The sequence below is a fragment of the Acipenser ruthenus genome, chromosome 29 (genome assembly GCF_902713425.1).
Source record: "Acipenser ruthenus chromosome 29, fAciRut3.2 maternal haplotype, whole genome shotgun sequence".
Taxonomy (NCBI): Eukaryota; Metazoa; Chordata; class Actinopteri; order Acipenseriformes; family Acipenseridae; genus Acipenser; species Acipenser ruthenus.
Genome location: NC_081217.1, coordinates 2,774,663 through 2,832,381, shown reverse-complemented (window position 1 = coordinate 2,832,381; position 57,719 = coordinate 2,774,663). Strand labels below are relative to the sequence as shown.

The 57,719-nt window shown below is 43.2% G+C and overlaps 4 protein-coding genes across 6 annotated transcripts; 3 read left to right on the top strand and 1 right to left on the bottom strand.

Annotated features, from left to right (window-relative positions):
- Positions 1 to 1,480: 1,480 nt before the first annotated feature.
- Positions 1,481 to 22,289, bottom strand: LOC117426719 (bone morphogenetic protein 7-like). The gene is made up of 7 exons (XM_034044631.3): positions 21,443 to 22,289; positions 7,917 to 8,109; positions 5,167 to 5,315; positions 4,140 to 4,337; positions 3,586 to 3,662; positions 3,090 to 3,200; positions 1,481 to 2,946 (listed from the first exon to the last, which is right to left on the bottom strand). The coding sequence occupies exons 1-7, from the start codon at positions 21,840 to 21,842 to the stop codon at positions 2,797 to 2,799; spliced, it is 1,278 nt and encodes a 425-aa protein (XP_033900522.3). The 5' UTR covers positions 21,843 to 22,289; the 3' UTR covers positions 1,481 to 2,796.
- An 8,431-nt stretch (positions 22,290 to 30,720) lies between these two features.
- LOC117425758 (meiotic recombination protein SPO11-like) lies at positions 30,721 to 36,415 on the top strand. Its single transcript, XM_034043004.3, has 13 exons — positions 30,721 to 30,962; positions 31,257 to 31,370; positions 32,382 to 32,470; positions 32,911 to 32,977; positions 33,256 to 33,364; positions 33,684 to 33,770; positions 34,007 to 34,043; positions 34,317 to 34,426; positions 34,652 to 34,751; positions 34,896 to 34,933; positions 35,120 to 35,196; positions 35,375 to 35,486; positions 35,705 to 36,415. Exons 1-13 carry the CDS (start codon positions 30,877 to 30,879, stop codon positions 35,822 to 35,824), a joined length of 1,146 nt encoding a protein of 381 aa, XP_033898895.2. The 5' UTR covers positions 30,721 to 30,876; the 3' UTR covers positions 35,825 to 36,415.
- A 180-nt stretch (positions 36,416 to 36,595) lies between these two features.
- LOC117433378 (mRNA export factor) lies at positions 36,596 to 40,550 on the top strand. 2 transcript variants are annotated; one of them, XM_034055579.3, is made up of 13 exons: positions 36,597 to 36,740; positions 37,247 to 37,343; positions 37,550 to 37,654; positions 37,788 to 37,880; positions 38,043 to 38,129; positions 38,213 to 38,299; positions 38,485 to 38,556; positions 38,763 to 38,870; positions 38,986 to 39,092; positions 39,306 to 39,381; positions 39,586 to 39,780; positions 40,037 to 40,122; positions 40,297 to 40,550. In XM_034055579.3, coding segments are annotated over exons 2-13 (1,107 nt in total). In that variant the 5' UTR covers positions 36,597 to 36,740; positions 37,247 to 37,253; the 3' UTR covers positions 40,298 to 40,550. The 2 variants fall into 2 exon arrangements, with proteins under 2 accessions (XP_033911462.1, XP_033911470.1); XM_034055571.3 differs by lacking the exon at positions 40,297 to 40,550 and having other exon boundaries at positions 36,596 to 36,740; positions 40,037 to 40,126.
- Positions 40,551 to 44,395: 3,845 nt separating this feature from the next.
- On the top strand, positions 44,396 to 54,351 carry LOC117962923 (RNA-binding protein 38-like). Of its 2 annotated transcripts, XM_034908226.2 has the most exons (5): positions 44,396 to 44,506; positions 44,817 to 44,989; positions 47,718 to 47,841; positions 48,092 to 48,146; positions 53,062 to 54,351. In XM_034908226.2, exons 2-5 carry the CDS (start codon positions 44,822 to 44,824, stop codon positions 53,366 to 53,368), a joined length of 654 nt encoding a protein of 217 aa, XP_034764117.2. In that variant the 5' UTR covers positions 44,396 to 44,506; positions 44,817 to 44,821; the 3' UTR covers positions 53,369 to 54,351. The 2 variants fall into 2 exon arrangements, with proteins under 2 accessions (XP_034764117.2, XP_034764116.2); XM_034908225.2 differs by having other exon boundaries at positions 44,403 to 44,989.
- The last annotated feature ends 3,368 nt before the right edge of the window (positions 54,352 to 57,719 follow it).

Below are 57,719 nucleotides of genomic sequence, written 5' to 3'. Positions count from 1 at the left end.
ATACTTTCAATAACCCGCCCACCTGCTAACCTGGCACTAGTTTAAGAACAAGCTGGACGGTGAAAGCTCCCTAAAGGGACTGGCTTTCAGACTGCAGGGGGCTGGGTTCTATGCCAGGCATGAGAATGACTCAGGTGAGACGTGCACAGGTCCACACAATAATCATGTAAACCAGCCAGTTTGAAAATGTTGCACCGCACACACACACACGCACACACACTGACACACACACACTGACACACACACACTGACACGCACACACACACACACACACACACTGACACACACACACTGACACGCACACACACACACACACACACTGACACACACACACGCACACACACACACTGACACACACACACTGACACGCACACACACACACACGCACACACACTGACACGCACACACACACCCACACACACACACATTGACACACACACACACACACACACTGACACGCACGCACACACACACACACGCACACACACACACACGCACACTGACACACACACACTGACACACACACACGCACACACACACTGACACTGACACACACACACACATTGACACTGACACAAACACGCACACACACTGACACACACACACACACACACACACACACAAGAAAGGCTGTGTCTCTGTTTGCTATTTGGCCACATTTTTTAAACGGTTGACTAAGTTTGTATACAACGACGAACGAAAGCACCAAACTAACTGGGTTCAGATGTGAATTTAGTCTTTTATCTGTTGAAACAGGGATCGCATTTTGTGTAACGCTCATAAACGAGCTATCCTCACAGCTTAAACAAAATGATTATTCTTGGAAACTTTCAAGTCGGCAGGCTGGTGGAGAGAATTAAACTGAGAACAGGGACCTAATGGGGAGGGTCAGGCACTGAGGACCGGATGCAGGGGGTCAGAGGAGAAATGCTCTCAGCCGGACCCCCAGCAGCGCAATGTTAAGTGTTTGATCCCTGCTCTCAGAATGAGTGTCTCCCGTGCAGCCTGGGTCCTGTGCTGCCACAAGCTAACTGGAGTCAGCAGGGCTGAGCACAGGGTGACCTGGAGGAACACATGTTCTGTGTTTGTGAGTCTGCGGGTGGCATGCTACACTAATCCGAAGCAGGCCGCAGTAAACAGGATGTTAGCTGGAAACACAGAACATAAAGGGACAACGGACTCCCTCACGGACCGACTGCTCTCCTGCCTGAGGGAGGGGGGGGGGGGGGGCAGAGAGGAGGGGACTCAGCCGGATCTGTTCCAGCCTCGTCCCATCCAACCTCTAGATAAACCTCAACTGGGGATGATTTGATTAACAATCCACCCCTGGATTTTATTAGAGCAATTCCACAGGATTGCATCAACCAATAGGATTTTTTAAAAAAAAACAAAACAATGTCATTTTTCTCATTGTTTTTGTAGCCTCTAAGGACAGCAGTTATTGGAGTAAAAAATGCACAAGCAGATGCTAGACCCAGGGTAACATTGGAACTGTTTATTGAACTATTTTTGTACAGACACGTTATAAAGACAGGGGATTGCAAAAGGCTGTATTGTGCATGTACATCTCTCCCACTTTTACTCAATAAATATTTCTCTTAAATAAGAAAGTGGTTTCTTTTCAGCAGGAAGATTTTTAAATTCATTTTATTTTTATTCGTTTTTTTTTTATCCTGAAGTTACCTGAAGTGGAGCTTGAGTCCAGAAATGGAAATAAATACTTTGTTTCTGTCTTTTGAAAACTATTTACACAATATTGTACATAAAGATCTCTATCTAACAAATACCCCAGCATCTCTGCCTTTCTTGAGAAATCAAAGAGAGAGAGAGAGAGAGAGAGAGAGAGAGCAGCACTGAGACTATCTCTAACAATGACAGGGAAGCAGAGGAAAGGTTCTAGAACCTTGTCTAGATTCGCAAAGCCATTTACCCCAAGAAATAACCAACCTGTGTATTTATGAGTAGTCTTCAGTTGTTTGTTATTCATTTGAAGATTTGTAAATGTGTGTGTTTTGTTGTTTTTTTCATTCAGACGATTTGGAGCGGTCAGTTTTGAGAATCTGACTCCTCCAAAGTGTTAGAAGGAAAGATGCTGCTGAGTGGAGGTGATGTCATTCTTGTATCGTAGTGTTAAAGAAGAAAGCCCCATCATTTCAACAGACAGCTGAACACTGTAGACAATGTTCGTGCAAGGAATAGAACCAGATAGACCTCAGGAGAGACTTGGAATAGAAGTAGCAGATACTGCTCCCTAAAGTTAGAGAGAGCTAACTTGTGTCCAAGAGACTTGACAAAAGATGGCCCAGAACATCCTAAACAATGAAATAAATAATGTTCACAACCTAAGAGGAAGAGCAATGTTTCTTGTTCTCTTGAAATTCTGCAGTGTCGTCCCTGTTCTTGCAATGATATTCCAGGCCAGGCAGGCAGCTTGTTACAATGGCAGGACCAGGGCTGCACAGTATGAGAGGGAGTGACCTTGGAGGAACAATGTGTTTTCTACCCACTAGGCAAGTTAACTGGGGTGGTGGCAGGAACGGAGACAAACCGTATCAATAGTGTGGACTGGACGGCAAATACACTGTTTAGGATGAACGCTTGTTTGTTTTTTTCCTGTTCCAGTCACAGAGCTCAATAGCGACCCCTGGTGGAGGCGGGCAGGAGCTGCTTGGAGCTCCTCCATCCCTGTTTCTGCCTGTCAGAGAAGACCACTAAACAACAGAATCATTGATCCCGAGAATCCGTTTTTCAAACATGCTGCTCCGAGGGTCCCTAGCGATGGACGGGAACGGCCCCCTAGTGGCAGCCGCAGGCTCTCACGACCATGTTGCGGTACTTCTTCAGGATGACATTGGAGCTATCGTCGAAGTAGAGCACCGAGATGGCGTGGAGCTGTGTTGGCGCGCAGCAGGGCTTGGGCACCGTCTCCGGGTTAATGAAGTGAACCTGAGGAACGAGACAAGAAGAGCACAGCTCTCAGATAGATGAAGGAGGTAAACTGAATAAACAGAACAGAAACACACGCTGTCTCGTATTTACACACACAAAGACTCAGTCGCGGAGGCTGGTAAAGAAGGGTCCATGCTTACCAGTGTCTGCACTATGGCGTGGTTGGTAGCGTTCATGTAGGAGTTGAGGGGAAAGGCACACTCCCCCTCACAGTAGTAGGCAGCGTATCCTTCTGGTGCTATAATCCAGTCCTGAAGAGGAGACAAGGTGAGGGTCAGTGAAGAGCAGAAGCACACTTCAGGGACAAAACTCTGCCATGAGACCACTATCCTCCTCACTGTAAACTCCAGCAGTAACCACATCAGGGATTCATTATCCACATGCAGGACTATGTATCAGTAATTACAGAATAGTAGCATGACAGATTTGAAATCAGCATGATAGATTTGAAATCAGCATGATAGATTTGAAATCAGCCTGACAGATTTGAAATCAGCATGACAGATTTGAAATCAGCATGACAGATTTGAAATCAGCATGACAGATTTGGAATCAGCATGACAGATTTGGATTCAGCATGATATATTTGAAATCAGCATGACAGATTTGGAATCAGCATGACAGATTTGGAATTACCTGCCATCCTAGATCTTTGAAGCTGACGTAGAGCTCGTGTTTCTTGCAGGCTTGCCGCTGGTCTGCACTGCTGTTATCTAGGGACAAGGAAACAAACAGAGTCAGAACCCGTCTCCAGCAGAATGGACTCTGGATTGGCTCCGTCCTGTTGGACTAGACCAAGCTCCAGCTTTAAGTTGGGAGTACAGTATAAGTTGCAGCCTCAGAGCTGCACATGGCTATGCAATTCTAGTTCCGGCTTGTTCGAGTGCCTTTTGTTTTGTAACCTGCTGCAACTTGCTGCAGAGAAGAGTGCTGCCTCACTGAGAAATATGTGGCTCTTACTGTATTGCATGAAATCCACAAATAACTGGCAATCCATTACATCTGTATATCTGATATGTGATCTGATTGCACTAGCCTGGATGTAGTGCAGTGCCGAGGCGTGAGTTTGAATTTCAAAGCACGTTGTTACTAATAAACTGGAACGGCATCTCATGTATTTATTTGCTCCTAGAGATGATGCTGTGAGCAGTGCTGTCTGTGCTGCCTGCTGTGGTGGCTCAGCTCATTACCTGCAATGCTGGAGACCCGCAGCGCCTCCTGCCCCTTGTTCCCCTTGGAGCGGTTCTGGTTGCGGTGTTTTCCGTTCGCTGAGCGGATGCTGCGAATGTGGATCTCGGTGGCTTTGAAGAAGGCCACCATGAAGGGCTGCTTGTTCTGGGGGCCGTGGCGCCCGATCAGCCCTGCCACCTTGGGGTTCACGCTTCGACCTGCAACAGGGAGACAAAGAGACTGAGCCACACTAGCGAGGGATGGACAAACACAGACAGTCAGCTTGCAGTCTAGAACGTGCCTTGAGTCAGGGAAAGAGTATTCTCAAAACGTAGTGTTATAGTAGAGAACGTGGCACCTCAGAGGTGGCATTAGAGCAGAGAGGGAACGCATATCAGAAGAGAATAGAAGAAGGCAATGCTTCACAAGATTAAACAGGGCTCCCAAATCTCAATGGTGCACCAGAGCCAGCTCTCAACTGGGATTACAGCACATATTAGCCCTGAGAGTGGTGTTGAAAGCGCTCCAGACCCTGAGAGCTACATGTCAGGCAGGAATGCTGTGAAATCTGAGAGGAATAGCTGCTGTCCGAATAAAAGAACTGCAACTGCTGGGACGGCACGTGAAAGATCAGACTGCGCTGAAGACGGCACTTGGGGAGATAAGTATGTGTGTGTGTGCGTGTTTCTGGTACTCCACTTGCAATGAAATCCTTCAAGTTCACAAAGGAATGCAGGTAAACACCTACACAGAGCCGTGTCTTGCTTGGACAGGTAGCTGCAGATGTTTGCTCCTTTTTATTTTCTAAAATCACTTGAGCATTACTTTTAACAGCAGCTCCACAAAGGTTAACTGGTTCAAAGCAGAATGTGGGTAGACTTCACTTCGAATGTTATAGTGATCTCAAACTGCAGTTTTTGAGTCACTGTATATGGCGCTTTGGCTGGTTGGGAGGCAACTATATACAAATTATTACCCCTTTTTTAACTTTCTTTTTTTTGTCTTAGGGGCACCCAGTCCATGCCAGACAGTGCCAGTTGGACTCACCAGCCATGCTCTCCAGTGCCAGTTGAAGCCCCAGGTTGTGATGAGGGCTCAGGACCCAGTGGTTGCTGGTGGCGGTGATATCAAACACGAGCCATCCCTCCTCAGCAGCCCAGATCACCCGTGAGTCCAGGAGGAACAGCTCCGACTCCCTGAAACACACCCCCCCCACACACACACAGGTGTTATAGATATTGACCTGCAAACACATCACACACACACACCCCACACACACGTTATAGATATTGACCTGCAAACACATCACACACGCACCCCCCCCCCACACACGTGTTATAGATATTGACCTGCAAACACATCACACAGGCACCCCCCCCCACACACGTGTTATAGATATTGACCTGCAAACACATCACACACGCACCCCCCACACACACGTGTTATAGATATTGACCTGCAAACACATCACACACACACACACCCCCACACACGTGTTATATATATTGACCTGCAAACACATCTGGCTTTAACCCATTTTATATACACAATCTGCAAACATGATGCCTGTAATATAATACCTAAAATACTGTGTTACCTGTATTGTATTGTTGCATTCTTTTTCTTGAATGTTAGTCATTTAGTTGTTTGATGTTCTCCCCCCCCCCCCCCAAAAAAAAAAATTAAACCTGGCAGGATTTTCCCCTGTCATTTAATCTCCATAATGACTTTATTTCTATATGCTTTTGTCCGTTTCTATATTTTTTTCAGCACATGTAACACAGTATTCATTCAGCTCTCAATGTTGCTTCCTGGAACATGATGAGTCCACGACGCAGCCATTGCATTCTGCGCCAGCTTTCCTCTTCAGAGCTGTAATTTGAACAGTCATTACGATTTAGTGAGGGCATCATTTATATGGGGTCTGAATGTTGCCTTCTGTGTTTGTCTGCAGTGACAAAGCAAGATATTGTGGTTACTTCCTGGTTAAAGAACTACTTTAAAACAAACACCAGGGTCACCCTAGTTCATGAGACTGACTGTGTGTGGTGCTGGAGTCCCTCAGTGCATTTACTACAGTAAACTCACAGTTATTCTGCCATTTACAATCTTTGTCCCATGCATTTGTTGTGCTTTTCTATAGTTAACCTCCGCGCTCTGCCATGGTTCACTGTGATTTGATTTTGCTTTGCTATGCTTTTACAACAGCAAACTTTTATGAAGAGATTGGAGAAGTAAGCTAGGGCAGGCAGATCCAGACTAACAAACTGGGAGAGAAAAGAGAGAGAGACGGAATAATGCAGGTTGTCTGGATTGGCCTAAACACAACTGAGGAAAATTGTTTTTAAAAAAATAAATACAATAACTAGAAACATGTTTTTTTTGTGAATGCTGTCAGTGTGGAGTAGTGGTTAGGCTCCGGAGGGTCCTGGGTTCAATCCTTGGTGGGGGACACTGCTGCTGTACCCTTGAGCAAGGTACTTTACCTAGATTGCTCCAGTAAAAACCCAACTGTATAAATGGGTAATTGTATGTAAAAATAATGTGATATCTTGTAACAATTGTAAGTCACCCTGGATAAGGGTCTGTTGAGTAATAATAATATGTTTTTATGGAAATATTATAAACAGAAAGATTTTAAAGTATAAATGTCTGAAGATGGAAAATAAAATAACAAAAGAAGTAAAGAAAGCAAGACTGCTGGGGACAAAGAAAACACCATTTAAGATTTAAATATTAAACAAGCTGCCCTTACTGGGGAAGCCTAAATATCTACAGAAAGAAAAGAGAGAAAAAGAATGAGGTGTCTGTAGTCCGAGAAAGAGGTATGAAGACACAGACTGAGCGGCAGGTTGCACAGGTGGTGGCTGGACCGTCTGTGTTCACTCTCCCAAGGGGAACGCTACGTTTTCTTAATTGACAATAATGGGCTTCTAAACAGCTGTTAGTTTCACATAGAACAAGAGATGTGATTAATCACCAAGAGGAATTCTGTGGGAGCGCCTGAACCAAGAGAGAGAGAGAGAGAGAGAGAGAGAGAGAGAGAGAAAGAGAGAGAGAGAGAGAGAGAGAGAGAGAGAGAGAGAGAGAGAGAGAGAGAGAGAGAGAGAGAGAGAGAGATTAGGGAAGCTGAGGCAAGTTCAGAGGCCGCTGTGGAGCTCATAGCTCATCAATGACGTCTTTTCTACATCACCTGTGCACAATCAACAACTGGAGTGCTCAAAGGAATCTGGGTCAGCCTTGTCTCTTACGTTAGCTACAACTGAGGAATGATTTGCCTAAGCCTAATTGACACGTAATGTGCATTAGTGCAAGGTGGGACAGGAGATCAAGGGGTAATACGATTTTAGGCAGTAATGTGCTGTAGCGCTGTTTCACGTTTAAAAACGAGACGTGAATTAAGATACATTGAATGTTCTCATATACAACATGTCTTAGGGTTAAGGGTGACCCATTCCATACTCATTAGAGATCATATCACGACAACCCTCTCTGTTTTACACTGAGCTATTGTCTGCTAGATAAATAAAACAGATTCCCCACTTAGGGCAGTCATTCATCCCCACCTGTTGTGATCTACCTGCACAGGTCATGGAGGAGTAACCTGTACACACCTGTCCTAGTACTGGAGCAGACTGTGAGGACACACCTGTTTCGGACCCACCTATGCCGGTGGTCACCAGACGCCTTGTCGGTAGGGTCACTCCCTCTGGAATCCCCTTCCCATAGCCAGGACATGAACCTGCGCTCCCCTGACTCTGTGACCACACCGTTGTGCTTTTACAGGTCCCTCTCACCTGTCGGGGTGCTCCTCCAACACTTGGTAGATGCTGATGCGGAAGGTCTCGTTGTGGACTTGCTCGCGGATGAAGTCCTTGTAGATGCGGAACTCCGCGGCAGTGACGGCTTCACCCTCGGGGATACGAGACAGGTCAAAGAGGAACTCCCGGTGGTGCCGGCGCACTGGCAGAAACTCCTTATCATGCTCCACTGGGAAAAGCAAAGACAAAGGCAGACGTCAAGCACGGGAAGAGACAGGGAATAGGAGAGCGTGCTGTGATCAGACTGAGAGATTCAGTCCCTTTTTTAAAAATGGTCTTGAGCTAGCCTTACCTCTCGTCTGGACCTAACGGAACAACAGCTTTGGATGAAAGCCACTTCCGTGAAATCTAATTCAGGTCAATCTGATGATTGTATGCCTCTGTGGTTCCTTTGCTTCCTTCAATGTGTTTTTCTTCTGATTTGTTATTTTGCTCCCTCTCCCCTTGCCCCTGCTAATCCAGATTGCTGACCCGCAGCTAATTTATAGTAAAGCTTTGCCCCTGGAATCACCATCTGCTTGACCCTTAGCGCTAATCACCTTGCCTCCTTGTCAGCTCTTCTGGAGCTAGGCAACATTAGGCCTGATCACGATTTGTATGGGAAACCAAAGAATCACAGCCATACTGTAGCAATGTTTGAACTGGAAGCTTCAGAGAGGATCTGGGCCTGTGGAGCCCATACACCACCAATATTCTAGAATGCGGGCCCAGTACCACCAATATTCTGGAATGCGGGCCCAGCACCACCAATATTCTGGAATGCGGGCCCAGCACCACCTGTGTTAGATCTTATATATAATCATTTTACATACGTTTTGATGGGAACGATATCTTTATACACCATATGTTTTTAAAATCCATCCTCATAATGGTAACATACGCGAGGAACAGCGTACCTATCGAATAGCATTTCACATCAGATTAATTTAACAGGAAAATCAGCGTTATTTCTCCTTTGTTAGCCTTTCACAGACCACCACCTCTTACACAAAGTGACGAAACCAGAAAGGGGCAGATCTCAGGGTCCACTTTCTCTTGTCATTTCCATATTCAGTATTATGTTTGTGTATTTTAGTTTTGTATTCCATATTATGGTAGTGTGTTGTTAGTCTGCCTACCAAGAATACAAAATGACTTGTGAACCACTGTGTATGAGACAAGAACGACTGAATCACTTCACAGTTCTGCATGGTTAAAATAACCTTACTGATGAAATAGACAAAATCTCCTTAACGACTTTATTTTGCGAACTGAACAGCAGCGAAATGGTTTTGCTCTATTCACTAATCTATACATCATTGTATAGTACAAACAATGCGCCATACACAAGCAACATGTACACACAACAATGAGATATTGTAAGTACACAGCGACGATAATTGTACATTATTATTATTTGTTTATTTAGCGGACACCTTTATCCAAGGCGACTTACAGAGACTAGGGTGTGTAAACTATGCATCAGCTGCAGAGTCACTTACAACTACGTCTCACCCGAAAGACGGAGCACAAGGAGGTTAAGTGACTTGCTCAAGGTCACACAATGAGTCAGTGGCTGAGGTGGGATTTGAACCGGGGACCTCCTGGTTACAAGCCCATTTCTTTAACCACTGGACCACACAGCCTCCTATATAAAGTATGCGTTTTATCTAATAGATATTGGGTTTACTGAAAGTGTTAAATCATGTTGTTTAAAAACAAGGCTTTTAAAGAGATTATTTTCAATGTTTTCTCCCAACCCCAAGTATAAGGGAATCTGCCCCTTGACCCTTGGGTACCACCAAAGATTTTACAAACCCAGAGCCAGTGGAGAGGATCAGTCCGTTTTCTGGTGCGCTGCCCTAAAGATTCATAACTTTCAACACTCATTTAGAAAATCCGTGGGAAAGAAACTGTAAGCAAGAAGACTGGTAGACAAGCACGTAGTCATATGGGGCAGCAGTGTGGCGTAGTGGTTAGGGCTCTGGACTCTTGACCGGAGGGTTGTGGGTTCAATCCCTGGTATGGTACACTGCTGCTGTACCCTTGAGCAAGGTACTTTACCTAGATTGCTCCAGTAAAAACCCAACTGTATAAATGGATAATTGTATGTAAAAATAATGTGATATCTTGTAACAATTGTAAGTCGCCCTGGATAAGGGCGTCTGCTAAGAAATAAAAATAATAATAATATGGGTGAGACATCAAACAAAGTTCAAGTGTACTCTGCGCGGGCATTAAAGTTGAAAGAAAACCTGTTCTCCAGCGGAATTCCTATAAAGACAAGACGATAAATACAAATCTGGCCTGTTCTGGCAAATGTCATTAGAAAAAAAAAAACTTCAAATTCCTCAGCCCACATAAACAAATACCAAGACATCACTTAAAAGAATATCTTCCTAATAAGTCACAGGAAGAAAGGGTTATCAAGCAAGATCGCTCTCGTTCCCATCCCCCGCATCTCTCTCTTTCCGTCTCTTCCACACGAGCGGCCTGGCACAATAACAGCACTGTCTGTGGAGAGCGGAGCGAGGCATGGATCTCATTACCTTTCAATAGGGACTGAGCAAAGAGGAATCCTGGGTCTCTGTTCCTTATTAGTGGAGGGGTTTGTGCTTATTGTCCAGTCTTCCCAAAGCACTCACATTGTTTACACACTGCCTTCGCTTAAGGACTGGACTGCCCCAGTCCAAGATTCAGAGTTCCCATTGGGATAGACAAAAAGGTGGCTTCCTTAGAATGATACAGAGCCAGCGTTTCAGATATCAATGGCAATTTATTCTTAACATCTAGGTAATGCAACTAGGCTTCTGCTGTATAACAACACCCCGTGGTTTGAGGATTAAGAGGGGATCTTCCTATGCCTCTGTCCTTTACCCCAGCTATAACAAACACTTATATTATTGATGGGAAACCATAGCCTTTGTTATCACATATCCACCTAAACTAATCGTCTCAACGATTCAGACAATACCCTCCCTTGTCAGATCAATGAAAAACAACTGCAATTACAATAGTATGTAAAGTAACACCCTTTGGATAAATGTCATTTTAATAAGGGCTAAATGAAGTCATTCATTTTTCGAGACAGCTGTAGAAAAGTAATCCTTTAATGGTTATATGTGAAGTGTATTCTCGTCTAAAAGCTTTCCATGTGCTGCTTTTGTGGAGAACAACAGCCAATGCACTGTAAGCTGCAAGTTCAAAGCTACCATGCAGAGATACCTGGATAAGCTTTTGCAAGTGGAAACAATGTGCATGCTTATATTTCTGCACTGAAGAATTCAGCTAAACAGCCCAGGTTTTTGGTGGATGTCTTGAGTGTTCAAATTGGAATCACCCATATCGCTGAGCCAGTGGGATCACCTGCAAAGACTCAATCTTCCAGCTTTGGTGCTCTCAGGGTCGTTCCATTGACAGACTGACAGACTGACACTGCGTCTGGGGGCTCTGCTGTCTGAAATGCCAATAACAAATAACTGCAGAAAGTCAGCCAGCCAGCGCAGTGATGACATGGCAGGGCCTAATCTCTCTCCCCAGCTCAGGAGTCCCTTAGGCCTGGCCCCACCCCGACACAGGCTGCAGGTGCACTGGCCTCCAGGAAACAAGGACCTGTTATCCCAGCCGATAGAACAACAGGCCCCTTAATCCTTAAATCCTGCCTCCACATTAAAAACCCTTTATCTGCACTTCTGAGAACAGCTGGACACAGCTATAGGCATGTGGAGTAACCCCTTCCCTCTGTCTAACAGAGCTTGAATGCTTTGCAGTCGGCCGTGGTGGATCTCCGGGTTCGAGTCTCAGATCACCCCCTCTTGACCTCCTTGTGCCTCTTAATCCTATCAGGAAGAAGCATCCCGATTTCCACGGTAATAAAGATTTCAGTTGGGCTACCCAGAACCATATGCATGTTTCCCTGTAAAGGCTCAGGCTAAGACCCCTTAATAACAGTCCAGTTAGGTGTATATGTATGACAAGTGGTAGTTTTGTCTTCCCTTTTCTGTTTTCTGTTTCTCTCCATCCTTCATCGTGCTCCTTCTCTCCCTCTGCCTGTCAACCTCCTTTCATACCTTCCCTCTCCCTCTCCATCCCCCCCCCCCCCCCCCCCCGAAACCCATTAGTAGGGTATGGCAGTAATCAGAAGCCCAGCAGGAATGCAGTTAAACACAAGTGAGTGCGTTTATTGCTTCCTCTGAGAGGAAACAAGCAGCCATCAGCAATGCTGCCCTACCTGTGTTAAATAAACATTTAGTGGAGAGTTAGGCTTTAAATCGCTGGCTGGAGTAACCTGATCTCCCATGCCTGCATGCAGTGCTCTGACCTGTAACTTAAGCACTCTTCCGACCTTCTCCCTAACCTCTCATTTCCAGCCCTGCACTCTTCTGCATCATTAGAGCTTTGGCTCCGATGCTGTGCCATGAAGGGAGCTGGGATCCCTCTCCTGATGCAGCGGTGGAGACGCGAGCCGCTAGAATGACTCTCCGGACCATCGGTGCAAAGCCACCATGCATCTTGTATCTGATCTTGGATGAGGAGAATGTTACTAATCCCTCAGTTCATGACTAATACTGAGACCAGCAGTCATGTGCCCTAAACTCCCACGTACCCCAGAATAAGGGGCACGAGCCAATCATTTACTTTTATCTGCCTTCAAAACACTATCCCCGGCTGCTTTGTAATGCTATTCAGTGTTAAAAAAGACCTGTTCATGACTGGTGGTTTCTTGCTTTGGAAATCTCTCTGCAAGGGGGACCTCAGTTTAACTGCCCTTTGGTATGTAGTACGAAGAGTGGATCCTCTCAAGGCACACCGCTGCTGCAAATGAACCCTGATACCTCTACAGCAAACACGTTATCAAGCTGTACTGTAGGACCGGGTAACGATGAAAGCTGCTTAATAGCTGCCTGCCCTTCTGACCTCAGCGTCTCCAGGGCAGTGTGGGCTGGATCCCAGGCAGGGCTATTCTGACACTTTCCCAGTCAATGGGCTCCACTCAGTTTCCAGACACTTCCGCTCCAGTCGGGGTGACAGAACACATTAGCGCGAGCGCCTGTCCCTGCTCCTCGCACTCACATCTTGCCCCTCTCATTTCCACATCCCTGCAGAGAAAACAAAAACCTCACCTCCTACTTTTAAAAGAAATATTGAAATAATTCAAGGAGTACAACCTCCTTCCTAATATAATTTGAGTGCAGTATACCACCATGAATCGTGCACGGCCATGCAACTGCCTAAACATGGTGCAGGCTTACGCAATCACCGCAGAGACATTTAAAAGGACTGCCAATGCATGATTACTCCTAGGGTTACATCATAACGCCTTGTCATCTCGGCTCCTGCGTTTGACTTGAATTAAATGTGTTTTACAGGCGCATTGTCCCGCTACTTCTATTTCATGTTTGAAAAGTGGATTGCAATCTGCCTTATGTTTTACAACGCTGTCATTGTTGAATGTCATTTATGTTTTTTTATACAAATGCTTCTTTGCTATCCAGCATTCATTATGTTTAGCTCCATTGCAGGTGTGGGTACAGTGCATTGGTACAAACTACAGCAAAGGCTGGATAGTTACGTAGCTTATCCTTCTCCATGAACACTCGATCACTGTGGTTTATATTTCACACACGATGACGTCCTTGTCGGTGAGCTCTGCAGTGAGTTTGGTGTCTCTCTCCCTCTCTCTCGCTCCGCTGCTGCCTTGAATTATTCCCTGCTTTTCCATCCTTTCATTTAGAAGCAGCTGCCTCCCCACCCAGCTGGCAGAGTCCTCCGCTCAGCCCAGCCGCCTCTTATTACAGACTTGACAGGAATTCAGTTTCTAAGTAAATATTTTCATACATTTTCATCATTTTCACCCTAAACTGAGGGCAGCGTGCACGGCGCACATGATTTGCATTTCATTTAAAGAGCTTGTTGTTTATTTAGCTTAATTAAAACCAGATCTTTATTTTTTTTATTGCTGTTAAAGTTATTGATTGCCTCCCAATTCACTCCTCTGGGAATCTGAATGATTCTTTGCATCACTCACAGCTGCAAACCAGTTTGATATTTCCTGCACTGCGTTGCAGCCCCTAAACTGTGACCCTCCACCCATTCCTGTGTATGTGGTTGAATTGCACATGATCTGAGTTATGACTGTAGTTTAACTTTAACTCTGTATGATGGGTTTAATTCCATAATAAAATGTCGATAGATAATTACTAGTACAGTAGTCAAAATGCAGTTATCGTGAGACTGAACTACAATCTAACTTCCTCGTCCTTGACTCAAACCTCCAGCCACTGTGTCTTCAACTAATACCAAATATCATCGGCATTATTGGGTAGGCAAACAGGGTTGTCCAACATACATCCCTGTTCTGTCTCTTATCTCTGCCTGTGGTTGATCAACAGTTCACGGACAATGTATAATAGCAAAAGAAAACTTGAAACTAATTAGTCACCCTGCTCTTTCCATTGGCCATTTTTCATCAGTGGCTGTCTATTCATAAGCATGTTCAGACAGGCCAATCGGTGACTATTGCCTAACGCCATGTGTTATCTACAGATGAGTACTCTCGTCACATAACCCAGGACAAGCAATACATTACTTACAGCATTATGATCAGTTACTGCTACCAAACATTTAAAATACCCCCGACACACACACACACACACACACACACACACACACACACACACACGCACACACACACACACAATGACACACACACACACACACACACGCACACACACACACACACACAATGACACACACACACACAATGACACACACACACACACACACACACACACACACTGACACACAGTAGTTATACTATGTGCTGTATAAACTGTACAAAAGCTATGCAGCTGCTTCCAGGCTACGTTGTTCTGTACACACAATGTCTTCTCTATATCAGGTGCCAGGGCTGTACACAGAACATTTTCTTAAGAAGGTCTCTTTGAGCAATCCCCCGTGTTTAACTTGGCACCCTGCTTGTTTAATTCATACATAGATACCTGCCTGCTTATCCATTCCAGACTTTTGTTTTTCATCAAGCCTTTCTTCCATTGACTCACTCGCACATTCATTCATGAATGAATTAGTTTGTGTTCACTCAGTGGTGTTTCCTTCATGTGTCAGTTCATTCACCCATTCACTGCTACAATCCTGTGCATTGGGTTAACCACTGTGCTCTGTTCTCAAAGCACGCCAAGCCTGAATGATGAAATCATCTGCAAAACGGCTCTGAGACATTTTCACTTGTGCATACAGCTTGTACTCCTATAGCCTTGGAGACCTGGGAAAGCACTGGGCACTGCAGGTTTGCATGTGTTAATCCAATGCACGTTAAGACAGGTGACATCCCAGCCATCCGAGCAGCACTGCTTAACCCTGACACCACAACCTGATGCAGTCCAGCTGCAGCAACCCAGGGCAACACGGAGAATGCAGCTGATTCTCAGTCTTGTCAAAGCATCCAACCAGCCTACAGTAGATCAGCAAACAGCACTGTTTTTTGAAGCCCAATGCTGGTTGCCACTTGTTGACCACTGTGTAAGCATGCTTTAACACATGTCCAAGTCTGGAGCAGACTCTTTATTTTACAGCTCACATGTCTTTTTATGTGCGTACGTTGTTTATTGTTGCGATGGAAGAAAATCGGTTTATTTCAAAGTGAAAAAGTAGAAACAACAGGAAGAAAATGGTGCTGCTAATCGGATCGGTCTCCAAAATCTCCTTCTGTAAACACCCCATGATCTGAGCTGAAATCTCCTTATCATGGCAAACCATTCCACATTGACATGCTCTGACATAATGCACTGCGCCAGGCTTTTACACAGCAAGAGGGAAGGAGCCTGGGAACTCTTTCTTCCTTCGTTCCTGCTTGTCACTGTTATCTTGTGAGTTCTTTTGTTGCCACTTTCACATGCAATTCTACTGGAACTAAACAATGCTTACATTGCTTTAGCCCTGTCCAAAATCCCAAAGTTCCTCTAACTACAAAATATAAAGTGCTGTAAAAAAAACTTGGCAGGTATGCACTGTAGAACATTTTAGTATTTCATCATAGTGGTGGCCCTTGTTTAAAGTCAGTTTTAAACTTTCGATTTGCGCAATGCATTTTTTTAAATGATGACAATTATTAATGTATTTACTTGTGCAGTACTCCCAGCACAGTTCTGTGAGCATGCCTCTTGGCACCCCCTCATTCTCCAGCCACAAGGCGGGGTGCATGAAGGGGTTAACTGGCAGCACAGCTGTTTCAGCCTGGAGGAGCTGGGAAACATCTGTATTGACCTCTGGCTCAGTCCCAGGGGCGGCCCGCGGAGCGCTGGAATGCAAAGCAGCTCTTTGTAGAAAGAGAACACGGGGCAGGCTGCAGCTGTACAGGCCCACGGCCCGGGCTCGCTGGGCAGAGCGCTCCCCGGAGAGCTGCCTTTCACCCGCGCTCGCTGGGCAGAGCACTCCCCGGAGAGCTGCCTTTTCACCCGCGCTCGCTGGGCAGAGCACTCCCCGGAGAGCTGCCTTTTCACCCGCGCTCGCTGGGCAGAGCACTCCCTGGAGAGCTGCCTTTTCACCCGCGCTCGCTGGGCAGAGCACTCCCTGCAGAGCTGCCTTTTCACCCGCGCTCGCTGGGCAGAGCACTCCCCGGAGAGCTGCCTTTTCACCCGCGCTCGCTGGGCAGAGCACTCCCCGGAGAGCTGCCTTTTCACCCGCGCTCGCTGGGCACAGCACTCCCCGGAGAGCTGCCTTTTCACCCGCGCTCGCTGGGCAGAGCACTCCCCGGAGAGCTGCCTTTTCACCCGCGCTCGCTGGGCAGAGCACTCCCCGGAGAGCTGCCTTTTCACCCGCGCTCGCTGGGCAGAGCACTCCCAGGAGAGCTGCCTTTTCAACTTGGACAGAACCACGTCTCGCTCAAATCACCCCCCTGCCTGAAACACAATCCGGGTCTGGGCTGTGGTTGCACATTTCTCTTTCCACAGTATACAGAACCTGCTGGACTTCCCAGCAAACCCAGACTAGGATGCATGGCAGGACGACGCGCTTTTTCTATGGCAGGCATGTCACAGGCTGTATGGGTTCCCAACCTTACATGCATTCTCTCACAGCTAATTTAGTTAATACACTACATACCTGGAGGGCTTCCATTCGCAGTCTTTTATAAGGCTTGACGTTTTCTTTTTTTCCTAAATTAAAGGCATTACCACAGGCAAAGTCCAATGGAATATGATCTTCTACAGAGAGCTACTGTAAAACACACTGTATACATACTGTTCTGTTCCAGATATCCATGCTGTACAGGATAGCCTTAAACCATTTTCAAATACATTCATAAAATATACAATGCCACAGAGATAGTATTTGCTCATTACTAGTACCGGTACTGGTTGTAAATACTAGTAGTAAATTACATTTGGCAAATAACCTTGAAAACCAAACTCAACGCTAATGGCAATCTTGTAGTAATTGTTTGAATTGGGCAATAAAGCTTCACAATAGAAATGGTTACAATGATTACTCAACTGTCTCAGGGCTGTGACTCACTGTCTGTGTTTATTCAGAGTAAAACAGGTACCCAACTGCTTCCTTTTAACCCTTTCCACCACCCTCAACGACTCATTAAACAGGCCCTGTCAGCTTGCTGAGGACGGATTTAGCTTTCTTTTAAGAAGACAACATCAAACTTTACCTGTTCTCAGAAGCGTTGTTTCATCTTTACGATTTGCAGCATTCAAACAGACTGCAACCCCCTCCCTTCCAGTCTACCCCATCCCCTTGGAACAACCAACCGTTCACCATCCAATCTCTCCCTTTGATAAAGCTCAAGCCACCACCAAAGACCAGGGCTGTGAAGGGCATTGCAAACCAGATCAGTTATTTGATTATTAATTTTGAGCAGAAAAAAAACAAGACTAAAACAACCCAGAAGGTTCACTCAGGGCTTCTTGTTGTTTCTTACATAGTGCAGAACAAGTTACTGCCAGCACAGGGGGGGGGGGGGGGGGGGGAGCTGTTCGTTTTGAACCCGGCCATCCTTCGTGCACCAAGTCCTCTCACAAACACACCTTTGTCCTTTGTCAGGAGGGAAGGATTGCTGCAGTGAGGAGATGAAAGTGGAGCGCACACATGAATGCAGCTGGGACTGAGCTGGCATGCTTCCCCAACCCGTCCTGACATGCTCCGTCGGCAAGGGAAACAAGCACTGCTGTTCTTCCTGCTGCAGTAACAACCCTGCTCCCAATGGGAAGGTGTAGCAGCCACATCGCTCACAGCCTCACCTCTACCCCCATGGTGTACTGTGCTCAGGGGCTGTGGGAATCTTTGCAACTTTGCTAACAGCCTCACAAGCCCTATTTTAATTACACAATTAATATTGACAGATCTCCTATATGCTTTTCAGGTCACAGTAGTAGAGTATACATTTGTTTATCAGGCAATTTAAATAAATGTGCTATCACCAGCCAATCAGCAACCCTGATAGTGAGTGCAGCAGCTTCAGAAAGCTGTCTGCTCCAGACAGATTAGATGAAAGAGTCTGCCTCAGTCACAGATTCAAAATAAAGAAATGCATTATTACAGAGTCCACCGGAAGCAATAATGTGGATAATTATAAGCCAGCACTCTAGTTTAACAAGGTTTGGTAAGTTCTTCCAAGACAGAAGGAAACCGATTTAAACATGTCTCCAAATAAAACAGCGTCACCCTATCTAAAAGCACCATCTCCCAAAGTGGCCACATCCCTGATGCATTGAGAAACTTTTCAATATATCCAGCAGATTAGTTTCCAGTGGCGAGCAGTTTAAAAGTCACACGTCAAGCTACTGCAAATCTGTGCGATCCAGCACATGGAAAGGTAGTGCCAATACATATGAGGCTTTGCTTTCCTTGAGCAAGTCACTTAACCTCCTTGTGCTCCGTCTTTCGGGTGAGACGTAATTGTAAGTGACTCTGCAGCTGATGCATAGTTCACACACCCTAGTCTCTGTAAGTCACCTTGGATAAAGGCGTCTGCTAAATAAACAAATAACATTCACCTATATCAGGGAGATGGCCCTCCAATCATGGGGAAGAGCAAGGGTCTAGCTGGACTGAGCTATCCAATGATCTTATATATGCAATCAGGTTCCGTTCTCCTACACAACCTGGGGAACCTATAAACAACTGTAGGATTGGCTCCCTATTTATTCAGACTACAGACGTGAGCACTGTGTCATTCTGTGCTGATGGCTATTAGCCTATGGGCTTTGGAAACTTGGAAACTCGTGTCCCTTATAGTGACACTTTTACTGACAGACAGCCTTTCCCTTTACACTGGAATTGCATATCCTTGCTCCTATATTCGGTGCACACATCACCCCTGCAGTCTTGGCTCTTCAGTATGGACAGTTAGACCTCAGGCACTTGGCTTGTTGCAATCTAAAGCTGTGGCTGCTGTTCTTGATATATATATATATATATATATATATATATATATATATATATATATATATATATATATATATATATATAGATCAGTATTCCTGAGCTGTGTCACTGCTGCACCACAGAATAATGGGCAGAACACACTAACTGAAGACTTGAGAGATCTATACCTATCACACATAAACAACTGTGTCTGCTCAAGCGCTCGTCTGGAGCATGGTACCTTTCCAGCAGCACACTCTGTGCTTTTACATTCACATCTCATGGAGGCCTTAAATAAGCGCATTGCTGCAACTCACACTGTAATTATACATCTTAAAAATAGACTGCTGCTACCGTCACATCCGTGTGTTTGTCCAAACAGCGAACAATGAAAAAATGCAGTGGTTTCACAAGTGGGAGCAGCTGTCTTCTCCATTTCCCAATCATCAGCTTCTCTGATGTTCTGAATTTGAACACTTTGAAAGACAGGTCTGTAGACACTCATCCACACCAGACTGGGGTTCAAATAAACTGGGGTTCATTTGAATGGTCTCTAAATCGCCCACGTTCATATTGCAAACAGACCTTTTCCACCGTGCTCTATAAACATTAATAAGGGAAAGGGCCAGCGATATTAATATGAAGTTCAGGAGAGGAGGAGAAGAAGAAGTAGAAGAAGAAGAAGAAGAAGAAGAAGAAGAAGAAGAAGAAGAAGAAGAAGAAGAAGAAGAAGAAGAAGAAGAAGAAGGGAATACGGTAAACTATTCCCTCTACACACTAAAAGCTGCATTGTAATATGTGTGGTATAATACAATGAGGCATACACTGAAGGGGCTAATGTGTTACACCCTAAATCCAGAGCAGGTAAAATGTGCAGAATAGCTGTTCAACACTGTTTCATGCAGCAACCCCATGTAAATAGTGGCCAATATTACTAATGCGGCACCATCTTTAAATGGTTCAACAGTACCTGGAAAGATAAAGCATGTTGCAGATTCTTTAAACTTTCAAGGGTAAAGTCTTGTTTTGCTTCAGTGCTTGTCTCAGGCCTCACTATATCATCGCTGCCAAACACCTGAACATTAGGCGAAGCCAACACAGCTGTCAGGGCCAGGAACATACCGGAATGTGAGCGCAAGAAAATGGACTAAATTGCTATGTTGAAACAGATACTTAGTGCTACTCAAACCTACACAAAAACACTTACAAATACATGATGTATGTTCTCAGTATCGCAACGACAGGTAAAGCCTATGGGGTAATAATAGGCCTACTGGCTAAAATAAATATTTTTCCTCCCTTCCCACCCATTTAAAGTTAAACATGTTTTTAAAAAACGTATTTTCCCACAGTCATTTGTTGTTAATACGAAGCAAGGGGATGTTTCCAACTCACAGTCTAGCACTCAGAAACTTTTTTTTTTCATAATCATAACAAGCAATTTCCGATAGTTTAACGCGAAAAGCTTTAATGCGGAAAACTATTAAAATCCTGAATCTTGTCAAAGTTTCCTCTAAAATGCTATTACACAAACTACATTCATGTGAACGTTTTGGCAGCGGCCAGTTCGGATTACTTCACTGTTTACTCAGTAATCCCACTGGGAGTACAAAACTATCCACACAGTCCGTGTTAATCTAATTTGATCAATCCGACAGCGCCTCACAAAGCAGCTGCCTTGCCATTATCAACCGACAGAAATTTAAATATATACGATGATTTTTCTCTTTTTGTCATAACCATAGAACCCTGACAAGAAAACAGATCAGTGTCGTGTTAAGAGCGTCTGCATAATCGCGCTTCTGTTCTGAAAAAGGCGAGGCAGCCTTCTTTAATCTCTACAGAGAACTCAATCAAACGCGGGTTTAACTCTGCGGAAAGCCTTTAAAAAAAACCTTAAAGCGATTCCTAACACACTCAGTTTTTGTTTACATTCATGGGGTTGCATTTCTGCTCACATAACATCAACACGCGTTTAAAAGGTTAGATGTATTTTTTGCACTGCTGCATATTCCTAAAAACCCGTATATACTTGCTTCAAGTTATTTAAAAACATCGGTAACGCTGAATGTCTTTCTTTCTTTATTTAAAAGAGCCCTATACCCGATGACTGGATGTCTGTCACAACTTACCCAGGTTGACAAAGCTCATGACCATGTCAGCATCGTTGAGAAAGTTGCTGTCCTGCATGGTCGCCAGCGGGGGTCCCTGCGTGGTGAAGATCGGCTTGTACGGATAGGAGAAGTGCTCCTCCTCTTCCTCGGTGGACATGGCATTGTAAAGATCCAGCATGAACATGGGGGCCGAGTTGTGCTTGCCGTGGAGGTGCGGCCGGGGTCGGTGGGGGAGCCCCAGGATGGAGAGGATCTCCCGCTGCATCTCCCTGCGCTCCTGGCTCTTCAGTCTCCGATGGATGAAGCTGGAGTGCACCTCGTTGTCCAAGGTGAAGTTGGTCAACAGGCTTTGCGTCAGGACGCAGCAACCCCATAGAATAATCAGCGCAGGAGCCGGTTTATCCAGTACTGAAACCATTTTGTTTAATAGTAGTTAAAAGCAAATGGAAAAATCGCACGGAAGAGCCCCCTTCTTATAAACAATATAGAAAAGGCTTTTCTGTCACTTGTATAGTTGCACACGTTGGTTTCAAGCAAGCCCGATCCTTCTCTTCCTTTCTTACAAATAAAGACACTTGACCACCAGCATCAGCTTAACTCTCTCATCTTGGCTTTTCTTTCCCATCCACATACTTTTTTTTTTGTTCTTACCACAACCTCTTCTTTCGATTCTCCCAACTGGTTGGTAGCAGTTGTTCGCTCTTCCTTGCTCCTTTAAAGAGTAACTGATCCTGTGGTTTTCGCTTCTCTTCCCCCCTGTCACTATACGCACACACACACGCACGCACACATACACACAACCCTGCGAACTTCGCAAGACGCGCAACACTGGGATGACTGCAGACAGCAAGCTTTGAGGAGGTACTATCTGATGGGAGGGGCGGCAGGCAGCGTCTATATTACTGTTCAACAAAGACAAGAGGAGGGGGGTATGTGTGTGTGTTTCGGGGGGGAGAGCAGAGCATCAAGGTTGTCTCTCAGGATGTTTGCCTGCTATTGAAAAGGGAGGGATCCTAGTTCTCCAGCGACAGCAGTAATGTGATGTAAACACATTTTTAAAGACCGTCAGGTTAAGTGTCTGCATTCTCGTTTCTTTTGTTCACGGCAATGGGCTATAGCCGTTTCTTCTTTTCTAATGCAGGCGCCTGAACAGTCTTTTGTTAGGTGTACTAATATATAGCCTTTGTGATTTTGTGTGTGTGTGCGCGTTGAGCTCACTTTTTCGTGTTCTGTAGTGCCCCTTTTCACACAGAGCTAACGCAGCCTCTACTGAATGAATAGCAGTACAATGCAATATTTTGTCAGTTGCACAGTCACAGCACATGTTGTTTTTTTTTAATGCAATCCGTATGGAAAATACACAGTTGTTTCTCCTATTGATTCAGCACTGTGTTGTATAGAATATGGTAATAATTCTACAAAATAATTGACGATGTCGAAATGAACTGGCTTCTGACAAACAGTGTGTGTGCGTGTGTGTGTGTATGTGTTTGAAAGGAGGTGTGACAGCATTGTACAAAAATGAAAAAATGTGCGGTGCGTTTGCGATAGGATACTGAATTTTCGAAAGCAGGTGTTTCCAGTTAGACCTATAATAACAAAATGACATCAGTGAACGCCGCCATAAAAAGAAAAAAAAAATGCAGTTCAATTTTAAATCTAAAGCCATTTCTATTTTCTTCAGAAAAATCGATAATTGATAGCGTTAGGTATTTTCTAAAGATCTGAAACTTTTTGTATTGCTATGTTAACCCTTTTATCAGTTATGTAATTAATTATTTGTTCATTATTTAGTTCATGCAGAGCTTAGAATATTAAGGTTGCGCCAGTATTTCTCATGTCTTATTGTTTTATTGTTATCGTTATTTCTGCAACAACAACATTATTATTATTATTATTATTATTATTATTATTATTATTATTATTATTATTATTATTATTATTATTATTATTATTAATAATAATAATAATAATAATAATAATATCAAAATTTTAAAAATGAAAGGGTTAAAAAAAACCCCACCTGCTTAAAGGTTATATCATTTTCTTCATTTGGAGTTTATTCCGTATGTCAGGGGTCTAGGTTTCAAACAACTAAAACGTTCTAAACATTTTAAAGCTCATAGTCTCAAAGTTGGGCACCCCAGAACTAAGCACGCAGTTTTGTACAACGAAAAAGCAAGAAACTATGGTACGCGTATGCTGTCTTCAGCGAATCCCCTTTTGTTTATTTAGAGGTTGTAGGAAGTGTTTTATTATAATATGGACATGTACGGGTGTTATTTTTTCTAAACACTCTTTCAGGTTACCAAACAAAGCTAATTTGATTAGAAAGAAAAAAACACAATATTACAACAAGTAGTCAACCTTACTGACATACAGTTACACATTACCTTATAAAGTGATCATTTAATCACTGAAAACAAACAGACAAAGAAACTATGTCTCGCACCTCAAGCCTTGAATCCTGCAAACAGTGAGCTGAGGCTGCAAGTGGCTCTGCTCTCAGATAATTGATTCAATCACAGCAAACCCGTTGCAAGGTATTTGATGGTTGGATAAGCCTGGCATACCATTGTCCACAATGGTACAACCACAGGCAACAGAGCAAGACTCAGCACCCTTGGAACTCATATCCTGCTGTAATGGGTTTGGCTTCTTGATTGCACACGCACACCCACACGCACACCCACACACATATATATATATCTCATCTTTAATTAATGTTGCTAATACACTGGCTACTTGCTGAACCTTAAACATCATAACATGCCAATGAAGAATTTCCCAGCTGCTCTGCTTCTTGCTCCCGCCTGTGCAGTTTTATTAGTTTATTTGAGGGCAGCAGGAGATGCTGGCTCTCTTTCTCACAGTGGAGATGCTATCTCTGCTGTCTGAGCAGCGTTAGGAAATGCTGTGTGATTATTGATAGTGGAGTAGAGTTTGTTCTGAGACTGATCCAGACAGGAATGCAGTGAGGCGTGGGGGGGGGGGGGGGGGGGGGCTGTAGTGACTCCAGCCAGCCTCCAACACAAGGGATCCTAGCCAGACTCCAACCTGCCCCCTTCACAGCACAGCACTTGCAAGGTTACAGGCGTTTACCTGCACAGGCTGTACTCTGAGTGGATTTACAGAAAGATCCGAAGCAATCTGGGAACAGGAACAGGAAAGGCCCCAATAAGCCTCTAATCCATCATTCTGCTGAACGATGAAACGCTGCTCAGTCAAGCTGCACGTCTCATTGTGGGCAAGGGGCTCCCTGGGTCCTCCTCGGAGTGGCTGGAGGCCATGGCAGAGTTAAAAGCCACTGGTGACTGTAAGGGCAGGTGTGTGAATAGCATAATAAATAGCATCATCAACTTGCTTTAATGCATTGAAGAAAACACTCGCAGACAAAGGTAAGGCTGAAGGTAATACATGTGCAGCACATAGTACAAAAAACAGAGTGATGTATTCCGAGCACAGTGTTGCCACCCACTTACAAACACAGGCAAAGCATAACCAAGAAGTGTAAACTAACGTCCAGTGATGGGGCTGGGGCTCACAGCATGCTTTACAGGAGCTTCTACAAGACAGAGAGCAGTCTCGGCTCAATCAATGCAGCCCCGTCTTTGATACAACCCCAAGAGCAAATGTAAAGTGCTGCTACAGGCAGGAAGTAGTAACATTAATTCACAGCGGTAAGCAGGGGCTGGGTGCAGCAATGTAACAGCGCAGCGGGAAGAAGATTAACCCTGGGTGGTGCCACGCTCCTCAGAACGAGAGCAAGGAGCATCACAGTGTGGCTGCTATGGGAACATGTTACTGGAAGGATCCTAATGATACTGCATTAGCCTCTGGGGTTATCCTGGATACATCTGCAGGTATACGTTGCATAGTATGTCTTTCAAAGCAAAAATAAAACTGTTTCATTAATCGAAGCAAACTTTTTGTTTGTGTGATTGTTTCCTTCTCCATAGCCCCACTGTATTTATTTAGACGCAGTACCAGAACGATAAATAAACATCCACTATAATCACTGGAGGATCCAGGGGAAATAAGCATCTTAATTAATATCCTTTGTTTGACCAGTGTATTACTTCCCTTGAAGCGCAGTGGATTTTCACGTGGCCCGTATAAACAGCTCTTTCCTGTAACGAAGGCAGGGCCTGTTTATGCTGCGGTTGTTTCTAAATGAAAGATTTCAACTGTTTTTTTTTTTTTAAAAGATTGTGCTCAGCGCTGGAAAGTAAAGCCTTATGTGCCCCCCTCCCTCCTCCCTCCTCCCTCCTCCCTCCTCCCTCCTCCTCCAGTGAAGCAGTCTTTTCAGGCTGATTCAGGCTTGTCGTTAAGGATTAAAGGGACGTCACTTTTCTGGCAGGACAATGGGAACAAGCCACCTTTTGTTCTGGCTAAACTGCCCCTAATGACCTGCTCTATAAACAGAGGCACCGGTTAGGAGCTGAACAGCCCCCACACTGAGACACCATTGACCGGGGGAAGCAGAGCAGAAGTCTCCTCTCCTAGTCCTGCATTTACACACACACACACACACAGACACAGACACACACACACACACACACGCACGCATGTATGCACGCACGCACGCGCACACACACACACACACACACCAGAGCAGAGCAGGAGGCAGTGAGCTCACACAATCTCCTCCCCTAGTCCTGCATTTACACGCACAAAAACACAACAACCACGCACTCCCCTCACAGGTCCCTCGCGCCACACAGACTCCACCGCAATATATACAGACAATACATATAAAAACAGGCTTCATTTCAGAGCCTCATTTGCAACCTTTAGCTAAAAACACCCTGATTTATGAAGGTATGTGAACGGAAAAGATCAAACAGGAATGTTATAAAGTAGTAACAATCAACTCAAAATTTAAGTGCAAAAAATAGTGCAAAATATGGAGCAAATTGCATTTTGGTTTAACTGCCTTGATACATTTGGCAAGGTGAACAATGACACTTGCCCACGCCTATCGTATGGTGTTAGAAACACGCTCTATTACACACGGGCATGTGCTCCCTTCACACGCCTATCTGCCAAAACACTGGCCCACAGCCTGCAGGTGTCATCGTGTGAGTCAACTTGTGCAAGTCTCAACTCATATACAAACAACTCCACATGGATTAGCCTGTGATGTATACAGCAAGCAGCACAGCTTGAGTGTCATACACGCATAAAGATTGCTGGTGACCTGTGACCTGGACAATAGAAACCGAAGCAAAGGTCAGATTTATATTTTCGGTGTTTTTTTAAAAGCCAGTGACCCGGCTCTTTTGAAGTTTGGAGTACTGAGACCTCAGGCGATTCTACAGAGGGTATAGTAAAACTTGCTAACTTTAAACGCAGTAACAAGGACTCAAAGGTCAAATTCTTTTCTGTGTCCTCTTTCTCATCCTACTTACTCAGTGTTGCTCAAACCTGATATTTCTAACTATCTAAGCCAGTGAAGCTGATTGATTGGGAGCTGAGGTTTGTTTTTCTTCTAGAAACAGCCTATATTGAAAATCAGCTGAAGTATAAGAAGCACATTTAGGTAGAGTGAATTTTCCCTGGTACATAACATCTCCCATGCAGGCCTTCTTCAACAGTATTGCTTTGATACTGTTGTGTCCACATGTCCTCTGAATGTTACATTGCAACATGTTTAATAAATGCAAGGCCCTCTTAACCACTGTTATTACTGATGTGGCGGGACCCTAGACTTGAGAAGTTTGTTTGCACAGAAGCACACTCTCATTTTGTTCAGAAGGTAAAAATAAGGGTGTTCTCAAATGCAAGTTGAGTTGTGCAATTGCTTTGGCACAAAATATACTGTAAATATCAAACACCTGCAACACTGAAGGCAGCAACAGTGCGTAGTAGGAATGTAGAGAAAAAGGGTGTGTCGTAGTCAAAGAGTTTGCTGCAGAAAAGCCCTTAAGTGAGAGCATGACTACTTCTGCACTACTCTTCCCCAAACAGCAGGGGGCACTCTGCCTGACCTCCTCACCTCATTATCCTGTTACAAACCCTTTCATTCAGAACCAAAGCGCAGATCCATCATCACCTCCTCTCTGCAATCCCCTGGCTTCTTCCCTTTGTTGCTGCAAGAGCAAAAAGGGGTGTGCGCTGTACAGGGGGAAGGCTCTCCTGTTTTCCATTTGCAGGGATTAACCTGACAGATTTCCTTTTCATCTTCTCGGAGCTCTCTGGAGCTAATCACCCTCACCTGCGGGAGTCACCCTCTCATTCCTGACACCTCCCAGCCCGCTCCCTCGCTGGTCTAGTGGGAGCACACCGTGCGGGAGAGGCATGTGGTTTAATGCAAGCTGTCTGCCGCCCTATCACTATCACCGGACTTGCCAACATTTTCCTAAATCCAAAAGCAGCAGGGGCCCTGACTTTGCAAAATACCTCCCTACAGCGGGTACCAGCACAGTATCCATGACACAGCCCACATTCTCTAGCACAGACTTAGATCTGAGAAGGGTCTGCGCTAGCCAGCAGCACCGAAGAGACATTTCAGAAAAAAGTCTTATCCCCACACCCCCCACTCAAAAACATGAATTTCTCTCTTTCTGTATTAAATAATAACACCTCAAAAGGGCACGTTTTGAAGCACCTATCTGGTTGGCCACCCCATATTATAATAAAAAACTATAAAATACCATAACGTTGCCAAATATCCCATAGCTTTAACATTGGAGACAGTGCCATACTGTGTAAACTAGATTCTTTTCATGCAAAATCAAACTTGCATTATGAGGTTGTACTCAGTTGTGTTCAGGTATTCTGCATCTTGTAAAGGTTTCGCAGACCCTCAATAAGATACGTATTCATTTTGGAGTCTGAATCCAGAACACTGGATTGTTTAGAAGAGGCTTGTAATTGGATTGGATTGATTCAGTTTGGGAAGTGTACTGTATGGCCCCTATTCTTAAGCAAGTGCAAAGGCATATAAAACTATCCTAACCTTGTGAAACTAGCCTGGAATGACTGAAAGAAGCAGCTTAGTTCTTGTTCCGAGAAGTCTTGTTGGATTTGCACAGTTAACATGATTGAATTCCTCTCCCAGAGCTTGCCTTTGCACGGACCTCAAAACCAGGTCCCTACGTGCGCGAGTGTGCTTACATGTTCTAGCAGGGGTCCATTGCCTGCCTTAAACCCTTTAATTAATGGGAGTTAATCCCCTTTCTTATGAAACGGCTTTGACAATGAACTGATGCCAAGCTCTTCATCACACAGCTTTTCATTGAAAACAAACACGGTTGTCATGAAGTATGGAGGGGTTCCTCGGGAGGTGCTAATGGGGCCCCCCGGGAGCTCTCCCTCTCTGACAGGCCGAAGCAAAGAGGTGCTAAGTGCCCAGGAGCCTCGGGGCTAACAAGACCTCCACAGGGAGCTGCCTGAAACACAGCCTGGCATTTTTTTTAGTACAGGCTAATTGAAGTCTAATGGTCCATTTCCACTTGCAATGAATGCAGGCAACGTAACTTCTTGTTTACAGGAATAGGCGGCAACAGATCCAAAATGTTTTGACATGTTGATATTACGATAGTCATGATCATTTGTGAAAAGCAGAATGCACAACATGCCTTATCAAAGCATGGTCAAATCATGGTAAAGCACTGACAGGCATGGTGAATCATGATCAATCATGATAAAAAATATCTGACCATGGTAAAGCACAGTAAATTAATACTATAACCATCACAGTTACCTTGCAATACACAGTGGTGCACTAAGAATCTGAATCGCAGTGATCTGCACTTTTTTTAGTGTTGTTTCATCTGTTTTATTTTATCTGACACACCAGTGCAGGAAGTACAGAAGGCTAAACCTAACTGGCACTGCTTTTTATTCTGCTTAGCCTCACCACAAAGGGTAATACAGAGAGCACGATTTGTGGAGCCCTTCACTTCTCATTAGCTCCTGGAAGAAATACAGTCACTTACAACTGGCTTTGTATTTATTTTGGTTGGAAAGAAACAGTATTTGTAGGTGGCAGTGACCCAAAGCCACAAGCTCAAGGCTGCTTCGGCGTTTCTCTCTTCCATCCTGTTCTGCGGTCTGGGCTCCCGGTTTCTCTTTTAGTCCTAAACTTTTGATCGGTTCTTTAATTACACGCTCCTTTTTTTTTCTTTCATTCAGCTTTCCTTTTAATGTTCGGAGCATTAAGCAGGAAGGAGTGACATAGAATGCTTTGCTAAATATAAATGAGCCCAGATGAGTGTAAAGCGCACGCACGCACACACACGCAGGCCCACAAAAAATCGACAGGATTCCTATAGCCAACTGGTCCCAGCATTGGAATCGTACTGGTTATGGGTTGTATGAAGCATTGTGTTTGGACAGGTTTTTAAAGTGTTTACTCCAGTTTGTAATTAACGCCTGTTTTTTAAAAGGAGAAATTTCCATATTAGCGAATTGTATTAATAGTTTGGTTCTAGTTTTGTAAAATAACAGGTCTCAACCCTTACAATAATGTAGTACGGTACTGTACTATTACGTAATTGTGTTATACTGCTGTTCTCTACTTATGGTTTTAAATACGCTTTACTAGTTTACTATAACCAAGCAGACTGTATATGCAAACATTTCTGACACACTGCCCACATGAGCACTAAAAAACAATAGTACCGGTGTAAAACTAGCAAGAAAAGACTTGGCTGAAGCGGAAAGGAGCAGCTAAGTATTTCCTCGCTAGTTTTGTATATTTAGTTCTTATAAGTGCTTACGCATGTGCTGCCAGACTTAAACCCTTTAATTAATCGGAGATCATTCTCATTTCTCATGATTTTGTGACTTACGATCTCTTTTTATTTTGATTGATTTGGGTATTTGAGAAACTGTTCTATGCCATGGTTAAAGAAACCGAAACCCAATCCGGGACAGTCTGATGAATGAATACATCCAGATCAAAGCTTAAAAACGGTCGTTTGAATTATGCCCTAAGTGATTTATTGTGCATTCATTTGTAAAATTAATAGAATTTTTACCATTTAGAAAAAAAAAAAAAAAGGCTCGAAGCCAAACCAACATGAAAATGTTATGGCGCCATCTACACATTAGTTAAATTGCATAATTATTACATAAAAAACGGATATATAATACATGTTATGGTTACTGTACTTTATAAAAGCGTTCATAAATAAGAGAGATAACTATTCGTATTCAGTCTATCTATCTATCTATCTATCTATCTATCTATCTATCTATCTATCTATCTATATACCATTTTAAATGTACAACAAATAATTAAACACATGAATAAAAATAGAAAATAAATTACAAAACTACGGCCGTCTGTTTCAAGGTTCCCCTGCTGCCCCCGCGATGGCTTCTTTACCTCCCATGGTCACGCGGTCTTTCTCGTCGGTTTGAATTTACAAATTTTTTATTTTTTCCCCCTCAAAATAGTCGAATCGAATAATCTTTTGTTAGCAGAAAGGTTTTTGTGTGAAATGTTGACAGCTGTGGAGAAGTTAAAGGCCTCGCTGCGGCAGAGTTCATCTCCTGGCGGGGACGGAGCGGAGGCGGTAGTTAAAAAGTAAACTAACAACTTCAAAAAGTTACAACCTGGACCCGTCTTTTAGACACGTCGTACTTACTACGGAGATAATTTACTCGAAACCGTTTGGTTAGCGAGAGGACATACCGAAAATCACCGTACAGACCTTTACATATGTAACACCGACTGTGTATTTAGTAGCACAACGAAATAGCGCTTTTGGCAGCATTTTTTAAAAATTGATTTAGGCCCATAGCATAAATGTAACTTGTGTTCACATTTTAGCAAGATACGTAATAATCCTTGTAAGTATTTATTTGTTTTTGCTTTCAGGGTGGATGTCCTGAAAGCCATTGAAGAAGTGATCCAGGATATCGTACTCCAGCTGTCTCAGGGGAAAGCACCAGCCCTCAGCTTCCATAAGAGGACCCAGTGGTCAAACATCAGGTTGCCTTCTCATCACTGCAGAAATGACTTTGGAAAGAGAGAGCTCAATCCAGCTATTATTAAGAACAATCAACAGCAATAACAGGAATGTCTACAGGAACTGTTCACTAGATCTGTGCACTTGTTTCTATAGAATATATTAAAGAGGCTGGGATAGTAGATAAGTCAGAATTTTCTATAGACATTCCCATATAGGATTTACTTTGTAGCCTGATTTTAATTTCACCACTCTTTTCCTCAGCACCAAACAGCTGCAAATCTGGCTGTATTAAACAATAAATATTGTTGAAAATCTAAAAACACATTTAAAGAATAAACACCTACATAGTCCAAATGAATATAAGAGATGCAGGTTGTGTCTTGAACCCAGAGTAAGCTGCCTTCCAACAAGTTAATAATCAGTGTCTTATAAGTTGTAAAGTATTTGGCATGGTAACATTTTGGGGCGAAGGAATAACCACAAAAAAAAAAAGACTTTGGTTGAAAGACTGACTAAATATGTTGAGAATTCAGTCACTGGCAGCAATATCATACAATACTGGTAGGAATTCAAATGGAAGTTCATTGAAGTGCTGCATATGCCCCTGAGCCCCGATGCTAAACTAACTTCCTGACTGAGAGCCATTTTGATCTCCCCAAAACAAAGTGCTTTCAGCACTTTTATATAAATCTTGCCTTAACATGTGTAACTTCTGACGTTTTGAACAGAATGAAGCTGTTAGCCTCCCCCCCACACACACACACATCAAAAGCAGCTTGAATCAAGCCTTTTATTTATTTATGAGCATATCTTTGGGACTCATGCTCGGAGAATACAATGACAGATAGAAATGTTTAGTTCTGCTGGCAACAGCGTTTTCTCCATTTCCGCATTTGCAAAAACACTTAAAAAAGGACACTGACAAATGGAGCCAGTTTATTACTAGAAATGATAAATGACCTGTCAAAAAGTCACTGTTTGGTATCGGATCCTGCAGTCTTTTCTAACTAAATTCTGTCCTTTGACCACAGGTTTGATGACACAGTGGGCCTCCAGATGGCCCCAGATTGCACTGTCAGCACAGTTAGAAGTGATTGTTGTACATCTGTTGTAAGATTTTGTAAGTCCAGATTTTAATATAAGATCATTTCCTGTAAAATCCCACAGTTAAACATATGCTGAAGGAGAAGATTTCTTGTCATTAATGCCAAGACTTTTATTGCTTATGAAATTCAAACACCTGTCTGCTTTCTGTTTGGAGTCTGCTATCTCAATGGGAACTGTCTCATTAAAAATAAATAAATAAACCTCAGTAAATCAATAAAAACATTACCTACCTGTCGATAACAAAGGTAAACGCTACTTGGTAAGGCCTTCTGACCATGATTAGACATAGTAGTCAAAAGCATAGAGAGCGTTGCAAATTATAGTAAAGCATACTGTAGTAGAAGACTTGCTAGAGTATAAGGAAGCAATGTATCACAGAGAAGCATGAACACATATGTACTGACTGAACAGCACTGAAAAATGAAAGTATGATATCTGTTTTATCATTTACAGCTTTAATCCTGAAGGTGCTGTCTATGATCTATAAACTGGTGCAAAGCAATACATATGCCACTAAAAGGTAATACATTTGTGTATTGCGCATATAACGTTTGCCTGATAATTTAGCTGTACCAACTTTAATGAGATTCACCAACTCTCCTGTCCCTGTTCATTCAGGTAATTACCAGCTATACAGTACATTGTGATTCTACCTGCCCTAAAGTTGTGCCGTTTTGAAGTGTTTTTACCTGAAAGCAGACTAGAATAAATAAATAAGCATGTCTCAGTGATTATTATTAGTGAACTCTTCTGCTTTCTAGATACACCTCTTTAAAAAGTGCATGCTTGTGTTTGCAGAGACATCTATTACAATGACACACAGCTTTTTGGATCTCAGAGAACTTTGGACCTTATCGTCACTGACATTTCCTGTATGCTTAAGGTCCCTCGAAGAAGCCTGCATGTGGTAAGCACTGCTACTGTCACCTACACAGATTGACACTTTTCAAAGATGTTTTTTTTTTGTATACTGTGTTGTACAGGAGTGAATGAAAGTTTCCCATTGAGCGGGTGAAAAGTAGAGAAGACTTGGTAGGTAGAGGCGCTTTGGAAAGTAAGCAGGCACCAGGCCTGAAGAAAGATTTAAACACGTGACCTTCTGATCAGTGGGGAAGCAAGCTTCCTTTAGAAGTTTAGACCATCTTACAAAGGCTCCTGATTTAGAGTTGCTCACTAGAATTATAAAAATATATATATTTGAGCTTTTTTTCTTTGTGTATTTCCAGCTTGCCACCTCCAAAGGTTTCATTGCAGGTGATTTATGTTACACTGAGGAAGATGGAACAAGGGTGAACTGTTCCGCCAACTCAACGGTGAGTGAGTGAGACTAAGTAGTTCCACTTTCGACCTGTGATGTAATTAACTGTCAAACACAGATATTGCACAAGAAGGAATTAATACCGCAACTTAATGACCCGACCACTATCTCAGCTATACACATATTTCAGATTATAGTCTCATGAGGCGATCATTCTGTGGTTTAATTCTGCACAGTAACGATTTTCATGGGATGTTGCAGATGCTTTGTAATATGTGTTTCTGTGTTTAGGCTGTTCTGGTACCATCAAATATTTGTGGAATAAAGAGTATCCTTTAATTAAACACATTCAGTTGTGATTTTTTTTTCTTTTATATAAGTCTGTCTCTTGTGTATCCTTTTAACCTTGTTTATTAAACAAACTGAGGTCTGTTCAATTGATCTAAACGACGGTGGATCTAAATACTGTCCACTTTTAAAAATGATAAAATGTAATATTATTTTGTAATATTATTTTCTGCAGTAAACAGCACTGTATTTTCTCTGTTATAAGAATAGGACATTTCTGTTCACAATGTTGCCCAGTACCTTAACAGTGAAGATGTCTCCTCAGCGGCTCAGTTTCTTCTGATTGTGGAAAAGGATGCCACTTTCCAGAGGCTGCTGGATGATGAGTTTTGTATAAAACTGGCTCCATGTATAATTATTACAGTAAGCCACTGCCTCTGTCAGCCTTGCTAATCCAGTGTTATAAACAATAGAAGTCACTACAGTAATCAGTACTTACTATAGGGCTACTGGTACTCACTGCCTGCCAAACCCACTACCATCTGCATTTCACCCACCTCTGTAAACACAGTGTGTCTTGAAGACATGAATCATACTTAACTAGTGGTTCCTCCTCCACCACACTCTATTCAGGGCTTTGTTTTGCAGGGTAAAGGAGTTCCAGATTTGAACACCAGGCTGATGGTGAGGAAGCTGTGGGATTCTCTTCACATTCCAATATTTGCACTGGTCGATGCAGATCCACATGGTACTTATCCTGCTCCTTACTCTCGCCCAAGATTAATGACTGTTTATGTTACAATTTGGACATGCCTGAAATGATCTGGTAAACTAAATGCAGTGGGAATAGAAGCTGATCCTGCGCAGTGCTAATTGTAACCTTCTTTTTAAGGTATTGAAATCATGTGCATTTACAAGTATGGCTCCATGGTAAGCATAATAACCAATTGATTTTTTAAAAATCATACATAGTTTTTTTTTTTTATAATGTAACTAAAGAAATCATACCTGATGGTGAAGGAGCCACGGATATTCTTCACCACTGCTATTTAAAAAAAAAATGATGCGGTTGTATTTTTTAAAGTACTCTTTTGTCAATACATTTTTTCTTGGCAGTCCATGTCATTCGACACACGCAGTCTGACTGTGCCTGCTGTGATGTGGCTGGGCCTTCTTCCGTCAGACATGAAGAGGTTAGCTAGATCACTATTTAAATAAGAATCGTTGTATGTAGAGCGCACAGAACACAAACATTATTCTAACCTTAGTTCTCATGGAAGGTGGGAGGTTGACAGTGTTGCATGCCTGTAGGTTTTCCCAGTAGACATATCTACAAGAATACTAATAAGAGCATGATCTTCTCTGTTCTAGACTGAATGTTCCTAAGGAAGTCTTAATCCCACTCACAAAAAGGGACCTCAGCAAACTCAACAGCCTCCAAAAGAGACCTTACATGTCTTGCCAGCCGCTCTGGAACAAAGAAGTATGTCAATAAAAGTTTGATCTATGGAAGTCATTTCAACAAGTCGAAAACCTTAATGCAAACAATGATACTACAGATGAAAATCTGCTTCTTCAGTTTCAAATGTGTCTAATAATATTATTTTTTTTCTTTTATAGTCAAGCCAAACAAACCCAATTGTCTGTGATTAAAAGCAATAATGGCAGCTTTGATATTTTTTGTCTCGTTTTGTTTTGCAGATGGAGATCATGGTGAAATGTAACATGAAGGCTGAGCTCCAGTCTCTGACAGCCTTAGCCCCAGACTACCTCACACGAGTGTACCTGCCTAATAAACTGCAATTTGGAGGGTGGATATGATCTCTGTCTGCCCTCTGCTGGACTGATAAAGCACAGTCGTATTGTTTCACAGCTTGCTGCAATGTGTATAGGGTACTGTATATGGTTACATACAGACTCAATCACTATGATTTTTTTTTTTCAGTCAAATCCCAGTTGGTCACCTCCACAGTACCAGTTGATATAGAATTCCCCTTATGTTTTGTTTAGCTACAATGGGAGTTTAGAGAATTCAGCCTGATGGTGACGTTGATGTTGGTGGATGTGGAGTTAGTAATTCTTCATTCTCGTTTCACAGTCTTGCCCTATGATATTGTCTGTAGCTAAAGAGATTGTTCGATACACATTAGACTACAACGTGTACAGAAATCTGGACTGTTTGGGATTACCCAAGGATCTGAATGGATAAGCATGGCAAACTTAATAAAAGCTATTTATTTTCACAGTTCAAATTATTTAAAATACACATACCGGTACTATGTTGCAAAAATGTACTGTTACTTGTAATCTTGTTTGTGGGGCTAATGTTCAGATAACAAACACTGTTAAATAAATCGGATCTGGAAAGAAAATGCGTAACTGAGCAGCTTGTGTGTGTGTGTGTGTGGAAACGAATTTCTCGCTTTAATTATTGACTAGCAACACCTCCTGCTAAAATGGCTATTCCCGTAAATGTAAGGACCCTCTGGGAATTGTACAGAAACGAACAAGCATGACAAATGTATCTGTCATTACACGATCGGAAAGGTAAACCCATAATCAACAAGTACTATGCTAAATCTTACGGAGTCTACTAGCTGTAGAAGTTTGTACGGCTGAGCTTCCCGTAGAAGGAACGTGTGACCTCATCAAGGCGCGCTGATGCAGTGAAGGGAGTTTCGGCGCTATAGCACATTCCCCTCTCCCTGGACCAGTCCAGCACCGAATCGCAGACAATGTGAGTAAATACGGGATTATATCACGTATCGGGTGCTGTAGGTACTGGGCTGTTAGTAAATGTGAAGGCGTTCGTATATTTATAAGATGCATTGTAACGTTTTCAATTTGTGTCTATAAAGTTATCGGTAAAAAAATAAAACACAATTCAGTGGTAGTGAAAAATAATTACATAGACTGTAAAAATGTAAAAGTTTAGTGTTTGATTTTCATAATATATGCCAGAAACCGACTAATGGGCTTATGGTAATGGAGAAAGTTTGGAAATTAAAACCATCCTTATTAATAGAATATACGATAGCCTATTTAAATTGCAGAGCGAGTGGGACTGCTCATTGCTGTTCTGTGGGCTTTGCCAATTTTTACATTGCTATGTGGCTATTTGCTTCTCTGGTTAGATATAATAATTCACATTGTGCTTTAGAGATTTTTACTGAAAAGCGAAATATAACTTCTAACTGAGGGTCAGTAATGCATCCCCGTGACAAACCTGCTGTCTCCCTGCAGAACTAGGATGAGTATGTTTGGGACAAATACCGGCTTTGGATCAGGAGGCACCAGCATGTTTGGAAACACCACCACAGATAACCACAATCCAATGAAGGTGCAGTACCTTTGTCAGCTAATGTATACAGGGTTCCAAAGAGAGACAGCAAACACAGGCTTGTTTTATAGTGGAATCAGTTATGTTGTGTCAAATGTTTACAAATAACTGACTAAGCTCTACTTCAGTTTCACTAACTGAATGAACTTGTGTTTTTGTAAAATATCTGCAATGCAATGTTAATATGTAGTTTTCGGTTCTTGCAGGATTTTGAGGTGACATCTCCCCCTGATGACAGTATCAGCTGTCTGGCCTTCAGCCCCCCAGCCATGACAGGGAACTTCCTGATTGGGGGGTCCTGGGCCAATGATGTAAGTTGAGAGTGTGTAGCAGGTTTTGTGTGGGTGTAGGAGTGATCTGGAAGGAGAGGAAATGTGTGAGTCTGTGTGTGAATTGTCAGTGATCTTTGCATCATTTCCCGTGACTCCTCTCTGCCTTGGATAGGTGCGTTGTTGGGAGGTACAGGATAGTGGGCAGACTGTCCCCAAGGCACAGCAGATGCACACAGGGCCGGTGCTGGATGTCTGTTGGAGTGACGTACGTACACATTTTTTTTCTTTTTTTTTATCTTTAGCTTCTGCAACTCCTGTATTCGTATATCATAGTGTTTTATGCCCTTTAAGCTATAGGACAATAATGCACCAATTATCTGCCAGTGTTTTTAAGTGTTAATAAAGTGCCTTATTTTCTGAATTGCAGGATGGAAGCAAAGTTTTTACAGCATCATGTGACAAAACTGCTAAAGTGTGGGATCTTAACAGCAACCAGGCAATGCAGATAGCCCAGGTAAGAGTTCAGAGCTTGTACTGCGTAAAAATATGTATTTCAAGTCCCGGTGTGCACAGTGGCTTACTGTTTTCTCATTTCAGCATGATGCACCTATTAGGAGTATTCACTGGATAAAAGCTCCAAACTATAGCTGTGTCATGACAGGAAGCTGGGACAAGACTTTGAAGGTATTGGAGAGTTTATACTTCATTTTAAACGGGCACAGTGCATTGAGTGGTGTTTGTTTGTTTGTTTGTTTGGCTTTTTGGGGGGGAGGAGGGTGTGGTTACTGAAGCCAAGCACTCCCTTTTAGTATGTGCAATTTATATACACACACACACAGTATATATGATGGAAATCATTATCCTTTTAGTTCTGGGACACGCGTTCCCCAAACCCAATGATGTCTCTTCAACTGCCAGAAAGGTCCTACTGTGCTGATGTGGTGAGTAATGAAGAATAAATCCTGTGTAGCATTATTCTGGGGCTGCTGTCTGCTGTGAAATTGGAACTGAGTCCGGTGGGAGGTGGTTGATGAGAGTACTTACAGGAACAGTAGAATGGTAGCGCTTCCTCATACTGTGATGGTTGGGCTCACATAGGGGGAGTGTGTGATTTGAATTGAGTAAACCCTGAGCGTGTCTCCTGCAGGTGTACCCCATGGCAGTTGTCGCCAGTGCAGAACGGGGGCTGATTATCTACCAGCTAGAGAACCAGCCCTCAGAGTTTCGCAGGATAGATTCTCCCCTGAAACACCAGGTAACTGCCATCGGAAATGTATTCACACTTTAATCGGGGATTGGGACTATACTTCCATTCAGTTTTCTGGGCTACTTGTTCATTCTCATCTGTCTTTTCTTCCTGCTCTCTCTAGCATCGATGCATTGCCATCTTTAAGGACAAGCAGAACAAACCGACAGGGTTCGCCCTGGGGAGCATTGAAGGGAGGGTTGCTATTCACTATATCAACCCACCCAACCCGTACGTATCCCACAGTTTATCAACTCTTCTGCAACAAATTCAGTTCTTGCAGGGGCTGTCCTTCTGCATGCAAGCACGTGCTTTAAAATAAAACAAATAGAACTGCAAGGCTTGATCGATGTCTATTGAAAATACTAAAAGGGCAACATGAAGGTCAGTTTTTGTTGTTGTTGCTGATGGAAACATCTTGATGATTCTTCCTCTGATTTACAGAGCTAAGGATAACTTCACCTTCAAGTGCCACAGATCCAATGGAACCAACACCTCGGCACCACAGGATATTTACGCTGTGAGTAAAACTGCAGCCTGCACCACAGAGAAAGTGCAATACCATGAAATGGTGGTTTGAACTGAATTGCAACTTATTGGGTGGGGAAGCAGTGTGCCAGTAGAGGTGGTGCAGGATTATTTAGAGCTGAGATTTTCCTCATCTGGGAATGCGGCATGGGTTCTTTTCTGTAGTGGGAGCGTAACATATGTTGTCTCTTCACAGGTTAACGCAATCTCCTTCCACCCGGTCCACGGGACTCTGGCTACGGTGGGCTCTGACGGACGGTTTAGTTTCTGGGACAAAGACGCGCGCACCAAACTGAAAACCTCTGAGCAGCTGGACCAGCCAATCACAGCCTGCTGCTTCAACAGCAACGGAAACATCTTTGCCTACGCCTCCAGCTATGACTGGTCAAAGGTAAGGACTGTCTCATTGGACCTTTGAACTACTGATTCTCTCTGTGTGGTTTCCAGACCATCAATATACCACCAGTAGCAATATATTGAGAGCGCAGTAACTGTAAGTAATATGAGTGTGGTACAAATGTAGCTTTTTAAAACTTTAGACTTATTGCGTGTATAAATTTACAATCAGATGATACATTTTAATCTGAAGGAGTTAAAAGGTAGGAGAGAAGAAATACTAACCTATAGCTAATTGTGTTTGAATCCAGGGACATGAGTACTACAATCCACAGAAAAAGAACTATATCTTCCTTCGCAATGCAGCAGAGGAACTGAAACCCAGGAACAAGAAATGGTGAGAGCTTCATTGATTACCCTGCAAAACATAGATTTTGTTTCAATGTAAGATGAGATGGAATGTGACAACCATTGACACTTCTACTTATTCAAGAAGCCAACATTTAACCAATTTAAAAAATATATTTATAACAGTAATATTAATTTGATCAACTTTTACTTTTGTCTTTAGATTTTACCAGCTGTTTCATCTCTGTTGTTGGACACCAGGAGGTCTACTTGAATTCAGAAGACCTGCCTTAATATGTATATACAAGAGAAACTGTTTCCGCTTGCACTAGGACCAGGGTGGGGCAATGCTGGCAGTCTCTAGGGGAGGGGCTTTCTACTCACAAGAGGACTGGGGTGTGGCATCCTTTTTTTTTTTTTTTTTTTCAGTTTTTTCAACATTTCTTTTTTTTTTTAAATAAAATTATTTGGATTCCAGTTGTGTCTCACAGAACAGTATTCTTGGCTAAATTCAGCCTATCAACAGGTATTTGTGGGCTCCCTGCTAGTGTTGTTAATAGTTTATAGAGCTTGAATGTTATCCAGTGTTTGTCAGATCTGCATGTTAAATATTGATGTTAGCTTTAGTGTTGATGCATTGTAAGGTCATGTATTTAATATTCAATAGTCTTTTGAAGAAATGTTTAAAGTTCAACGGCACTGTGGAAATGTCATGCACTCTTTATTCTAGTCATTGTAGTTGAGAAATGTATCCACCAGGGGGCTCAGTTGTATTTTATTGGTCAGTAAACCTTTTGAGCAGGTGCATGTTTTATCCAAGAGGTGGCACTTGCAGCAAACATTTCATTTGAGGTACATGGTGTGAGAAGTGAAAAGGTTTTTCTTCAGTGTTGGGAGTCTAAACCTGCACAGGTCAACAGAACACAAATCTCTTGACCTTGTTATACTTTTACTCTTTAGTGGTAATAATGTGTACAAATGCGGTTGCTGAACAGGTCTGGCCTGGCTATGTGATTCTAAACACAGCTTAGAGAAGTGTCTTCTTTCTCGTATCTATCTAATCAGTCAAGGATATGTACAAAACCACTTGTTAACAGTCAGACATTTCGTTTATTTATATTACAGACAAAATGAACCACAAAAGGAAATCCGTTTTTTTTTTTTTTTTTTTTTTTAAACGTCATTTCAGTTTTGCAGAATTCTATAGATAAATAATTCAAAAGGGCATATTCCTGGACCTGCCTGTAAATTCTGTAAGATCTTTGTCCTGCTGGGATCTGAACTTGACCTGTACAGTACATTATAGCTTGAAGATAAAGTGAGTTTCTCTGCTTTGTTTGGCGAGGCTCAAGAGACCAGCCCGCGAATCAGCAGCGGGTATCTCCAGAGTGGATTAAAACAAACTGCTGTGTGAGTTTGGAGCTGTAGCAGGAGTGTGCACGAGACGTCCAGCAGTGATTTATAGTGTCAGGTGGGTTTTCAGTAAATAAGGTGATGATAACAGAAGGTGCCAACTCCCTTAAACTGACCCCCCACCCCCCCCATACACATTTTTTGTTTATTATTAACAGACACTTTAAATACACCTTTTCAGTATTTACATGATCTGTGTGTGTGGTTATTGAGCAATGTCTCTTGACTTGGTGCAATAGGGCAATCCCCAGAAAGACTTTGCACTTTATTTCTGTATATTTTAACTGGAATTCCTTACTTTAATATCCCCTTATAGCCACCACATGATTTTCATTTATTTAGATAAGATCACTACTTCAGTCGTGACTTAAGCAAAGTAAATCCAGGAGCACACAGATGAAGTGCTAGTTTATTAAACTCCACTGCTTTACTGTGGCTACCTCAGCCTTGCCCTGATCAATTGAACTGACAGCGGCTCTTAATTACCCTTGTATGGTACTGTGTTGCACTGACTCCATACCAGCTGTGTGGGGTTAGGAATGCTGTTTGAGAAGCGCGCACAACTGTGCTGCTAGCGGGAGAGCACGTAGCATTTCCTGCCAATGTCAATAGATTTTTCAAAAGTGTCAAACGTTTAGTTGCTTGTACTGTAAAGTTTACTAAGCTGTGCTATACTGCTCCCACTAATCCTCTCTCAAAAGCTGTTGTACATTCTGTATGTATTCCTATACTGTACATGCTGCTGTCTGTCCTGTTCATATTATAATGCTCTGTTCTGTGTTCCAGAGTTCCCTGTGTTAAAGCAGGGGGATATGTCTATCCAGTTTTTCAAGACTATTAAATGAACACAATAATGCTTTCATGGATATATTAATTTGACAGAATGCTGCATGCAAACATGAAAGAATTGCCATGTGAGATGAACCAGGCCTTCTCCACTCCACACAAATGCTATGTGTAAATTATTCTAAGTGTAAATTATTTTTATATACCCAAAGGATCAAAAGAAAGGTGAGAGGTAGAGCTGAGGAGTTGGGAATTAACAGGTGGATATGAAGAAGGGAGTGAACAATGGCGTGTTGCTAGCAAGAGGTGGTATATGGTTCTCTGGTGTAAAAGAAGACTTAGAAGTGAGAACCAACTGGAGTTTATTGAGGTCATTATAACACTATGTACCTGACGGGGGAACTACATAGAGGTCTGTACCTATTCCCGATGCTCAACAAACGCGGGTCCCTGTATTATTTAAATGAATTATATTTGGGTTCTGGGTCCTAAAATGCCTGATGACTCCATCTTATATTAGATGATAGCCTTCCCTCTGATTTAAAGCTTCTGTACACTAAATGGAATTCTTTCTAACCTTGGGCAGTACTCATAAAGCATTAGCGTGCCGGGCAATTGCTTTGTGGCTGCATTGCAGATTTATATTCGTTACGCTGCACTGCTTCGGGAATGTGTAAGCAAGATCTTGAAGACGAGGTGCATCTAAGCTCAAGCGACTCCCTTAAAAAAAAACATTTGAGATTCTTTCTGGTTCACTGACTCCTTGACATGTTTCCTGCTATTGTTTGTGTGTGCAACATTGGAGAGTTATAAATAATCCCAGTGCCCTGCTACTGGTCACACTCCACTGCGGAGCAAGACAACCTGCAGCCTTCTCCTTTTCATTGTGTGACTGAACACCTGCTGCATCCATACCTGTGTTATTAACACACACGCACGCACACACACACACACACAGGTCACTGGCTAAGCACAGTACTGTGGTCATGAATGATCTCTCCTTGGACAATAACCAACTGTTACAACTGTTAATTAAAACTGCAAAAAGGCTTTTGACCTGACAAGTCAACAGCTCCTCAGGCATGCAAATCTGGGATACCTGAACATTGAACAACCCCACTTACCTGACCGGTACCACTTGAGCTGTTAAACTCTGTTTGCACTGCAGCATCCTTTACAGCACCGGTACCACTTCAATAGCTCAGCTGTTAAACTCTGTTTGCACTGCAGCATCCTTTACAGGACTGGTACCACTTCAATAGCTCAGCTGTTAAACTCTGTTTGCATTGCAGCATCATTTATAGGACCGGTACCACTTCAATAGCTCAGATGTTAAACTCTGTTTGCATTGCAGCATCCTTTACAGGACTGGTACCACTTCAATAGCTCAGCTGTTAAACTCTGTTTGCATTGCAGCATCCTTTACAGGACCGGTACCACTTCAATAGCTCAGCTGTTAAACTCTGTTTGCACTGCAGCATCCTTTACAGGACTGGTACCACTTCAATAGCTCAGCTGTTAAACTCTGTTTGCATTGCAGCATCCTTTACAGGACCGGTACCACTTCAATAGCTCAGCTGTTAAACTCTGTTTGCATTGCAGCATTCTTTTCTGAAAACCATTCTGGGCACTAGTGGTCTGCACCTTACTGCAAGTGGAAATGATTGCAGTACATTATCACTGTGGACCGGGATGAGTGGTCGAAGAGGTGGAAAATACTGTGTACTGTATCATTGCTTGCAAATCACAAAAACATATATGCGAGTTTCTGGGGTGGGCTTCTTGTTTGCTCAAGAAAAATATAATTTCTTTACATTCCAGTGTTTAAGCTGTTAAATGAATTCGTTGAGAAGAAATGCATTTAACTGTATTGAAATAAACCCGGGTTAGGCACCAGCAATAAAATAAACACATACGCACAAGCTACATACATTCTCTTTGTATTACCCTATAAAGAAAACGTTTAGTTATTAAAGATTTGACTCTAAAGACAAAAGCAGGTGCAAGACGAGGCGATGGGGGTGGGGTATAGATGACGTCAGTGCCGGGCTACGAGGGGAGGCGTGTCCTATGCCGGTTTTACGACTCGACCATTGGATTCCAAACAGAGGGGGCGTGGTTGACGCGGACCTTGTATAAAAGCCTTTCCGGCAGCTTGAGCAAACGGCAGATCAGCCACATGCAAAGAATATCGATCAAAAAAAGAAAAGGAAAAAAATAACAATATTAGAAGTGTAAGCTTTACCCCCCAAAAAAAATATCCGAATGGAATAAACAATCACATTACTGACAAACTGGGGGGAAAAGAAAGAGAGAGAGAGAGAGAGATTATCTACCTCGTCAATCTTAAATCGTTTTTTTTTTTAAAACAAAATAGATATATATTTTTAAGAAAACTATTTAAAAACGTAAACTTTCTACTATTGTATTGTACGCATCGGTGTTGTTGTTGTTGTTGTTATTATTATTATTATTATTATTATTATTATTATTATTATTATTATTATTTAATGATTTTGCATCGATCCTTGATTTGCTCTCCAGAAGCTATGCATACGGTTCAAAAGGACACTACTTTCACAAAGATATTTGTTGGTGGGTTGCCGTACCATACCACGGACTCTTCCCTGAGAAAATACTTCCAGGTTTTTGGAGACATCGATGAAGCGGTCGTCATTACAGACAGACAGACCTCCAAGTCTAGAGGCTATGGCTTTGTAAGTATACGTCTTATTTGTTTGTATATGTTCTACTATTAAACTATACCAGTTGTTAAAAGGCGAACAGGCTTTTTGGGCACCAGTTCACCCACCCATATAGATCTCACCATTTAAGATTATTATTATTATTATTATTATTATTATTATTATTCTACATAAATTAATATTGCTTGATCATATTTGGTCTTTGTAATGTTCTGGAAGTAGCGTACTTGGCATGCAAGCTAACAAAAATAAATACACACACTATAGAGTTAAAGTTTTATATATATATATATATATATATATATATATATATATATATATAATATATATATATATATATATATATATATATATATATATATATAAAGAGCGTCTCAGTCTGATTTGTAGCCGAGCTAACGTGTTCGGCTCACTCCACGCAATACAAACAATACGCCTCTAGCTTTCTTTGTGTTGCTAACTCCTGTTAGGACTCCTCTTAGTACTGTAAGAACTGTACGCTCTTTTTAAAAAGTGCGACACCAGTTTAGTTTGCAGGCTACACTTACCATTGAAAACCATGCCCAAATGAATACCCGTCCTACTAGCCATTTGTTTCTCTGAAGCGGCTTGCTTTGTTCAGTTCTCGATGGAGTTAGTTAGTCGACCTGGTTTTATAACACCGCATTTAGCGAAAGGAGGGCTCAGTCCCCGGACCTAGTCAACACAGACCCCGGTAAGGTAGTCGGGGTATACAGAATAGCAAAGTAATGTCACTCTGTAACTCCACGCCAAAGTTAAACCCGACTGGAGGGCAAGCCTTTTTTGTTTAAAAAAAAAAAAAAAAAAAAAAATTAAATTCAAGAATGCAGTACAAGTCGATGTAGAGTGAAGAAATGATTCAGTTTCCTTCCTTTGCAGGACTAGGAGTTCTTGCTGTTTTAACGGAACCCCCACGCGGTTTTAGCTCAGTGTCACTATATTTCGAGATTAGGAGCATACTTTTAAAACCAAGATTAAACTAAATCCCTATCACTAGTGCAGGCACTGTCAACTACGCACAAGGGTCCACCAGAAGGGGTCTGTATGGGCAGGCGGTCTTGTGGATTTATCAGACTGGTCACTACAGACAGATCTGGTCTGTATTCTAGTATTGACATTATTGGGTGGTGCAGCAGGTGACCAGAAGCTGTAATGAAGGACTTTTGCTTTTGTCTGTTGGTGTCCAGTGTGTTTGGCTGTGGAATGTAAACACTGGAACTCAGTGACTTGTTGTCCGCTGCACACAAGCAGTATTAAAGAAAGACTCCCTTTCTGTTTGCTGCCTGTGACTGGAGGGCTCTGATGAACTGTACAAGACCATGCATACTGCTGTTCTTCAGTGTACTGTACACAGCACTGTAGGAATAGTGTGTGTGTGTGTGTGTGTGTTTTTTAGTGCCAATGAAGACACTCCTTCAAAGGAAGGGGAAGCTAGCTACTGTAGCTTTGAATTGTTGTGCTGTTGTGAAAGGGGAGGGGTGGGTGCACAGACGACGGCAACTCCAACATGGGGATCAGCTGGAATGTCTGTCAACCTGATTCTGGGGCAAATTTTGGGCAACTATTTGGTTTTAACACCTGTTAACTTTTTTTACAGAACTGAAACTTGATTAAATTCAAGGTCTCAAGCACTTTTCAAGTTCTGTTTTTCATTTTGCTCATTATTGTGGGAGTAAAAAAAAATAAATCCTTTGTTTTACCCCAATTTCTGATTAAGTATTTATTTAGCTGTTTCTCCAGTCAGCTAGGAAATCATGGTACAGGATCTAGCAGCGGTTTGCCCTTGATGGACATGCATGTGGTACAGAATAGAGGCTCGTGCTTGCTGGAGGAGCTGAGAACCCTGTTATCGGACTGGTTGAAACCAGCTGAACAGCATGCCACTCCTACTGGTCCTGCATGGATGTTTTGGTTGCTATACAACATTAATTCAGTTGCAGATTTTTTTTTTTTACATTCAAATATAATCTTGCATGAATGAAGCGGTATAGGCTAGTGACTGACACTGACTCACTGTGTGACGATAGAGGACACTCGCTAACCAAAACCCCCTTGTGACCAAGTTGATGCATTACTGCTTTTGATGATGTCAACAGCCTTTGCATTGCAGTCAAAGCTTAGCCAACCTGGCCCGTTAGCTGGGCTATGCTGAAATATTCTACTGCTCGGCTTAAAACTCATTCAAGATGTTTTTGAGCCCACCCCTGCACTATCGCAATTTCAAGCTTGTAGACTTTACGTTTTCGGATGTTCAGGGTTTGCCAGCAACTGGTTTTGAGTTTAAAGGGCACACGGGCCACCAAAAACAGGCATTTACTACAATGCACAAGCTAATTTTCAAATCTGATTGTAAAGCATGATAAATGAGGTGCTGAAGCACAAGTGAAAAGCTTAATAAGGCGAATCAAACGGAGGGAAAGCACACAGTTAAACGTGGAAGGCAATAGCAGTCTTGTTTCCTTCCCTGCTGGATTTGAAAGGCACTACTCCTACATCAGTGAGAGTTGATTTATCAGACGTTCAGATATATCCGTTTTCTCAATCTTGTTTTTTTTGTGAAAGGTTAGACTGCTGTTTTCTACACAAGCATGGGAAGCAGGGGGTTTCCAGCTTTTCTGTAGCAGATTTGTTTCCTGCCAGTGTTGTAAAACTGGTTCCTGAATGCATGCAATGTGTTGGAAGGGGAGGAGCAATCGTTTCTCTTGTGTCCTGCTCGTAGGTGACCATGGCGGAGCGGAGCGCTGCAGAGATGGCCTGCAAAGACCCCAATCCCATCATCGATGGCAGGAAGGCCAACGTGAACCTGGCTTACCTGGGAGCCAAACCCCGCAGCATGCAGACAGGTGAGACCCCCGGGCAGTTCCTATTACTAAATCAGTCATGTAGTGTATTTTAAACACACTGTGACACAAGGCTCTCAAGGATCTGCCTGTACAGAGGACAGGACCTGACATCACACAGGCCTGTTCCTGGCATACCGAGAGCAGTTGAACATCGCAGACAGGCTGACTGCGCCTCCCCCAAGGGTAGTTATTCCCCAGCCCTCTACTCTGCAGTAATGTTTTTTTTTTTTTCTATCTTCTCCCCACTCAGGTTTTACTCTTGGTGTTCAGCAGATTCACCCAGCCCTAATCCAGCGGCAGAATGGGTAAGTGAGGGGGTGGCTGCGGCTGGAAACGTTTTTTTTTTTTTTTTCTGAACATAACAACCACAGCAACAGGTAGTTACTCAGGAAAGCCCTCGGTCACAATGGAAACAGTGACGCCCAGGGCACAGTAGGGCTTCTTCTACGCTCCAGTAAAAGCATTTGTTCAGCAGAACCAAGCATAGAAAAACCTTCATATCCAATTCCCAATACCCTGGACCAACCAGCAGCCCCACGCTGTCTGCTCATGTTAATCAAGCTGCCCACTGCATCCCCAGCAGCCTCGCTTTATCTGATTCACCACGCCGGAGTCCCCCTGCCAAATCTGTTGAACAGGAAACGGACTTCGCTCTCACTGCCGGATAATGGAGCAGCCTGGCAACATGCAGAAAGCAGGGCCGCCCATCCCTTCCACTGCATGTCAGCCTTTTAAAAGAAGAGTGACAGGCTTCAAATGGACATGTCTGTCAAACACTTTTAGTATAGATGCATGCCCTACAATTGAGTTTTTATTTCTTTATAGAACATTAGAGAAGTGTTGGGGGCTCTACTGAAACTCATTCTGGTGGGATCCCAGGGATCCCTTCCTCGGGAACCCGTGTGTTTTTATTTTAGTTTTTTTTTTATGCTATTGAAAGGTGTGAATTGCCGCTTGGAGATGCCTTCTCATTGACACACATTGCACCTGCCTGAAACAGCCAGCTTCTCCCCGTCCTATACTAAGGATCTGAAGCAACATGGCACTTTGTTGTGAATCGCAGGCGTTGCATTGTTTAACCAGGGTGTGCTTCTATAACCCCCTGCTGTGGGAGTAGGGAACCTTCGCCTCTCCAAGACCGCTTTGTTGTACCAACCATGCCCTTCATTAACCTGTTAAACACCTGACCAGGTTCTGTGTAACTGCTTCATTATTTAATTCTACCCATTGAACCCGTAGTGGTCTGGCTACCTAGACCTGCCTTTTGTAAATCAGAGAGTAGCTTAGCTGGGATCTGAGCTGCTTCGATGTCCTTTGATCCGATCGTTCTGCGCTGCTGTTGAAGTGGAGGAGGCGGGGATGGGTTATTAAAAGTAATCTGAGAGAGTGGGAGCGGTTCAGAGCAGAGCTGGGAAAGCCCAAGACACTTGTTAGTCTAGTTCTGGTAGACCAGTGATTAAAATGGGCGATGCAGAAATAGAGTGGGGGGTGAGGGGGTGGGTTTGTTGAAATCCTTTCTGTAACGGGAACACGTTTGTTTAGTTTTATCCAGATTTCAGTGTTTAAAGTTCTGGGTGGATTATATCGAGTGTTGTGGCAACATGCATGAATGATTCTCCCGCTTCTCTCTTTATGTGCGGCATGGCTGTGCTGTGATGAATTGTTACCCCTGCCCGTGACTCTCTCTGCTAGACTGGCTGCAGCATGCTGGGTGTCGTATCAGCCCTGTCAGTGACTCTCTCTCTCTCAATATGTCATGCTGTGGAGTTATCTCAAGCTCCGCAGCTGTGTTGCGTGCACTTGTAGTAAGATCTGCTGCAGCATCAATAAAAACATACAGGTAAACACCTGCAGATTGTGAGATAAGGCTTCTTCTCTCTTCCGTCAATAGTAGATGACCCTGTGGGTTGAATGGTCTGGAGATGCAGTAAGGGCAGAGTTTGGGGGTCTCTGTTCAGTGTGCATGGGTCCTGCTTTGAAATCATAATGAGTTAGTGATCGGAATGTGCTGGATATTGAAAGTGTCTCGCGCGAGGAGCACAGATAACTCCTCTTCCTTAATGGTACAGACTGGTGCCCTGGTTGTCTCCATTCTGGGGTGGGGGAAGGCAGTGTCTGGCAGCTCTGTTGGGTTTGCAGGAAGTTCTGAGCTGCCCAATTTCAGTGATAAAGGAAGGGGCTTTGCAACATTACAGTTTCACAGCGGCCCAGGCTATTAAATTGTGTAACGACTGTACAGCAATTGACTGAGCGAGGAGTTAATACTCGCAGGCTTGCACACAGAGTTCCACCTGCAAGCCCAGACCCCCACTCCTATATTTAACAACTAGCCAGCCAACTAGTTTCAGTACAGTCCCTGGTGTGTGAACTGTAGTTGTTTTTAGTGCTTTCAGTGTTAGTTAAGTTTCACTGTGTTACCATCTGACTACGAATTGTTATACTGTTGAAAAGGATATTAAAATTCATAGGGATGGGTTAAGAGAAGCAAAACGTTCTCCTTCTTTCCCGATTTGAATCACCCCCAGGCTATTCCAGGTCTCTGTTTCAGGGCTGCGGAGTACGGTCCCATCCTGTCCTTCCTGTAAACGCTCATGTCCGAGGAGGGCCTGCTTAGCTATGGTTGAGGGAGGTGGGCAGGATGCGTGCTGTTGAGCAACAAAGACTCCTGTTATGGTTTTAAACAGAGACAGTTCTGAGCAGAGAGCTTCTCGGTGTTTATGGGTAATCACAGGAGCGAACAGTTCCAGCCCCTTCCCTCTGAACTGGAGGGGGAGGGAAGATTTAGCAGTGTGCTGAACTCTGGATGCTGCTGCTGCTCCATGTCAGTGTTATATCTTTACTAAATATCTCTTGTTGTTGCAACCCAGATATGACAAGAACCTCTGTGTGAAACCACACAAACTCAAAATAATGCACAGACTCACTCTCTAGATAACACCCTGGAGTTGAGTTGAGTTCTCTCTAAAAAATGAAGTCAAATATTTACTATAGATACAGTTTAATCTTATAAAGCCATATTGCATATTTAAATTAGGGTGTAGACAAAACAAATCTTTCCCCAAATATCTCGCATTATGTGAACTGCAAAGAAAATACCTTGTTGGATGCAAAGGTAACTGATAGTGGAGATTTTACTCTGTCAATATCTTTCATTGTGACGATTCTGAACACAGCAACTAGGACCCGATCCCTATCAAGCCCTTTAGCACAGTAATATGCTGGTGGACCCACAAGAGTTCTGTCTCCTAACATCCTTCTTTCTGGTGCTTTGGGGCAGCGAGGACAGGTCTGCAGGGAAGGACGATGGTTAAGGTAACGCCAGAGTCTCAGACTGAGGAACACAGCCCCTGCTCCCTGGGCTCCGGCACTGGGTTCGACAAGAGTGCTGTGGAGTGTGCCTTGTGTTTTTATGTGTGTGTGTAATTTGTGTTTCTTCAAATGTGTTTGATTTTAATCTCTAGGAAACTGTCTTTTTATAGCATGGCTTGTGGTGACCTCGATGATTCTGGGTTTAAAGTGTGATAATCACTTGTTTTGTGTGTGAGTGGGGAGCGGGCACTCTGCACACTGTGTGACGAGCACCCTCACTTACCTTCTACCCTAGAAGTGTGCCGATACCCGTAGTCATAATTGCCTTTTAGAAGTATTTATCGGCAGATCTGAAATAAGTCAGATTGGAAACTAATTTTCCTCTCGTCTGAAGCGCTGACATTTTCACCACTGTACCGAACTGACAGTAATTTACAGCTTTGGAATGACAGTGAAAAAGTCAGTGTCCCAGAGGAGAGGAAAATTTGCGTCCAATCTGCTTTCAAAGCTGTTAATTGCCTTTAATTGGTAGTCGATTTGTAAAGGTGAGGGAAGGATGGCTTTTCTTGTTGGAAATCGACACATTAATGAATGGATTTATTTAATATATGCAGATTGAAATACTTCATTAAGAGTACGACTATCAGCACACCCCTGTTCTACACTGTGTTCCAGACAGAAACATCCAGGCATATTGGCTTTCTGAAAAGTCTGTTTCAAGTCTGCTCTGCTCACTGAAGCATCACAACACCTGTTTATTTTGTAACAAGTTCAGAGGCTTCCCATGTAACCCTACAAGGTACAAGGCACATGTATGTCCCTCAAATAGTCACGTTAACTTTCTTACTCTTGCAATGAGGTGCAAGAAACAGGCTGGATCTGGTCATCCACATTGTCAGTTTCCTCGTCGTGATGCTTGAGTCACTCTCTCAAATGTATCTTCAGACGAAACAGTTTAAACTGCTCAATTCCTTATATATATATATATATAAACTGAAATTCAGTTTTATAATTGAACTCAAACACAAGTACTGGGAGCTTTTGAAGCTGTTTTTTTAGATTATATTGCAGACAGCAGCAGCCTGTTTTTTGTCATTAACCCCTAGTGAAACCGGTATGCACCGTTGGGCAGTGCAGAGTTGAAATGAGTCATTGTTTACGATTGCTTGTCTAACACCCCCACCTCGTTGCCCGCCCCCCTCCCATTTATTCTGTGCTTTGAAAGCTAAGAAGTTGCATTTGGCCCTGTATAATTTTGTTCATGCATTATTTGCTTTGTGTGCTGTGTGTGTGTGTTGCTTTGTTACTGGTATTGTTTGATCTCTGCACAAAAGGAAAGAACAGCACATTTAATTCTTCTGTTTTCTGGCTTTACTGATTGCCATTCCCTATAGCCTTCACTGGAGACAGGCAGGGGAGGCCACAATGCCAGCTCTTTGCTCCAAGGCTAAAGATAAAAATAACCGTGGTCTAGATTAGCTGCCTCCACATAAAGCCGAACAAAAACCTTGTGTACCACAGGTAGTGAGTGAGAGCTTTAAAAGAGAAGGCCCTACACTGCAGTCTAGCCAGCAACACCTCTTTGGAAGTGCTAATCCTGTAGCTGTTCACATATCAGTTCTGTGACCGCACTGCTAAGAACAGTACCTTGCATGATGTTGCAACTCTCTCTGTCTGCAGTGCAACACACAAGCCTGCTTTCGCAATTGTTTCTGCAGTGTGGCACGTAACCGTTCACTAACCGCCTGATCCTCCAGCGTGCTGCCGATTGCCCAGACTTCACCTCTAAATCAAGCGGGCTGTATCGTGGAGCTCAATGAGCCGTCCGTCGGAGAGCCCTCCAGTCCCCAGGGTAGTGCAGCTTCTGCTCCCCCTGTGTAACTTCTTGTGTGTCTTGTTGTTCCTCCCCAGGCTGGCTCAGCAGTACATGTACCCGCAAGCCTTCGTCCAGCCCAGCTTGATGATCCCCAGCCAGCTGTCCTCCGTCAGCTCCCCCTACGCCGACTACAATGCCATCTGCGCCCAGTACGCCTCGGCCGCCTTCGAGCAGTACCCCTACGCAGCCTCGCCGGGGTTCCTGGGATACAGCTACCCCCCCACCATCGCTGCCGCAGCAGCTAGTGCCATGCAGCAGCCCCTCTCCACAGCCGCCCACACCCCCGCCGCTGCCTTCGTGCAGTACCCCTCCCAGCAGGTCCAGCCCGACCGCCTGCAGTAGATTGGGCTTGGGGGTGAGTCAGTGGGGGGGACGAGGGCGGCACAATCATACCAGGGGAGGGCATCAACTTATTGCACTATAATAAAGAGGACTGCTGGCCAGCGGAAGGATACAGGATTGCATCAAGGGCTTCCATTCCACTTCCCTCCCCTTGTTGCAAGAAGATTGTTGTTGTTGAAACCAACAAACTGTAATCGGCATGACCAAGGATTAGCTGGGGATGCGGTACTCTGACAGTGGAAAAAGAGGTCAGAAAGGTGGGGATGGGATGGGACGGGACTAGAAAGAAATACAAAGATCTTGAGCAATTGTATCACCTGTTAATCGTCCGTTTGGAGGAAGTCTGAGGTACTACAGAACACACAGGCTTGAAATTGGCACCCTTTGTTCTACAGAAAGAGGAAATGCAACCCAAGCAGCAGGAGTACTTTGAAGACCGCTGGCTGTTATTGATTCTGAATGTGTTAGAAGAGCTCGTCACTGGAGCTGTCAACACCACAAGCCAATTTAAAAAACAAAATGTAGATAGGATTCTCTCTCTCTCTCTCTCTCTCTCTCTCTCTCTCTCTCTCTCTCTCTCTCTCTCTCTCTCTCTCTCTCTCTCTCTCTCTCTCTCTCTCTCTCTCTCTCTCCCTCTCTCCCCACACACAGATTAAATTATGATAAGTAGATTCACGAGATGATTTCAATATGCAATTAAGGGGGAATAGTGGGGTGGGGTTGGTGAAAATAAATATTTCTGAAGTAGTCTCTGGAAGTATGGATTATTAGAACTGTTCTAAAATTCTTAAATGATGCTTTTTTCTTTCTTTTTCTTTTTAAATACAAACTAATATTTTTCATACGTCCAAAGTACACTTGTTTTATTTTAACTTTTTTTTTTTTTTTTTTATAGCTGCAGCTTTAAGATACATCTACAGTATTCATGTCAAGATATTTAAGAAAAAAAAAGCTGAAAAAGTTACAAACTATTATTTTTTTAATTTTTTTTTGATGATCAAACTTCTTTCTAAACTTGAATAAAGACAATAATTTCACACACACCAGGGGGAAGGAGTTTACAAAGAAGCAGCTGTTAGCTGACACGAAGATTTGATTACTGTTATTTATAAACGTTGGAGCCGTCAAAACGGGCAAATTGTTTAAAAAAATAAAAATAAAAAAAAAATAATTAAAATAAATAAATAAATTGTAAATATGAAATGTCCGAAGCTGTTGTGTGTTTTTGCAGTAATGTTTCAGTGTGACTTCTCTTCTATATATTACAGCAGTAGCACTCTTTCACCTGTAGGCACTGAAGTTTTCTTTGGGTGTTGCAGCCTCTAGGACAGGGCTTCCCAACCCTGGTCCTGGGGACCCCGTCTGTCTTCTGGTTTTCATTCCATCTGAGCTCTCAGTTAATTAACTGAACCCTTAATTGAACTAATAATTTACTTAATTAGACCTTTTTAATAGTTCTCAGCTCTTAAACAGTTGCAGATTTCAAGTTAGCTATAACATTTTATAAGTAACTTCAACTTTTTAGGAACTGAGAACTGTTAAAAAGGTCTAATTAAGCAAATGATGAGTTCAGTGAAGGGTTTAGGTAAGTAACTGAGAGCTCAGTGGAATGAAAACCAGAACACCCAGGGGGTCCCCAGGACCAGGGTTGGGAAGCCCTGCTCTAAGGGACTGGAGAAACTTCGCAGTGCGCACGTTGTCTGTCGGGTTGGCCCTCTGTTAAAAGTGCTTGGTAATGCAATCAATGGAATCTGCATCACACTTCAGTCCTGCTTTTGCCTGGAGAATATCCTTCAGTTCCTGCACGTTACCGGGACTTACCTGAGGCTTTGTTTAGTTACATAGTAAAGCATGTTCAGATGCATCATCTTGTTTGAATTGTAATAGTGAGGTATAGGCAGCTTGGTTAACCTGGTTACAAAACAACAGAACTGACAGGTGCATCCATTTCTGGAAAAAAAGACCATCCATAGAGCGTGTGCATCCATAGAGCGTGTGCTGAGGGGATGCCTGGTTTGGTATGCTTGCTGCTCGGATCTGACTACAGCCCCTATAGCACTTGAATCATCTCTTCTCCCCTCTGTACCCCCTGGCTGTGACTGCACAGTGCTTTCACAGCATGCTTGTGCAGATTACATCCCAGCCTGCTAGCCCTTACCATACCATATCAATTCCACTTGTATAGCCTGCTCCATGTACAGCGCATGCCTGATGAGACAGGGCAGAGAACTCCAGAGTGGGAGAGAACAGCCACTGCAAGCCCTGCCAGCACAACTCTCCTAACCCGAGCCCTTTCTGAATACACTCCAGTGCTCCCATGTGTTAGCGCTGCCATTAATAACATGCTGTCTCTGTCACGAAGTCTTCTTACCAACCCACTTCTCAAGTCTAACACAAATGAGAGCCGATGTTAGCCTTGGGAGGATTCCTAGCACTGTCTGTTGTGCTCTTTTCTTTGACTTCATTTCTCTGTTTATGGATGAAAATTGGCAAAGATATATGCTAATATATTCCTGCCTGGAGGCCTTAATGTACAAACTAAGAGCTTAGAGTGCCTCTAATATGATCAAAGCACCCAAACATCTTACATTAATGTGTCTTTAAACATTTTAATGGACTATAACTGGAATATATTAAGGGGGAAAAGATGTTTCATATACATTGTAAAAAAAAAAAAACACTTGGAGAACTTACTGTCCTGCTGCATTAAAACATTATGATTTTTGCTTCACCAATAATCGTAAATATTATATGAAAGCCATGCTTCATTCAGATTGCTTGGTGTTTTTAAGCTGCGTGCCTGGGTGTAGGAAGCAGGTTGTTATCGCGCACTGTCCTGGGCACATGGTGGTCCTGATTAGGAGATGGGTGACCGATGGAGCTGCAGACACTGGAGGTGAGCCTGGTGGGGACTAAATATTGACCAGGGTTGGTTTCCCGACTCCTCCCGACGGCTTTGCCTTGATGCCCAGCTGGCTCACCTATCCTCCCATGTTCCAGGAGTTCTTGCAAATATACCCTATGTGCTGGGGTTCAGCCCCAGAGAGAGAGAGAGATATGCCAGTGCAATGTGAGTCACGGATTCTATTCACCAATTACACAACCCTATGAACAAAGGAGTGATGTCTTTGCAAAGTATCCAAAACATGGTGGACGGCTGGACCAATTAAAACCCTCAACACTGCTGCTGGAGTCGGGGGAATCAGGAATCATGGTTCTTTTTGTAAGTCGCCCTGGATAAGGGCGTCTGCTAAGAAATGTAATAATAATAATAATAACGATTTATTCAGATATAGTTAGATTAGTTTTATGAACGGGTCTGTCTCTACAGACTACCTAATGTTATTTCCCCATATAAGTGCGACTGCATTGAAGCCAACCTAGTAACACACATGCGTGCATTTCAAATCATTAGTTACTCCTTTATGACTAATTATCTGTGTCTATCTCCATGGGGTGTACCAGTAAATATTAATACTGTACGTGACTGCCATTTGTGATCATTGCATCTCACAGAGAGAGGCTCTGTCCCCATGCTGGGGTGAGGAAATGTGTCTGTTGTGCGTTGGAGAAGCTGACTGCTTCGCCGGTTGCTGGCTGTCTCTTTAATGAGTGCCGAGCGGCAGGGATGTCTGGAGCAGAGCTCAGCCAGCAGCCCCCGTTGATATGCAAGGTCTTCTTGGGCTGGGAGGTGCTTTCTGCTGAGTCAGCAATATGCTCCTTAATCATTAGTCTTCTGCAAGCGTCCGGACGAATTCTAAATTATAATCATGTAACATGCTGTCAGCTTCCCTTCCAAAAAAATAAACTGCTGCAGTCAGACTGCGCACTGTAATCTCCTCTGCTGGTCTTAACAATATTCTTTTAATTCAATTGTTGCTGTGCAGTTGAATAGCTAGCCAATTTTCTATTTTCTGTTTGTACAATTTACTGCATGCTTTAACTTGATGTTTTTCATGTAATTTTAGCAGGTTGCAGTAGTTCGAACGATGACTCTAATGCACTGTTAAAGCTGCAGAGGGAGGCTGGTAGATGATTGAATGTGACAGAAGCAGGGAGTGGATTCCAAGGTGAGGTAGCAGGCAGCAGCAGTGGGAATCAGGGCGTTAATACTGTTCCCTGGAGCTGCTCCTCAGATGTCCCCCCTTTCTCAGCACCTCTCTCTGTCTCTGCCCCCCTCTCTCACCCTGCCTCAGCCCCTCCCTCGCTGTCTCTGCAGCACGTGTCCTCAAGCCACCATCAGCCAGCGCTGAGAGATTGGGTCGCTCCAGCCCTCCTGGTCATACAGCAGAACGCAGCTCCTATGGTATAAGGGCTCTGACTGATACCTTAATACTGCCCAGTACTGTTT

Excerpts from the sequence above, each read along its gene's own strand:
- LOC117426719 (XM_034044631.3), bottom strand. The coding sequence starts at position 21,842 with ATGGTTTCAGTACTGGATAAACCGGCTCCTGCGCTGATTATTCTATGG. Across the intron at positions 5,316-7,916 it reads TTGGAGGAGCACCCCGACAG|GGAGTCGGAGCTGTTCCTCC; the intron begins GTGAGAGGGACC and ends GGTGTGTTTCAG. Across the intron at positions 3,663-4,139 it reads GCGGGTCTCCAGCATTGCAG|ATAACAGCAGTGCAGACCAG; the intron begins GTAATGAGCTGA and ends CCTTGTCCCTAG.
- LOC117425758 (XM_034043004.3), top strand. The coding sequence starts at position 30,877 with ATGTTGACAGCTGTGGAGAAGTTAAAGGCCTCGCTGCGGCAGAGTTCA. Across the intron at positions 34,934-35,119 it reads TTTACAAGTATGGCTCCATG|TCCATGTCATTCGACACACG; the intron begins GTAAGCATAATA and ends TTTTCTTGGCAG. Across the intron at positions 35,487-35,704 it reads AGCCGCTCTGGAACAAAGAA|ATGGAGATCATGGTGAAATG; the intron begins GTATGTCAATAA and ends TTTGTTTTGCAG.
- LOC117433378 (XM_034055571.3), top strand. The coding sequence starts at position 37,254 with ATGAGTATGTTTGGGACAAATACCGGCTTTGGATCAGGAGGCACCAGC. Across the intron at positions 37,881-38,042 it reads TGGATGTCTGTTGGAGTGAC|GATGGAAGCAAAGTTTTTAC; the intron begins GTACGTACACAT and ends TCTGAATTGCAG. Across the intron at positions 38,130-38,212 it reads AGGCAATGCAGATAGCCCAG|CATGATGCACCTATTAGGAG; the intron begins GTAAGAGTTCAG and ends TTCTCATTTCAG.
- LOC117962923 (XM_034908225.2), top strand. The coding sequence starts at position 44,783 with ATGATTTTGCATCGATCCTTGATTTGCTCTCCAGAAGCTATGCATACG. Across the intron at positions 47,842-48,091 it reads ACCCCGCAGCATGCAGACAG|GTTTTACTCTTGGTGTTCAG; the intron begins GTGAGACCCCCG and ends CTCCCCACTCAG. Across the intron at positions 48,147-53,061 it reads CTAATCCAGCGGCAGAATGG|GCTGGCTCAGCAGTACATGT; the intron begins GTAAGTGAGGGG and ends GTTCCTCCCCAG.